The sequence below is a fragment of the Mixophyes fleayi genome, chromosome 5 (genome assembly GCF_038048845.1).
Source record: "Mixophyes fleayi isolate aMixFle1 chromosome 5, aMixFle1.hap1, whole genome shotgun sequence".
NCBI classification, from domain to species: Eukaryota; Metazoa; Chordata; class Amphibia; order Anura; family Limnodynastidae; genus Mixophyes; species Mixophyes fleayi.
In genome coordinates, this window is record NC_134406.1 from 264012831 (window position 1) to 264084919 (window position 72089).

The 72089-nt window shown below is 40.7% G+C and overlaps 1 protein-coding gene across 1 annotated transcript; it reads left to right on the plus strand.

The window, feature by feature from the left end:
- The first annotated feature begins 439 nt into the window (after nt 1-439).
- On the plus strand, nt 440-41499 carry FAM83A (family with sequence similarity 83 member A). The gene is made up of 4 exons (XM_075214025.1): nt 440-1145; nt 15038-15205; nt 16303-16427; nt 40384-41499. Exons 1-4 carry the CDS (start codon nt 663-665, stop codon nt 40922-40924), a joined length of 1317 nt encoding a protein of 438 aa, XP_075070126.1. The 5' UTR covers nt 440-662; the 3' UTR covers nt 40925-41499.
- Nucleotides 41500-72089: the final 30590 nt, after the last annotated feature.

Below are 72089 nucleotides of genomic sequence, written 5' to 3' on the forward strand. Positions count from 1 at the left end.
GGACCAACCATCTTGTATCTCCCAGAGAGGAGGTATAGAAAGTAGGCAAGTGTGGATGATTGAAACAAAATAATTTGGCCATGCTTCAACTTGTTTTAGTAAAAGTATCCAGTTTTATTCAATTAATATTTTACATATACCTTTCAGCAATGCAGAAACGGATTAACAGATTTTTTTGCCCTTACTGTTCTGCCTATCTGTGTCAATTTCTAGAGAAGTTCATGTCTGACAGCAAATACATTTTTATAACTCCTTTGGTGAAACCCCAACATAAGCAGCGTCTCATACCTGCACAAATACCTGCTCCCTTCTGACATGTGAAATTACTGAGCGAAGTGTGAGTTACATGACAGACTTTGACAGACCCACAAGGGGAGTAGCTGAATCACTGGTGTAGCCCACAGGTAAGGCGTGTCCCTTCGTAGATAAGCAACATTACTTCCTCTGTTATCTAAGCCTGACTGAGTTCACAAGGAACCGTTTACAGTATTGCTCAGATGAAATGAGCTTTCTAGCAAGCATGTTGCTGCAATGATCTCCTAACCTCTCTAGACTAACGCAGAGAAAGAACAGCTGGCTACCTGAAACAGCAGAGAATTAAACCAGGAACGTTGGCAAAGATTTATTAATAGAATCAACAGAATTTATCTGCAGAAAAAAAAATGATGAGGTCTAAGACGCTTGGGAAAATAAAGAAACGGCTTGACGAAGCCAAAAACAAATGGGCAAGGCTGTCCAAAGTAGATTTCAGCTACAATGAGAGTGCCAGGTTGGCAACAGACGCGCTGTTGGATGGCGGGCAGGAGGCTTTTCAAAAAGTTCTGACAGAAGAAGGAGAGGTGGAATTTCTTTCGAAACAAGAGGTCCAGTATATCATGGACAATGTTAAGGAACCTTATTACGCCAACGAGGGTCAAGGGGAGGGCGAGAACGGCACAGTGCAAAATGGGAATCACTCTCACCTCTCTGAAAGCTATTACCCCATTAATTCAGATGTCAGCGAAACCAAAACACCCCTGCACAACTGGAGCTCGGAAGACAAGCCCTACCTGAAGGATAAGTCCAGTGCTACGGTCTACTTCCAAACTGATAAAACCAATAATATCAGGGAGACCATTAGAAGAAGTATACACAGAACAAATCAGGTACGCACAAGATTTGTCTATGCTATGTAATGTAACTAGGGCACAGCTTCAATGATAAGAGGGAACACATGAAATTGTAATTATCTATATGTGGAAATTAGAAGCCCATCCAAGTAATTCATTTTTAGTTTCCATTTCATTAAAAGGATTCATTGCATTTAGAAATACATTGACTTATACTAACGTCCTGTTATTTCTAAACAAAATCCTGCAGCTCCCGAAATTATGATGGGGCTGGAGTACAATATTAAAAACGTGGGAACCTCAATGACCATGATCAGCTGCTGTGACAACATATAATGTGTCTGTAATTATTATAAAAGCAGACTGGACAAATAACTAATGAAACACTGTTTAGAAATAGATATGATTGCATTTACTTTTTACCTTTCAATGTATTTATTTTTCGCTTATTTGTCTTTCTGAGATTAGTATACAGCAAGGGGGAGGTGGACAGACACATACGGGGTGCATCATTCCTAAATGAGGGCACATTTATTTGCAATATTTATGGTACAGTCAACGATGGTCTTGATCATAACATGTGCTTAAGAGATTGACTGATCGTGTGCTTAAGAGAAGTTTTCAATCATCCACGGACTGTTACTATATTACAAGGTGATTAATTTATAATCAAACTGATTTTAAACATGACACCTTGGCCTAGATTTACTAAGCTGCGGGTTTGAAAAAGTGGGGATGTTGCCCATAGCAACCAATCAGATTCTAGCTGTCATTTTTTAGAAGGTACTAAATAAATGAAAGCTAGAATCTGATTGGTTGCTATAGGCAACATCCCCACTTTTTCAAACCCGCAGCTTAGTAAATCTAGCCCCTTGTGTTCAATAGAAACATATTAATATTCGAATGGGCTATAAAGTGTTATCTGTTCCCTGATTTCCATTAGCAGAAATACTGTATTTTTTTTTAACTAATTTTTGACATTTTGGGATTTATTTTATTCATCTGCAATTCATTTTCAATTCCTAGAAATTTGTAGACGCAGCTAAATTCACTTCTACCCTAATATAGATATTTTTACGCTCATTTACTGTAAGGTACATGACAGAATGAAACTGAAAGTGCAAAAGTAACATCTGTGCAAAACTGGCATTTAAAGTGGCAAATGAAACCTTGATTCTGTAATAAGTGCACATTTAATCATTTTTAATGTGGCTGCTGACAATGACCGTAGCATTGCCTTGCAGGAGCTAACATGCCGTTTGGTAATTAAGGCAAGGTCACTAAAAGGTATAGGTTAAAACTGTGACTCCAGGATAATAGCCCAGCAGGTGAATTAATTACTCAGTCCGCAGTGACCTCTCCTAGTCCTCGTTATCCCTGTCTCTGACGTTTATCCCCCTTTGACCTAAACGTTAGACATACTTGTTGGGCAATGGCACTCATGACAATTTTTAGTGGTTCAGAGCGGTTTAATAAACCAGGGGGTAAATGTATCAAGCTGAGAGTTTTTCAGCAGGTTTGAAAAACCAATCAGATTTTAGCTATCATTTATTTAGTACATTCTACAAAATGACAGCTAGAATCTGATTGGTTGCTATAGGCAACATCTCCACTTTTCAAACCCGCCGGAAAACTCTCAGCTTGATACATTTACCCCCATATCTCACTTTTGAATTAATTATATATTTTTCTTAAGTTACTTTGATTGTTGCCTAAAATATTGTTATATTCATTATTAACTTTATTAGTTTATTAAAATAGAACTACTATGAAATTAGGTCATTGTACAAATATACTCCAAAAATATCACGACAAGTTAATTTATATGTTGATATTAACCAATTGTTTTGTTAAAGAGAATGATATCATGGGGAACGACCTCAAACTGCATGGGAAATAATTTTTTGCTCACCGACCACAGATTAGGAAACTCTTCTCTACATGATCATGCTATGTACTAAGGGCATTTTCAGTGAATGTATCCTAAATTGGTAACTGTGTATTGCTAATTGGTCAAACACCTCTCCCTCCATTATTAATATACCATTAACAATACATGCTTTTGAAGATGCAGTTAATAAAATAAGCATAAAATAAATTCATTAGCCCAGTAAACAATTCTGCGTTAGTTGGCCCATATGGCAAATATAGCCTTGCATTTACAGTAAAATCGGATACACAGGAAAGTTTCCACCCATACGTTATAATTATACCATAATTAATAAATAGAAAAGCAATACAGAATGCTCAAACTAATAATTATTATTTGTGTAAGTAACTAATAATATAGAAATAATAACTATACACAGGAAAATGTTAAGTGTGATTGATCTGTACAAAAATTACCTTGATACAGTTACTACAAAAACTGACAAATAAAATAACAGCTTCAGGAAACAGGGATGAAAACATATCAACACTTTATTATGAGCAAAGCTACACTTCAACTCAATTACTAGCACAGAATTCACAATCAGCTTCTATAGTTAGTGCACATATGTTGACCAATGTCATAAACATGAAATGTTGTAAAAAAAATATATAGATACATTTACTATTATCCAGGACTGCATTAGAATTTTTAGGAGATTCCATGTTCAGGTCCTCTCTCCACCCCCACCATAACCGAAGGAGTATAATTTGAAATATAAAGACAGTTAAGGAAGTGAACTAACAATTATAGCTTGGTAAAGAATATTTAATCATTCACATAATTTTCCCTGACCCAGTGGAGCTTACAATCTATATTCCCTACTATACGAACGGACACATACTAGGGTTAATTTTGTGAAAAGCCAAATAACCTGCCATACATGTCTTTGGGGTGTGGGAGGAAACCCAAGCAAGCACCGGGAGAACATACAAACTCCTCACAGATAGGGCCCTGGTTGGAATCGAATCCCTGACTCCAGTGCTGTGAGGTAACAATTCTAAAACATACTGTAGCTTGTAGACTATATTAAGATAGGAGTCATCTGCGTATTCACATGTGTATTATAGGGATCATTTGCATACATTAAAAAGGTGATGTGACATTTGAAAACTGTGAGGAAGAAATACCGCCAAGTCTGTACTTTTACCATCTCTGAATTCCTGCAATTGCCCACAGATTTCTGATGTCTTATTAATTTACCATACAGTGCAGTTATATACCTTTAGTACAGTACAATAGAGCATAAGCCCAAAATCCCTCAGATATTCAGCTAGTCCTTCTCCCCAATTTCATCAGATTGCAGAACAGTTTCCTCATTCTCAGGAATTATACACCTGCCATCAAAATCAGGGGTACAACGTGCATCAACAAAGACTAGTAAAAATAATGTAAGCAAATGGATCCATATACCGGTACTGACTTTGTGTTGTGTGTCGCACCTATTTCTACGTGACCTCTCCAATCGATTGGTAAAATGTAACAAGGCTCTCGGGGAAGTCTGTGCGAGCACTATGTAAAGTGCATAGTGCATTATGTTGTTGCGCAGCTTGGAGACAAATCAATGAAGACATCTCAACGCTCCCTTGAAGAGAGGTGAAGCTCCAGTGCTCTAGTCTCTCAGTGTCATTGTCAGTGTCATTGACACATGGTCAGTGCCTTTAATGGGTGAGGTGCGTTCACCTACTTAGTGTTCCAATACCTTAATCACTGGGGTTATGACTGTCAGCCTGGTGGTAATCATATCCGCTCCCATTATAATTCTCCCACAAAATGATCTCTGTCACCCTAATAGTTTGCTTTCATAAATGCACACCGTCCTGCAAACTAATACACAAGTCGATCCGTTCCCTGGGATCTCCATCATTTGTGTAATGCACCGTTCCCTTTGGTCAATATTCCTTATAGTTCTATTGGGACTGCTGCAGGTGAGATGCACAATTCCTGTGAGTGAATTGGACCTCATAGCCATCCCCCCTCCCCCCCGAACAAATGTAGGGGGTCAGTTGCATAACACAAGCAATGCGGGTTCAAGTAAGGGACCCTCATCAGAGTATTAGTATGGAATGGGAGGGGGGGGGTGCAAATGTTATCTATTCTACTACTTGTTTCTGTAATGGATCAATAATAATGTATTAGTCCAGTGTTTCCCATACCCAGTCCTCAGGTACCCCTACCAGGGCATGTTTTCCATATTTCCTTGTTGGAGCACAGGTGTACTCGTTATTGACTGACATATTGTAACAGATCCAGGTGGTATAATTATTTCCCTTGTGACCAGCACTGTTAGGGGTCACTGAGGACTGGGTTTGGGAAACACTGTATTAGGCCAATGTTCTTGTATGACAGCGACTCTACCGTGTCAGTAAGAGCCACCAGAAAACCAGCTGTAAAATAGGGACATCAGCTCTAGGGGCCTAAATCATCCAGGTTCACATCTGCTGATTTTGAGCATATCCAATGCAGAATCATTCTGTGCAGACCCAGAACCTGGACATACGGTCGTAAACGCAGCCATGTCTGCTAGTAGCTTCGTGCGAAACAGAAAGGAAAGTTGCTCAATCAATTTATAGGCTTACAGCAGCAGGTGCTTGAAAGTGTGGGGTTATCCTGAAAGGAACAAATACAGAGAGCAATCCCCCAGCACACTGCTATAGCCAGTAACAAAGCTGCTATCTCTACTTGTACAAAAAAATGCAGAATTCTTAGCTACAAACATTTGCAAATGCATGGTAAGCCACCCGCCACCTCACGGCGCTTCTGCTGATAGGGTGGTAATAACTCTAATCAATGAGAGTCCCTATTTTTGTGGCATACATATATGTGTTTTTTTAAATTGAGAGCTAACTTACTCCAAGAGCCTTCAAATACCAGTCTAGCACCAGCACTCCCCATCAGCTACTGATACCAGAGCCTCTCAAGCAAACAAAACAAAAAGGAAAGTTGCTCAATCAATTATCTTTGTACGCAAAGGACACGTACTACAGATCTGTTCCTTGTTGAATTCAGGAGTGTGTAGAACCAATTTACGTGTTCAGAATGCAAACCTTGATGAATAAGCCTCTACATGTGCATTGTACCGTCTGACACTTTTTTGGCTAAAACTTAGTGTTTGCACAGAGACCTAGAAGTATGTTAATGGTCCTTTTACAGAAAGTGCTGCTGTGCTGAGTGACACAATTGACGTTTCATACATTATCTGTAAAATCAGTAAAACAGTGTGTAATTAGGCAGCCTGCAGAAGCCACCTCCGGAGACCTCGTTTGCACATCAGCTGACATTTGCAATTGATACCTTTTCCATCTCTGAAGTTGGATGTTGCACAATACTTTCACCCACCTTCTGCAGGTAATCACTTCACGGATATTACAGCACAATATATGTCTACGTATAGCTTTGTGTTTCCCGTGCAGCCCCACTTCACTGGAATGATCTCCCTCGTTCCATCCGCCTCTCTCCTACTCTGTGCTCCTTCAAACGTGCGCTGAAAACCCACCTCTTCCTTAAAGCCTACCAACCATCCGCATAACCCCTTCATCTCCTCCACTCGCTCTCTCCCTTGCCTCATCTGGCTCCCCTTGTGCCTGTTCTGTTTTCCCTCCCTTAGGATGTAAGCTCACTTGAGCAGGGCCCTCTTTCCTCCTGTCTCCTCACCTGTTCTTCTGCTCCGTGTTTATTGCTTTAACCTGCCTGGAGCTCCTGAAGTACTGGTATCTCTGTTTATTGTTTTGTACTGTTTCACCCTGTATAGTGTACTGTTTGTATGGTGTACGGCGCTGCGGAAATCTTGTGGCGCCTAACACGTAAGGGATAATAATAATAATAATAATAATTGTGCACAGAAAAGAAGACAGCAGTGTATGTTCTCACCCATCGTCCTAACATAACTGGCTGCATAAAATACATGCCGTTAATTAATACCGGTTAATTATAAAAGTATTCACAGCATTAACAAATAATTATGCATGAAAAAATAGGCGATGTATCGTCTAGATGGCGTCAATACACTCCCTCTCCCACTTGGTCCCAGCGCTGGATTTAAAGTCTGAACCCCTACCTCTGATTATACCCCAAGGGTCTGCTCCCTTAACTATAATGGTGTTTTCAGGGGCAGGGGGTTTGGGGCAGAATGGGTCTTCAGAAGCGCTAGTCATGTCACTCACCCCATCACAAGGTGACCATGCACCAAAAACTGTGTGCGCAATAAGGAAAACTAGGTTTTTTCAGCTGTCTCTAAATCACATCCAACATGTACAGTGGATATAAAAAGTCTACACACCGTTATTGAAATTGTAGATGTTTGTGTTGTAAAGAGTGAACTCAAGATAAACCATAGTAAATGGGGTAATATCTGCGCAAAACCCAGTAAAGTAGGAGGTGGCTGCCGATCACGGGGACAGTGTAAAGGGGGAGACCCCTCCCTCTAGTTGAAATTGTAGAGAACCACAAGAAAAAACTTGGGGTAGTCCCCAGGCGCCTGTAGTGTTTCAACAAAACAAAAACAAATAAAGGAAATATAATATATAGGTGTTTATTGGTCAATGGCCTGACCGCAGAGATGGAGAAAGATGTGTATTACATCTTTCAATGCTGCGATGGCGCTAAAACTTAAAATGACAGGCACACAGCAATCATGCTGGCATGCAGATAATAAGTATAAACACTGGATGTAAACACAGTCTGTTCAGTGAACCTTGTTGGAAGACATAATAATCAAATTCAATCCAGTGTTGCAGTCACCATATAAACAAGGCCCCAAATAATTGTGGATGATAGGATCACATAAAATCCATAAAGTTCCCGTGTTGAATTGCACAATTTAGAATCACAATAGGTCAACAAGAGTCAATAAATGTTCCTAAAAAGAGGTAGCAGCTCCGGTACATCATAGGAGGGGGAATAAGGAAGGAAAACTCACCCCACTCCTAGAAAGTCCGCCTCACAGATGTCCGTTTGGGGAGGCCGCTGTGCGAGTCCTAGTCCACGCTGCTTGGCATCCAGCTGCCGAGTGAAAATTGGTAGTTCGCGCATGCGCATGCGGTGGTGTGTGTCCGGTCTGTGTCAACGTGCAGCCGGCTTGACAGTGTATAGTGCAAATGCAGATGAATGTTGGCAAATCCGTTTGGGATCGATAACCTACGCGTTTCACCCAGTGATGGGCTTCCTCAGGGATGTATGGAGGGCAAAGGCCACTTTGCCTCCTTTTATAGTTGTCTAAAACGGATTTGACCACTTATTGATGATGATCTTCACATTGTTCCATCGTACATGTTAGAATTGTTTTATACCCCACTTCTGATTTGTACCTTTCAACAATGAGATCCCGTAGATGTTTCAAAGCTCCTTGCGGACCTTGACTATCCCATAGGCTGCAATCAAGAGAACCACCAGGAGATCCTACAAGAACATGTGAATTAATTTGGGGTTAATCACCATCTCTTTCATTACTGGCAGGTGTATGCTAATTACCTTTCAACATGATTTTGAATATGATTGGTTAACTCTGAACACAGCTACAGCCCCATAATGAAAGTGAACACTTATGCAATAAAAATATTGTGGGTTTTTCATTTTCACTTCTTTCTCCTTAAAAAATATCTATTTTTTTTTCACTTAAATTCATTTTGATTCTATAACAGATTAACACACAATTTTGATTTGAGGCTTTACATCACAAACATCTGCAATTTCAGTAGATTCATGCGTCCAACAGCAAAACTTACCCGAAAAGACTAAGGGCTAGATTTACTAAGCTGCGGGTTTGAAAAAGTGGGGATGTTGCCTATAGCAACCAATCAGGTTCTAGCTGTCATTTTGTAGAAGGTACTAAATAAATGAAAGCTAGAATCTGATTGGTTGCCATAGGCAACATCCCCACTTTTTCAAACCCGCAGCTTAGTAAATCTAGCCCTGAAAGATCTTAATATGTATAGTTTGGAGCAGAGAAGGGAATGGGGGGACATGATAGAAACTTTCATATATATATCAAGGGTTATAACAAGGTGCAGGAGGGAAACATTCTACAAAGTATTAGAACATGAGGACATGCACTGACACTGGGGGGAAGAGAAGTATTAGAACACGAGGACATGTACTGACACTGGGGGGAAGAGAAGTATTAGAACACGAGGACATGCACTGACACTGGGGGGAAGAGAAGTATTAGGACACGAGGACTGTACTGACACTGGGGGGAAGAGAAGTATTAGAACACGAGGACATGTACTGACACTGGGGGGGGGAGAGAAGTATTAGAACACGAGGACATGTACTGACACTGGGGGGAAGAGAAGTATTAGAACACGAGGACATGCACTGACACTGGGGGGAAGAGAAGTATTAGGACACGAGGACATGTACTGACACTGGGGGGAAGAGAAGTATTAGGACACGAGGACTGTACTGACACTGGGGGGAAGAGAAGTATTAGAACACGAGGACATGTACTGACACTGGGGGGAAGAGAAGTATTAGAACACGAACACATGCACTGACACTGAGGGGAAGAGAAGTATTAGGACACGAGGACATGTACTGACACTGGGGGGAAGAGAAGTATTAGGACACGAGGACTGTACTGACACTGGGGGGAAGAGAAGTATTAGAACACGAGGACATGTACTGACACTGGGGGGGGGAGAGAAGTATTAGAACACGAGGACATGTACTGACACTGGGGGGAAGAGAAGTATTAGAACACGAGGACATGTACTGACACTGGGGGGAAGAGAAGTATTAGAACACGAGGACATGTACTGACACTGGGGGGGAAGAGAAGTATTAGAACACGAGGACATGTACTGACACTGGGGGGAAGAGAAGTATTAGAACACGAGGACATGCACTGACACTGGGGGGAAGAGAAGTATTAGAACACGAGGACTGTACTGACACTGGGGGAAGAGAAGTATTAGAACACGAGGACATGCACTGACACTGGGGGGAAGAGAAGTATTAGAACACGAGGACATGTACTGACACTGGGGGGAAGAGAAGTATTAGAACACGAGGACATGCACTGACACTGGGGGGAAGAGAAGTATTAGAACACGAGGACATGTACTGACACTGGGGGGAAGAGAAGTATTAGAACACGAGGACATGCACTGACACTGGGGGGAAGAGAAGTATTAGGACACGAGGACATGTACTGACACTGGGGGGAAGAGAAGTATTAGGACACGAGGACTGTACTGACACTGGGGGGAAGAGAAGTATTAGAACACGAGGACATGTACTGACACTGGGGGAAGAGAAGTATTAGAACACGAGGACATGTACTGACACTGGGGGGAAGAGAAGTATTAGAACACGAGGACATGCACTGACACTGGGGGGAAGAGAAGTATTAGGACACGAGGACATGTACTGACACTGGGGGGAAGAGAAGTATTAGAACACGAGGACATGTACTGACACTGGGGGGAAGAGAAGTATTAGAACACGAGGACATGTACTGACACTGGGGGGAAGAGAAGTATTAGAACACGAGGACATGCACTGACACTGGGGGGAAGAGAAGTATTAGGACACGAGGACATGTACTGACACTGGGGGGAAGAGAAGTATTAGAACACGAGGACATGCACTGACACTGGGGGGAAGAGAAGTATTAGGACACAAGGACATGTACTGACACTGGGGGGAAGAGAAGTATTAGGACACGAGGACTGTACTGACACTGGGGGGAAGAGAAGTATTAGAACACGAGGACATGTACTGACACTGGGGGGAAGAGAAGTATTAGAACACGAGGACATGCACTGACACTGGGGGGAAGAGAAGTATTAGGACACGAGGACATGTACTGACACTGGGGGGAAGAGAAGTATTAGAACACGAGGACATGTACTGACACTGGGGGGAAGAGAAGTATTAGGACACGAGGACTGTACTGACACTGGGGGGAAGAGAAGTATTAGGACACGAGGACTGTACTGACACTGGGGGGAAGAGAAGTATTAGAACACGAGGACATGTACTGACACTGGGGGGAAGAGAAGTATTAGAACACGAGGACATGCACTGACACTGGGGGGAAGAGAAGTATTAGGACACGAGGACATGTACTGACACTGGGGGGAAGAGAAGTATTAGAACACGAGGACATGCACTGACACTGGGGGGAAGAGAAGTATTAGAACACGAGGACATGTACTGACACTGGGGGGAAGAGAAGTATTAGGACACGAGGACATGTACTGACACTGGGGGGAAGAGAAGTATTAGGACACGAGGACATGCACTGACACTGGGGGGAAGAGAAGTATTAGGACACGAGGACATGTACTGACACTGGGGGGAAGAGAAGTATTAGAACACGAGGACATGCACTGACACTGGGGGGAAGAGAAGTATTAGAACACGATGACATGTACTGACACTGGGGGGAAGAGAAGTATTAGAACACGAGGACATGTACTGACACTGGGGGGAAGAGAAGTATTAGAACACGAGGACATGTACTGACACTGGAGGGAAGAGAAGTATTAGAACACGAGGACATGTACTGACACTGGGGGGAAGAGAAGTATTAGAACACGAGGACATGTACTGACACTGGGGGGAAGAGAAGTATTAGAACACGAGGACATGTACTGACACTGGGGGGAAGAGAAGTATTAGAACACGAGGACATGTACTGACACTGAGGGGAGAATAAGACTGAATAAAGTGCAATGGATTCTGTTTGAAGTTTTGCTGCAATAAAAGCAATACTAACTCTTGTAACAAAGTGTAATAGTTTCTTTATGATATTTAAAATAAAGGCGATAAACATGTTATAGCTTCATAACCCATCTGTAGTAAGTATCAGAGACATATCAGAGACAATCTCTGTGTATCTGAATTGTGTCTGTACATAGCTGTCACCCAGTATTATGTTCTCTCCTGTACATAGAGAGCGACATTTACTGAACGTCTAAACCTCTGTGTGTCTAAATTTAACTTGTAAACTGGATGGACCAGCTGAAACCTATAACAATATATGAGTTTTGACATTTTCACACGGTGTGAAGTGACCTAGGGGGAAGGATTCAAGGTAATATCTTGTCTTTTTATGTAATAACACAACAAGCAGTGAGCAGGTTCAGTGGATTATGGGTAATAAGTCTGCACGGGATCCTGGGTAAAATGAGTTGTTTTATAGAATTACGATGGACATTGATGCAGACAGGGGCGGATCTAGGCAACTGCTCTACCCGGGGCGATTTTAGGGGGGGGGGGATTTAGGGCCTTGCCCCTTTCTAATTTCTACGGCTGCTGACGGCTGCACAGTATATGCAGGTCCGTTCAGCATTGGCAGTGTGCTGTCCCGCTGCTCTGATTGTGTTTAAAACACAATCAGAGCAGCCGAACAGCACACTGTCACTGCTGAACGGACCTGCACAGTGTGCAGCTGCCGGCAGCAAGCCCCTGCTAGGGGGGGTGATCGCCCCGATCCCCCCCCTCCCCCCCCCCTGGATCCACCACTGGATGCAGAGCAAAGGATTCTGGGTGACTGACAGCGCGTCCTCTACAGTACAGAACATGAACCATATTGGGTTTAAGAATAATGACTGATGCTGATACCTGACTTTGTCAAACACTTTGTCATCTGTCAGCATCAACCCCTATATGGGACCAGCACTTATTTCCATGGCACAGACTGGTTAGCTTCCGGGTTATCCATGGTGGCAAGGTCTGCGGAGAAAGTTTTCCAAAAATGGGCATGATTTAACGAATTGATTCATAGATTGGGTGAAACAGGGGGTGTAACTTAAATGATATAGTAGACCACTAAGGAATGTAATCCCCCATCTCCTGACCACAACTCTCTATGACAGCCATCGGGTGTAACAGGCCAGGGACAGTTCCGTTCAGTTTCTGGCTCCATGATGCATAAAATCGGCATTCAAAACTATACATTGCAGAATTCTAAAGCACCAGTGTGTTTCTGTATTTTCACTGCAAATTTCGGCAATCACATGCATTGCATGACTATTAGATCCAAGCTCACATGGAATTAGCAGCATCTTCCATTGTAACTACTAACAGATCTGGTTTCCATTGGAGTCTCTTAGTAATAACAAAAGGGGAGACATATTTATATATATTGTGTCTGATAATGGTCTCTCTGACCATATAACCTGTAGTAGCACTAAAGGGCTAATAAGACAGCTTAATGCAAACATAAGATCCTGGTAGAAAAGGACAAAATCAAATGAAAACTACAGATAACATCAAAAAAATCAAGTTAAAATGATTAAACATGAGCAGGAATTAAACATAAGACCTGGTAACAGAAAGCACTAACACCCTGACCATTAAACCAAATAGTGTAATCACAACACAAATATATGAGAGTATAAACTTTTCCCATAGAAAGTATAAACTAAGAAGTGTGCACGCTACCAGCTGTAGCTGCTGGAAATATGACGCCTGATTTATCTCTTGTCTGGAAGGGTTTTTCTTGAACCCTATCATATTTTTTCTCCCCGTAACCACCTAAGACATTAATTATACGTATACTGAGCTGATCCTCATTTATGTCTAAAATTAATCATGAGAGTGAGATGGCAGTGTCCCCCTACCAGGGGAATACCCATGAAATAGTATGATCTCCACCAAATGGGTGTGGCCAACCATCATAGGGGGTGTGCCCAGCCACCAGAGAGGCGTGGTCACCCACTAGAGGGGGTGTGGTCTGTCCATAGGTCAAATCACTACACTAAGTTAATGAAACACTTTATCTTGAAATCACAGGTGTTTCCATTATATTCTCAACACCTGTATCTCTTATATAAACCAACGATAAATCCCATTTTTTAACGTGAGACGGTTTAATATAAGATATAGTAATAGAAAGACTGTTATTAAAGGTCTTGTGATTGTAATGTTATAAGGTGGTGGGAACTTTGATGATTAAACACTATAAATCATATTACAGCTCATCTACAGCCTCTGACCTACAGGATGTAAGTAGTACAGCCTCACCTATGCCCAGAGCAAGCAATGCCTCTAACTACAAGGATATCTGATTAGTCAGAATTAAGGCGGCTGGGTTCATACAAAGTGAGAGAGTAGAAAAACAATCTCTCTAGCAACAATGTATCAATGCAGATATTAATTAATCAATTTATTGATTCATTTGACAGCTTGAAAAAAAGAGGTTTATTGTCATTACCTTGAGCTGTACACGTAAAACACATACTTCATACTTACCAACTTTCTGAAGTTGTCTTCCGGGAACCCGCCGGGGGCGGTGGGCGTGATGGGGGGCAGGGCTCCAAAATTTGTGTCATTTGGGCCAAACGCCGCGATTCCCGGTGAATCGCAGCATTTGGACCTAATTCTGCCCAAGTGGGCAGATGCTGGAGGTTGCCACACTCTCCTGGGAGTCCGTGAGACTCTCGCAAAATGCAGGAGTCTCCCAGACATTCCGGGAGAGTTGGCAAGTATGACATACTTATATAACTTTCTTCTGAATAGATTATTATGTGCAGGTTCTCTTATTAGATCAGCTAGGAGTGAAAGACAGACTTTCAGATCCTTATACAAGTTTTATTTCCCATCTGTCATGACAAAACTACTGACCATCATAATAAACAATTAATAGACTACTATTACCCACAATTGTACAGCCCTTGCAGATTGAAAGCGCAATGAATATTTAACAGCCTATGGACCATTATGGTCCTTATGCAGACATGTATCTTCTATCTAAACGGCCAACAGTGAAAATTGAACAACGCACCAAGGGGTATATTTACTAAACTGCGGGTTTGAAAAAGTGGAGATGTTGTCTATAGCAACCAATCAGATTCTAGCTGTCATTTTGTAGAATGCCCTAAATAAATGAGTACTAGAATCTGAGGGGTTGCTATAGGCAACATCTCCACTTCTCCAAACCTGCAGTTTAGTAAATATACAGCAAGTTTCTATGGGTAGATCTATACTTTAAAATCCCTGACTGAAGACTAATCTATAAATGTAAAAGATATCACTGTCTCCTGTACAGGTCCTCGCTATCATGATGGACGAGTTCACAGACGCTGAGATATTCTGCGATGTGCTGGAAGCTGCTATCAAAAGGAACGTGTTTGTCTACCTACTGCTTGATGTCAGCAAGTTACAGCACTTCATCGACATGTGTGAGAAACTGCAGGTGAAAGACATACATCTCAAGGTACAGATTATTATAAGACACCATTGTTATTTAAGAGCTTTCAACAAAATATATAATCTGTGTTTTATTTATTTTTCAGATATATGAGTTTTTCATATCTCATCTCTATAGGGACTGTTTTCAAATAAGCATCTTCATCACTTCTGACACTTAACATAACGATATTGAATTAAATCTGCCTTTCTGATTAGGGTGAAACACTTACCATACCCACTATACCCACCATAGTCCTCAACCGGCCGCCCACGCCACCATTTGTTTTCAGGGCTCTGTCATTTGCATCACAGTGTGACACTGTAGTGGGGGGGGGGGGGGGGGGGGGGTGTAGCCAAGGACCAATCAGAAGCTGCAAACATACAGCTTGCGACTTCCTATTGGTCTGTTTGCTACACCCCCTTTCAGGCTCCAATTTTTGGCTACACCTCCTTTCAGCACATGTTTTCTCAGACCACTCCCAAAAAGAAGACGGATATTTGTATGCACTCTAGTTCCTATTGAGGGGCTATGAAGTCTTCCAAACCTTTTTTATCACTTTTTTCAGTGATGGTCATTTCGTATATTAGCAGAAGGTCCAAAAGAAAATAGCGGGTGTAAGAAAATCTGTTTGTGTAAATGCACCTCCTTTTCGCCTCCTCACACATACATAGGTGCCCACATTTTACATTTTTGTGCCTACCTCGTAAAATCCTTCTGCGCCTATTTTTTGTGGATGGCGCCTCTGTTCGGCAACACACACAGCAGAAACAATGCAAAAATAATACTTCTAAATCCTGAGATCTAACAATATATACCACCTTCTTCATTTAATCTAAAAGTGATTCAGGATGTTTCTCTTTAAGAGTTTCTGTTTTGAATACAATTTTGAAATAGTTTATGCATATAGATTAACCTTAGACAAACGACTTACTTCAGCAATCCCCAGAAAAGTCCCAGTTTATGCTTAAACACCGCCGGCCTGAAATTTCTTTGTTCTAACTCTGTCGCCAGGAAGAACAGTAGAAAAATATTTCGCTAACAGTTGTATGTTTGACTCTATGGGTTTCATTGTTGTTTTGTCACAAGCTTCATGTCATGACAAACGTTTCTGGTATTTCCAGAATATATCGGTCAGAAGTGTAACTGGAGAAGTTTACTGTGCGAAATCTGGCAAGAAGTTTTGTGGCCAAATTCATGAAAAGTTCATCATATCAGACTGGAGATGCGTCCTCTCTGGATCGTACAGGTAGGTGGCTCTTCTCTACTCACCGGCTGTAGATGTTACTCATAGATATTTGTGTCTAAAAGTACTTCTCCTTCGTTGTAAAACTATCAAATTCCAGTCACTTACATTTTCCACATCGCCGCTTCTAAATTTCTACTTCGATCACTGATCACATTCCGTGTAAAATATACCAAAACTATGCCAACTGGACCACCCGTAGAGTACATATGGCCTTGGTTGGAGAGAATACTGTTAATAAAATATATGAATGAAGTATCATTAAAGTTGTTTCAAATCGTTACTACATCAAATTCCAATCACTGCAATATCAGAATGTAGTCAGGAAGTTTTTTAATCGAAGTGATTCGACATTGTACATCTGTGCGACGTCCTCAGCAATCAGCAATGATTCTGTCCAATCCAAATCTGAACGTTGTGTGGTCATATCTGATATCTAATTGTTCTGTGATTGGGCGGCGTGACTGGTTCATAGTATTTTATAGTAGAATATGCTTTTCCCATCTTCCTTATCTTACTATTGCAGTGGTCAGGGAACAGGGGTAAATTACCCCAAATGGGGTAAAAATGAAATTCCTGGGGGTAATGCTGACGATTCACATGCTGTCAGTTGGATTGTAGACCCCTTTAAATGTGAAATTGCTGTTGTACCAGAAGAGCCTCAGGGGTTGGCAGAGGCACTTCTTGAGTTTCGATGCAATAATGAAGCACGTAATGCATTTGAAAACAAAGCAGATCTGTCATATTTTTGGATGTCAACTGCTGCAAAGGCATTCAAAATTGCACATGAGGAGACAGTCAAAAAGTTGCTGCCTCTTGCAACAACCTACCTTTGCGAACAAGGATTTTCCACTCTAGCGAACATAAAAAAACAAAGCAGAGAAATCGATTGGACGCTGAAGACTGTATCCAAATTGCTCTGGCATCAAAATGCCCCAATATTGATGCTCTTGTATCAAAAATGAAGCAACATCATTTCTCCAAAACCTGAAGTTTTGAAGTTGAAGCTTTCAAAGAAATTTTGAATAGATTCAATAAAATTTTGAATTCCAATAATTAATAATATATGATTTCCTTCCTTTCAAATCAAGGGGGTAACATCTAAATATATTTGGGGGTAAAAGGTAAAAAGGTTCCCTGACCCCTGTACTATTCGAACACAGAGTATGTCTGTGAGTCACATATTGTTAATCTCTTACCAGATTGTCACTTGGCATCGACTCTCACTCGGCTCCAACCCATCAAATTCGTTACCGCCCTGCCTTCTGCTACGCCTTCTAGGATTGGTGACCAATATCAATCTTTCTGTTTCCAAGCCCTCAAATAATAACGATAAATAGATCCTCATTAAAGATTTCTAGCCAAACCCTAATTAAAGGGTAACTCCTATTAAAAAGTGATAGCCCCCATATTTTTACAGTTCATTAATATATAATTAACTGTGCACCAGCTAGCCCTGGGCGGAAATCGAACTCATAACCCCTGCGCTACAAGGCACAAGTGCTAACCACTGAGCCACCGTGCTGGCCATAGGAACTGGAGAGACAGAAGCTTTGCTCTCCAGCGCCCCCTGTCCTTCACGAAGCATGTAACGATCCCAAAGTGGAACAAGGGGGCATTGTGGCACAGACAGGATGTTGGGGGCACTCCGGTAAGCACAGTGCCCTCCTGCCCGCTTACTGGGATTACCGTGTTGCATCTGCTCTGCTGCATCACCAAGAGAATGACAATAGTGGCACTAATCACAAAAAATAATACCAAATTGAAAGATGCTATGTCAGCGAGGGAATGCCAAACCCTCCAAATATTCAATATAGAAAAAAGAAAGACTAGTTGACCAGCACTAATCCGTAAAATAGTGTAAGGTAATAGTTAAAAAAAACACAAAACATATAGCAGGATATAAAAACAAACAATTTAATCTGTAATCAAACATACATATTAATAATAAATAAATAAATAAAAAATAAAAACACAGCTTGCTGCCACCTCCCAATGTTGGGAGAACTACTTTAAACTGCAGGACAAACGTATTTCAGTGGTGCACCCAGAAATGACCGGACCAGTTACGATTTTAGGGTTCTGTCCCGCTGTCCCTCCTGGGGACATGTTCATCCCGCAGGTGGGAATGTTAAGAGAAGAGAGGTATCTAATGGGCGGCTTACATTTTGGAAGACCAAAAAATAAAAATTGTTTGTGAGACCCCATGTGACTCTGCCTGATATAACTGGAAGGCCACTGAAAACAAATTATTTTGTGCCCTAAATTTATATCTCCCAATTTATAGTGAACATTATTATTATTATTATTTTATTATTTCCGATGCTTTATGGTGGAAAGCAGAATTTATTAAATCAGCTTCTTTCGAGCCCTAATCGTTAACTGTTTCTAAGTACTTTGAAAAAGCAAAAAAACAGAGATCAGATAGCTCCTCTGACTGCCAATGAATGAGCTACAGCTAGATACCTAAGGGTGGGCTGCAGAAACAAATTTTACAGTGGGGAGATAAATTATTCTGCAGACAAACTTTAGGAAATGCATTATTTCCACCACAAGGCAGCAGAAGAATGACCACATAATTTGCATTAACAATCAGAAACAACAGTTCGAAAACGAGTTCTATCTTCTCAAAAGATGGGTATTAAGAATTTGCAATTGTTGTTGCCAATGCTGAATATTAAATAACACATAAGCACTTAAGTCACTTTAGTTCTTACCTGTAATTATAAGATCTGGCACCAACTTGCTTATCGCCTAGTCTATCTATGGAAATAGCCAAATTATTTACTACAAGGATAAACAGCATATTTTAAAATGCGTGAACATAGACTTCAAAGGCACAGTGCAACCTGGGACTAATCTATATAATACATAAAGCACGTTTTATCCAGCACATTACTGGGAATCATACATTATTAATTAGACAATGTAGGTGTGGATTACAGCTGCAGGTACGAGTTGTGCACTGTGTGTAGTCTCCTCCGTCACCCTCAATGTCTGCTACTTGCTGCATTGTTTTCTCTGTTCAATAGAAAATATTTTTCTACCAATCCAGCTGCTTCTACATTGAATCTGTCCGTCCTTTTAGTAGGTCTCTCAAAGGACACAAAAGAGAATATTAAAGAGCTTTAGGATTAATCCACATGAGATTTCAAACGAAACGCAACAAGATAAAACAGCAGTAGAAGTGGGACAAGAAAGAGATTAGGATGATTATTGACGTTGACTTCTAAGGTGCAAAACAGTGGAGAAAACAGGGACATACAAGATCGACAAAAAGGTAGAGCTGAGACAAGAGGAGTGTGTGCATATTGGGACAGTTGTGAGGGTGTACCGGTGTGAGTAGTATAGGTGGGCGATCGGCAAGCCGAAATAAAGAGAGCGTCTAAAGATTCAAAGGTTGTGGGAAAGCCTGATTGGGCGTGGTAGGGAATTCCATAAGTGGGGAGCAGCACGGGAGAAGTCTTGTAGGCACCAGAGAGAAGAGATGGCGCAGGTCAGAGGTAGATATAAGAGGGCGAGAGGGAGAGTATTTTGAGATGATAATTGAGTTTTATGAAGGGGCGGTGTTGTTGAAGGCTTTGTAAGTAAGGGTGAGTAATTGATTTGGATTCTGGAGGACATGGGGAGCCAGTGTAGGGATTTGCAGAGTAGAACGACGAAGGAGGAAGATCAGATAGGTAGAGGTCGCAAGGCTGGAGAAGAAGAAAGAAAGGACAAGTGTTACATTTGTGTCTTGTGTAAGAAAAGGGCATATTCTACTTATATTTCAAAAGGGGAATCAACAGGACTGGTAGAGAGACTGGACGTAGTCTAATAATCTCAAGAAAATAAATGATGCTAAACTTCTTATGGCCATTTCTGTGCCATGTATTCCGCTTTAGAGAGAGATCTATAGATCTCTATGTTTTATGGTATCACCGTCAGTTTCTGTTTGGAACACAATGAAAATAGGTCGTGTGGATGAGTATTAACAATGACTGATGGCAAAAGACACAAAGTGTCACTGGGAAAATAAATGTTTTTTCTTAACATAAGATTAACAAATATTCTAAAATTATACTACCGGCTAAGTTGTAAGTTTTTACAACTTGTATTAAAAAGTGGGTGCAGTAACATGTTTGCCAGAAAAATATCTCGTTCTAAATTGTTCTAATTTTGCGTTCCAATGTTCTTTTGTTAAATTAGAAAAAAGTTGTTGTTTTGTCGAAATTTGGCTACAAAATAGTAACTTTTTAGCGCCCAACTTAACGCCCAAAAAATATAATTTTATCCATCTGGCTGGAGCATATGACCTACAGCTACTAATAAGCAGAGCTTTTATTCTGTTTCAGAAAGACATGCAATAATATCACATAAGAACCCGTGCCCTAGAGAGTCACTATAATTGACATATTAACAGTATGGGTGTAACATTGGTATGTGGAGGTGTAATTTAGAAAAACCTATAAAATTTCACAGGTAATGAACACTTAATTATGTTTACTTGAAAAGGCCTGAGGTGAACCTATACAGCTTTCTGAGAACTGTACAGAGAACATTAATGAGTTTATTATGTACTTGGACAGTACAAAGCGATAGGCGGGGCTTAATGCGTGAGAATATTGGGATTACTCTGAAGGTATTGATCTTGTACCATCAGTTCATAAAAGAATATTAGTTTGTGATTATCTTCATGACTTTATGGTGCCTGAATTATTATTTTTTTTATCATCACGTGAATTAAAGAGAGTTTATTGTTATGTGTATAATAATATTGATACATTTATATAGTTTAATATTAGATCCTAACTTTTCGACTGCCAGGGGCGCAATTGTTACGTCCATGCACTACCGCTCCCAGGAACCCGCGGACTTAACAGTTGCATCACCTCTAAACAAAGAAACATGGAATTGAGGGTAGAGAAGAACCCATTGGTCCATCGAGTCTGCTCTTTTCTGTTTGTCTGCTTTTGATCTGAGTCCTTTCTATTTTTTAACAAAATTTATGCATGAATCCCCACCACAACTACTGAGAGCCAACTTCCAGAATCTATTACCATTAAGAATACTGCTTTCCGGAACTTTAATTATACCTATCCGATGACCTTCTGGTCGTTGATCATTTCCTGGACAGAGTGAAGCTTTAAGCGTGCAGCACGGTGGCTCAGTGGTTAGCACTTCTGCCTTACAGCACTGGGGTCAGGAGTTCAATTCCCGACCATGGCCTTATCTGTGAGGAGTTTGAATGTTCTCCCCGTGCTTGCGTGGGTTTCCTCCAGGTGCTCCGGTTTCCTCCCCACACTCCAAAAACATACCAGTAGGTTAATTGGCTGATATTAAATTGACCTTAGTCTCTCTCTGTGTATGTTAGGGAATTTCGACTGTAAGCCCCAATGGGGCAGGGACTGATGTGAGTGAGTTCTCTGTACAGCGCTGCGGAATTATTGGCGCTATATAAATAAATGATGATGACGATGATGTGTGCACCCAGCTGTGGTCAATCAGGTGCCCATAATTCCCCATCGATGTGAGAAGACGACCCTCTGGTCATCTAAACACCCACCCTACCCAGAAATGCAACTCTTTGCTTATTTACACTATGACGTGGGAGGCAGATCCTACCCCCTTAAGGTAGAGATTAGAAAAAATTGTGGATGGGGAGAATAAAAAACGAAGAACATTAAACACACACACACACACACACAGCTGAATACACATACATTTTATCACAGCCTACAAACATGCATAAAACCACTTATAAAGTTACCATATATCCCTATAAAGGAGTCACAGAATATATTTAAGGTGTAATTTGCAAATAGCAAATGATGAAATCATAGCTTAGTGTCGTTCCCCTATATTTAAGACTGCTATTTTGGTTGTTTTGCAAGTGCAAACACGTTCAAAACTAGACATGTAGTTTTCGTGAAGGCCATGCTCTCTAATGATTAGTAGGTATTTGTGTCTTACATTGTGATTTTTTTTTAACCAAACATTGCAGGAATATTGTACACAAAAACATGGATACTAGGTTTCAGTTCCATAGAATTCAGCAATAATTGCAATGTACCCGTATTTCCCCATGTATAAGACGCACCCATGTATAAGACGCACCTCAATTTTGGGACCAAAAATTTAAATAAAGATGTATTACAATAAGTTACTGAAGCAGAAGGCTTGTCTGGTTGTGATTTTAGTGAGAGATCTCACATCAGGTCTAGAGGAGCAGAATTTACAATAAAGTCCCACATTCAGTTACAGGAAGGCAGTGCTGATGCACAGCGCTGTACATACCATACTACATGCTGGGCTAAATTATCGGCAGTCAGCAGAGACTGGGAGGCGCCTGAATGACCTGATGGTCTTTTTACCTGAAACTGGCAGATCTGTTCAGCGGGGACTCCTCTCTCATACCCTCACACCAGGGGTCATCTGGGCTCAATTATCGGTGGTCAGTGGAGCTGCCGGTCACGTGACTGACAGCTCCGAGACATCAGAGTCTGTGGGAGGCGCCTGAAGGTCCTGAAGGTCCTGCAAGAGCAGATCTGTTCAGCGGGGACTCCTCTCTCACCCCCTCACACCAGGGATCATCTTCTTCATTCAGGTAAGTAGCGATGGCAGTGTATAAGACGCACCCTTTTTTTAGACCCAGAATTTGGGGGGAAAAGGTGCGTCTTATACATGGGGAAATACGGTATGTTTTATTGATGCAGCCAATCATATCGTAGCTGTCATTTTTGTAGCGCAAAATTTTTTAAATATTTGAAAATAATTTTCCTAAAGGGGTGCGCCGCGTGCGAAGCAGCCCTCTAGTTGACCCGTAGCATAACCACAACTTCTGTAGAGACAATACTCCACATTTACTTATTGAATTTCCATATTATCTTTATATTTACAGAGGCCAAGGAATAAGAAATACACCTTTAAAGTTGCCTGGCTATAGAACTGCTATAGACTTAAAATCCCAAAATATTATTTACGTAACATTTTAATAAATTCCCTTTAAGTAATCTAAGAAAATATGAGTTTGTTTAATAGAAAAAGTCATAATAAAATATATGTAAAATATTTCTAAAATGAAAATGTAACATTACATTAATGTTATTAGAGACAATGGGCCTGAGTCATTAAGGAGAGCGAAGCATAAAAATGGACTAACTTTGCACCTGGGCAAAACCATGTTGCATTGGAGGGGAGGTAAATTTAAAATGTGGGAACAGATTTATAATCGGGGTAGGGCATGTACTAGAACAATTATAAATTTCAGTGTAAAAATAAAACTATCAATTATTTGTATGCAAATGAAAAAACAGCCAGTATTTATCTTATGTGCAAAATAATAAACTTATGTGCACCCCTGGCATTGTAACATGGTTTGTCCCAGAGAAAATGTACTCCTTTTTTTTTGCCTTACTCTCCTTAATGACTCAGGCCCAATATGTGGAGCACCACATGGGACTACACCTGGGTACAATGCCTAAGAGGCCTGAACTAAGTGCCCTGAATGGTACGGGATACCAGTGATGCATTGTGGGCCCATAGGCAGACGAGATTCTGGGTTTCTGCCCTATGCCACCAATTCTAAAAAGATAGACAGGTTTATGGGGCAGGATTAGTAAAGCAATGTTATATCCGTCCTTCTACTAATAATATCTGAGCTCTCTAGGTTCTAGAACCTTTTGCTTCTGAAACCGGTTCAGCAAAGTTTCGTAACATTCTACAAACAATAAAATGCCCCCCAGGAAAAATATTCCTTTCACGTCTGTCACGTCTCCAGGGATCGAAAGAATGACATATGGTAAACCGGACATTTATTTTCCATAGACATGTGGTGGAAGGGTCAGCTCGGCTCACGTCAGAACCTAGAAAGTACATGAAAATCTTGTCAGTTTCTCTTCCTGGGAACCTCAGGCTGTAGCTACGTTTACAGAAACCGGTTACCTGAGAACCACTTTTTGACAGTGATAAATCGGCCACTTGAAATAAACTCCTGAGGTCCTAGCACAGAGAAGCTGGGGGCAGAATATGGGATATAATCTCATAATGAGGACAAGCTTGTAGTGTTGGACAGATGATCGATCAAGTTGCTTGAATTTCAGGTCCTGTCAGTGCTGCCTCTGTTCTCAATAAATCTAGGTGTAAATTTGTGTGTTTGAACTTCTTTCGCATGGAGCTGTGTTGGACGCAGGAATTTATGTGCAGTAAAGGTTATAACCTGAGTGCAGAGAGGTGGAGGCAGGACCTGGCAGGGTCGTACTCAAGACAGTGGAGGTTATTTGGTAGATGTCTCTTCCAGAAAGAAGTGCTTGTGCTCCTTTTCTAGGGATAACGCTTATTTGGTCAGATCCTTTTATTTGGGTTAATCACCCACCCTGAATTAAAATGTCAGAGGTTTCCTACTGTATATCATTTACAGGGGCAAACGCAGGATTTGTAGAGGGGGGTTTCCACACCACGCCACCAGTGGGCGTGGCCAGCACTCATGGGGGCATGGCTATAATTTTAGACAGTGCTTGGCTGCTCTCCAACTCTTCCTATCCCCATAATATACATGGGCAATGCTGCGTGCACTACTGTTAGGTGCACACAGCTCTCCCTTTTCAAGCAGAGCCGTATGAAGCGGAAGCAGGGTCCAGCCACCTCAATTATACAGTGCCCTAGGCTTGGAGGGGGGTTTTCAGGCACTAGGAAACCCCCGCTCGGTTTGCCTATGATTCATGTGACTCTCGTCTTTTCAGCTTTCGAAGATAATAAAAGACCGTTGAGGTAGGCATCTTATATTAGTGGGAAAACTGAGTAACCAGCCAATTGCGCTGGTGATCTATGCATCTAATGAGTGTCAACCTGCTTTCTTTAATTTAATGGCCAGCTGGTGCCCTGTGGATCCGGAGAAGTGGTACTGAAGAGTAACTTTCACACGGTTCCTGATCCCAAACTGGACAGGTCCTCTCTGTCTCCAAACATGTCTCTTAGATACATGGAAAAATCTTACAGATCTCTACTCTCCCTCCTTCCCTGTCATGTTTTCTGTGACAAGAGGAGGCCAGAGATTACCTCTATTAATCCCCACCACACAGGGTATATTCCAGAATCAATAATATTCTACTTACCCACCATCTAGCCAATTGGATTAAAACAGTTAACATACTGCTCAGACTATATCCCAGTTGTAGTTCCCCTCACCGAGATCTCTCCTCAACTCCAGAATGTAACTAAAACTCTTTGAGGATGGGATTCAATTAATCACAAATTAACCGTGAAGTTCCATGGGACTTCGTGTTATGTGTTTTTGGTTAACAAGGTACTGAAATCTTCTGCTTGCACCTTTATGCAAATATTTCAGGCTGAACCTCTCTGTTGAACCCCATTGCGACAGTACTTTGCCTAGGATGGAATCTTCCCCAACAAATCCTTTCTTACCTCCCCTGAAATTACAAATCAAATATCCAACATGTATTGAGTGACACCGCTAATATCTCCAAATCAGTGCTAGGAAAGACCAGTGAGCCTGTCATTACAGGGTACCTCATAAGCCCGGGTTGGGTACGAAATTCCGACGGCAGAGAAACCGATGGAAATATGCCGGCATTTAGCCTGTTGGCATTTTTGTGTCTGTCATATTTCTGTCAGTATATCGACCATCGGAAATGTGACTGCCACCGACAAGGCTAGCAGACCAGAACAAAAAACAAAGATTAACCCATATAACGGGTTTGTCATGATGAAAATAAATCAGACAGGTTAGAAAATTTGGAGACCAAACCAAACAGTTTGAATAGGAATTTGGTAAGTACTATTCCACACTGTATATTGTATCAGAACAAGTTCCCCCAGGTAACAGCATAGAGAACAAACACAAGATTTTTTTGTCTGTGCAAATTGAGTCGCCGAGTGGTAGAATTCCTAAAAAAAGAAAATATCAGAGGAGAAAGTACATCAAACAATATAATATCAGGCGGCAGGGAGAGCTCCCCGTCCAAATGGCTTTATGTGATCACACTAACAAATAATTAAGCAGATCTTTCCCACAAACGTGCTAGTTTTCATCCAAATCCATCCAGTAGAAGGCTCAGAACAAGCTCCCCGGGTCAAAGTTCTGCCCAGCGTACACCAACCAGTGGCTGTTAAGCTTAACCACATTTCCAACCTCTGTCCCTGCAGCAATATGCTTGAAATGTGGATTATGTCCTGGACTCCTTGGCTGATGCTGGTTATCCACAAGAGCCTGGATAATGCTGAGAGTATGAATATATTTTAAATATCATATAGCTTCTTACTTTTCCAGAGCTATAGTGTTACTGGGGGGCGAAAGCAGTCATTGCCTATTTAGCGGAGTACATGCAATACACACTTGATGTGACTTATGTCCTGAGGCTCTTCTGTCTTTTGACATGTGCATAACCAATGACCAGGCTTAATTCTGCACCCAGTGACAGCCCATGTGCTCAGCTTGCTGGGAAAGTATCGCACGAGGGATGTAGAGATTGACATGCCAAAGCAATTATTACAATAAGGGAGTAACAATAATTTGCCTGCATTTTTCTCCAACCTGACACCTCAATTATGCTGTCAAAACAAAAGGGCAGAATCACAAAGTGAACGTTATTACATTCTATAATGTGAACTATTGCAAGGGATGGAATCAAGATGAGCGCAAATGACAGAGACCCGGGGGTAAACTTATTAAACCTTCTGTAAAGGGATAATGGAGGTGCTGCTTATAGCAGCCAATCAGATTTTTTAGAAGGTTCGGTAAATCTACTCCCCCCCCCCAGGAGTTTATATTACTTTTGCCCCACCCCCAGGGAAACAAAACTAGTACATATAATATAACATATATTATATACACTATACATCTTCCCATTCTCGGTTACAGGACTTTTTTCGGGCTGCACCCACTTTCTGGAATTCCTTCCCTCGCACAGTAAGACTTTCCTCAAGTCTTCAAACCTTCAAGTGTTCTCTGAAAAACCACCTCTGCAGACAAGCTTATAATATTCCTCAACCAGCATCTTAATCTCCCTAGATTACCCTATTACCACCCTCTACACAGCTCACGCAAGACAACAACCCTCTGACCAACATTGCTACACACACAGCCCACTCAATACTTCTACCTTTGCAGTCTAGCTGGTCCATTGTGCAGTATGATGTAGCACATGCCCTTGTGTTTCAAACTCCCATTGTCCCATAGATTGTAAGCTTGCGAGCAGGGTTCTCTTACCTCTCTGTCTGTCTGTATTACCCAGTATTGTTTTATTAATGTTTGTTCCCAATTGTAAAGCGCTACGGAACTTGCTGGCGCTATATAAATAAATGTTGATGATGATGATGATAAATATATAAGTTTTAATGTATTCTATTTTTTTATTTGATTTTTTGTAGTAACATTTATTGACATAAAAATTAAAATCAAACAATATATATATAATTACTTAAATCTATTGATCAGTGCACTGATCTAAATAGTTTAATAAAAGCACAATCTCCGATGACCTCATCGAACAAATCTCTAATAAATAGAACGTAATTCAATTATAGTCCATGTTCCAGGTATAAATATGTATATATTGATCCACAAACATCCGTAGTCAACCTTGACTACAATTGTATATTAGTTTGGCCCTGAAGTGTAGTAGACTCCTAGGACTGTAGATAACTAAAGAGTGGGATAGATAAAATTCAATTCAAACTCCTTCAACAGATGCCACCTTCGTTTGTTAAGAGAGCAAATAGTTGATAGACAGATTAACTTTAATATATGATAACAAAATATCCAATTATGCGAATGTAGAAATAGGCAGATTACCGTATGTATAGATTCACCGACACCGTTCTGGCCTAAAACACAGATCTCCACACATGCATTGTTCCACTGACACGCTGCTGGTACGAGTGGTGGTGGAATGTATCGACTCTTCGGTGTTTGATACTGTGTCTTGCGTGAAAATTATATACAAGGAGATTGTATTAAACCTTGATGCGGTGATTAGAGATCAGATACTATAAATCAACGATCCTGACGCGTTTCATCACTATAGAAGTGATTTCTTCAGAGGATTATTCAATATAATCCACAGTAATCAAATAATGTTAAGTTGTGGTAATAAGGGAAAAAAAATGTCATGATAAGTCTTAGTTTAACAAAAAGGCCTCTATACAACCTGATCAGAGCATTAGAACATTCACAATTCAAAAGTCAACATAACCATCTGTAATAGAGGCAACAACCACATTTATGTTCTAAATGTGAAAAGCAACCTGATACATGTCAGGGGCCACATGGGCGGCTTCTAACCTTCAAAAGGGCCACACATTACCCTTAATATCAGTAATAAGATAAAACAATACATTTAATCCAAGAAAGAGACACCTCTCTGTATAACATATCAGCATTTTAAACACGTGTTACTATCTATAACAGATAAATCTGACCATAGAGCAGGAAGGAGCAGGGGGCCACAGGAGAAGGCTCGGAGGGCCACATATGGCCCTAATTCCACCTGTTGCCCATCACTGATCTATATGAACCACCGTTCATATGCCCATCATGCTCTTTGAGGTTATATGCATACTTGCCTACTTTCAGTATGCGATGTCCGGGAGAGGGGCGTGACTAATGGGCGGGAGGGGGCGGGGCGCCTCGAATCGCGTCTTTTTCGCGGGAGAAATGCCAGCTCTCGCGAGACTGACCCGAATTTCGGGAGTCTCCCGGACTTTCTGGGAGAGTTGGCAAGTAGGTTATATGGCACCTGAGCAGTTTAAAATCTCTCCAGCATCTAAATTCAACATAGCCTTAAAAAGTTGATATTTATTTCTATTGTATGCAATTTAAGCCTTAATGTGTACAATGACTTTGTTTAATGCAGGGGACATTTAATCATAAAGTAGCCCTTCTAGTGTGACTATACATTAAGGAGAGCAAAGCATAAAAAAGGAGTAACTTTGCACCTTGGCAAAACCATGATGCACTGGGGGGGGGTTAAATTCAAAATGTGAGGACAGATTTATAGTTGGGGTAGAGCATGTCCTAGATCAACTTTAAATTTCAGTGTAAAAATAAGCTATCAAGTATTTGTGTGCTACATGAAAAAAACAGCCAGTATTCTCTCTATGTGCAAAATAATAAACTAATTTGCACCCCTTGCATTGTAGCCTGGTTTGTCCAGGACAAAATGTATTTATTTTTTTTGCTCTCCTTAATGACTCATGCCCTAAGGGTATATTGTATTATACAGTAAAGTATTATTAAAAAGATGATAAATACTGTACAATGGAGAGTATTTAGGACTTACGCCAATACTTTTAATTAGCTTAATGATGTTTTGTGCAGTCCGGTTGTTAAGGGCACTCGAACCTCAAAATTTTGCTTTTTTTTGTGTGTGTAATACAGGTGATGCATGTCCCAGATTATATTATATTTACATTCAGAGCCAGCGGAACACAGTAATAACGGCAGTAGGGAGCTACTGGCTTATCGGGGTATTTTTTCTGAGCTGGCGACGTTCCCCCTTGTGTTCCGAGTCCCCGATGTGAAAGGTGTAGTATGAGTTATCAGTGCTGTAAACACCGACACTACATAATTATTCCGATAATGGACAGAGCTACATAGCACAAATTACTACTTACCAGTAAAGAGACAAAGAGGAAATCCGATGAGAGGACATTGCGACACTTCCAAATGACGTCAGTTGCGTGCGCAACATTGTTTTTTGTTTTTTAAAGCGGAAATGCAAGAACTATGGTAATATTAATTTTATTCCTAACCCTAACCCCTAATCCTAACCCTTAACCCTAAACCCTAACCCCCAACGTAAAGGTAATACTTATCTGGGTCCGTGCGTTGCCGCTTTAAAAGCCGAAATTTCCAAGTCGCGCATACAACCGACGTCCTTTGGAAGTGTTGCGATGTCCTCTCATCGGATTTCCTCTGTGTCTCTTTACTGGTAAGTAGTTATTTTTTCTATGTCGCTCTGTTCACTATCGGAATAATTATGTAGGAGTAAAAAGTGTCAGTGTTTACAGCACCAATAACTCTATTACCACTGTCTGTGAACAGAGCAGGTATTAGAACAAGCACGGGGGTATAGAGTGGACCATGCCCTGTGAAGTGCCAGAGGGGCACCTCCTAAAACTGACAGAAGGAGATAATGGGAATTATGTCACAGAGACAATTTTCGCTGCCAGATAAGCCGCAGCCTTTAAAGAATATAATAGAAAAAAGCGCATGTATCTTGAGAGATGATTTGTGAAATGTGATTTGTGGCATTGAGTCGTATTATAAAAGCTGAAATTTTCCTCTGGTATTTTGATTTCGAACAAGATTATAATCTTTAGATCGGGGTCAATGATTCATTGTGCCGAAAAATTTAAACCATACACATTCCCGCAGAGAAACGCTGATGATCTTTTTCTTACAGGGCAAATATCTGTACACCCAATCCAACAGTCGTTATTAACGTCTTGTTGGAAATGTGTTTATGTCTCTCAATTTACAAAACCCTGAGTAAGCTACTTAGCAGGGATTTCAAAGAGCTTCCTGCAACCGTACTACTTCCAGCGGTCTTATTAAACATAATATGGAAAATATTTTTCTTGCAATAAAAAGTGCAAGTTCCTGGTATATAATATTTAGGTATTCTAAAAAAATTTTTAAATATAAAGAAGGTCTAAATGCAGATCTAGGAGATCCCTTAACACTATACGGGACACCATAACACAATAGGGGTAATTTCCTCATTACCGTTATGGATAAAACAATGCCTGTGTGGGGTTTGTATGTTCTTCCCGTGTTTGTGTGGGTTTCCTCTGGGTGCTCTGGTTTCCCCCCACACTCCAAAAATATACTAGTAGATTAATTGGCCGATATTAAATTGATCTTAGTCTCTCTCGGTCTGTGTGTGTGTTAAGAGAATTTAGACTGTAAGCTCCAATGGGGCAGGGACTGATGTGAGTGAGTTCTCTGTACAGCGCTGCAGAATTAGTGGCGCTATATAAATAGATGATAATGATGACGCCTACCTTGACTTTAAAAACATTTGGGTTAAAGGGACCTGGGAACTCTTCTACTTGTTCCTCTCTCTTCCTAGTTGGTAGTGTAACCGTAAAGTAATGCTCAGACTAATTTATGTCATTTAAAGTAATCATGAGAGTTAGGTGGAACTGTCTTTATTACGTATCACTTTTGTGTCTTTCAATGTTTTTGTTTTTAGAAATGCGCTTTTTTCATATGAAGTTGAAAAGTACAAATGACGTCTCATTAAAATTTTTCACCATTTTCAAAGCTGTGTAAAATCAAAGTCCTTCTGTGGAGGGAGAAATGCCCCGAGGTCTGTTGTGTAAAGCAGGGAATGCAATTAAATTATGCCTGTTCCACCGACCTCATATAAATAATCTTATCCCACGATATATTCTACTATTCGTTCCTCCCATCGCAACATTTGTAGCCATTTTCCCGAGCAAAATATTTGTGCGTAATTTAGAATTGGATGGAAAAACAGGTATAAATGTAATATGCGCAGTGGGAGGAGCTTGTTCTGCATTTTCAGAAATTACAGTGATTTTAGTTGACACAGGTACGCGGTGACGCTTGTTTTTGGTGAATTGAGGTGTCCTGCCCTCCTCACACTTTCCTACCTTGTCTCCTGTATACCCTCCTTAGTCATCTGTACTCCCAGATCCTGAATCTGTGCTAGTTATAACATGAACACATGAAAGCACCAAACGTTATCTGATTATTCCTTTATCTGTAAAAGCAAATTTTTTCAAGCAGGACAATATAGTTCTTTTCATTACAAGCTGTTCTTGACAGATGGAGCGTGATTGATTCTGATAAAACAAAGGTGACAGCTAGAGAAGGTGAGAACTTAGATAGCTTAAATGCATTTATCAATGTCCTAAAACCAGTGATGTGCATTACACAATGCAGCTTGATGAGTAACACATAACTTTAATGTAGGAAATGACATATATGATTTGTCAGAGGAACTTTGCGTGCTTCTGCCATAATGTAATATAATATTTGCTCGCACACAGTGACTGTCGTAAAAAGCTGAGGACTGAATCACACACGCATCAAAACCCCACAGATTTAACTTAAATCCAGGTTTATAAAAACGCATAAAGCCTGTGTGGATAGGTTACATACGCAGATATTTAGAGGCATTTTTTGCTAATTAAATCCCCCTAACCAGCTCCTGTTTTTTTTGCTGTTATTGATTTCAGTGTATCTAGTACCATTCTGCTCCTCAGTGCCAGGGTGCGGGGTAATCAATAAAATTGAGATCATTGCAGAAGCATTGCTGCTCCATCAGCCCCAGTATAATAGACAGGTGCCCCTCCGATCCTCGCCCAATATATGATGGATATGCGTACGACTGTGAAGGATCATTCCTCTGGGATCAATATCAGTTATTGCAGTCTATTGAGTATGTAACTTTGAGCTTTCCCTTAAATGTCACACAGTTGAGTGTATTCTGGTGGTATGGTCACAGTAATATTCATGTAGCACATCCAAAATGTATCTACAGAAATCATTTTCCTTCACTATCTCAAGACTACAATGCCACGTTATCTATTTTTCAAATATATATATATATATTATAAGCAAATAAAAGATATATCTGGCGCTGATCACCACAGCGTAACTACTTCAAAATAGTAAGATGGAATATGTATGAATATACAATATATAACAATTGAGTCCCGTATCCACATTACATAAAAATCACTTGACTCTTGTAAGAGTGGCAGCCTCGATAGCCTGACGCCAGATGGTTAATCCGGACGGAATGGATTGCAGCAACAGAAAAACAAGCAGGGCGCCTCTCAGTGATATATCAAATATACAACGTGGAATAGAGCAATAACATGCGTACCGTGAGGTAAACAATGATGGGTCTTTTAGGAGATAGTGGAGTGGTCTTTGCTGTACTTGTAGTCCTCCAGATCTCCACCGATCAGTACAAAAATGCAGAAAAAGCAAACATAGTATAACGCTGTAGTATTTTTAGTGAGGGCAATATCACCAAAATCCTATGAGGTGTGTGGGAGTGGTATCCCAAGATTACCAATTAGATGACACCCATATAAGTACAACAGAAAAAATATCTAAATCTGCGTACCAGATATCATGAAGTGTCCCACTTCTGGAGAATATTAAAACATGTGCAACACCAATGACTTCACAGTCACAACCTCATCCAGATGGCGAAAATGCATAAGATTGAAAAAAAGGAAGATATTTTGGTATACATATAAAAATTTTAATAAAATGTAATAAAAGCACTCACATGAGGTACTGGAAAACACACTGGATACAGCTCAACGCGTTTCGTCTTGCACAACTCAAGACTTCATCAGGAGCATAAGATACATGTGTACACCATATTGAAGCTATTTATAGCATAGCCACGCTAATTAGCACATGCGCGGTGACCGCCACTCATCGCGCATGCGCGGACCATAAAAATAGCTATATTGCTGCAGATATAGAGAACAAACGAGCAAACTCGAAAGTGAGCCACTAGATAGATAAATGGTCGATTAAATAGATAAATAGAATGAGGATGATCCCCCAAAGTTGCATAGAATCCTTATTTAGTATTATGTAGACTTACGTTATTCAACGTTGCTTATAGCGGACCCATGCTGGATTGATACATGCACAGCATGAACCCGTCAGCGCGCATGCGCCAAAAAACGGAACAACTTTATTGATATAGTTAATATATGCGCAGCGTGAGCCCGTCAACGCGCATGCGCCGAAGCACAGAATAACTTTATCAATGCAGATTCAAAAAAACAATTAAAACAGAAGACCAAAAAACAGGAACAACATAAACATACACAAACAAGCAAACCCAATGAATAAAATATAATTCCAGGTCATCACTAGACCACAATTACTTAGTCCTACCTATTATGATATATATTCTTTAAAACTAAATAAAAACATATGAAAGGTTAATTAGCTATGCCATATGTCTAGACAGTTAGTGAGTTGTCTAGACTGTGTAAACAGATGTATGATAATTAAATAATACTATAGCCTTACTATATAACATAGTAACGCTCACAACGTTTATACATATAATCCACACTATATTCTAGTATGGTACCAAGATGTCACTAAAACCATAATGGACCACAATAGCTAAGTGGAATCTGGGCAGAGGATATATGTGTATGAGATATATACGGTTGTCTAAAACAATTCTGGAGAAATTGTCGTTGCCATAGCATTAATATTAAGGAGGAAATAGATGATTGATGAACATAAAGTCTAAAATAGAATATAGCAGAGAAAATAATAAATACCAATTTATGAGTAACTACAAAAAAGGAGCTATTTCGTAGTTCTCATTCAAACCTGCTGGAATTAGTGTACCCAATTCAAAAATCCAGAACATTTCGCGGCATGAGAGTTTTTGTTGGAGATCACCTCCCCTGACAGACAATGAAACCTTCTCCAGTGCCAAAAATCTAAGGCAACTCGGGTCTCCATTGTGTGCCTGGGAGAAGTGTCTAGAAACAGAGTGACTCTCCATTCTGTGTTTAATATTGCGAACATGTTCCTGGATACGGATTTTTAATGGGCGTTTCGTTTTTCCTATACATCTCAGCTGGCATGAACATTCCAGCATGTAAATAACAGAGGAAGTTAAACAATCCATACGTTGTTTGATGACATATTTCCTACTGTTATTAAAATTCATGAAATGAGTTTTCACTGGATTGAGATATTTGCAAATGTTGCAGTGATTGCATCTAAAAGATCCTACATTGTCTGGAAGAAAGGTGACCTGTTTTCTCTGCAACCCCGACGTATTAGATAGTAAACTCGGGGCCAATATTTCCTTCAAATTTCTGTTCTTTCTAAAAACTATCATTGGTTTCTCCGGAAGGATCCTAGATAGAATTGGGTCTCTCTTTAGAATACCCCAATGCTTATTGAGTGTTGTTCTAATGATGTTCTCATTTTTATTAAACTCTGTTATAAAAGGAACCATTTCATTTTCTGTATTTCTTATAGTATAATGAAGAGTTTCAGATCGATCTCGTCCTTTGATTTTAACGGCGGCTTCCTCAATGAGTTCACTAGGATATCCTCTCTCCTTAAATCTGTTAGAATATATTGTAAGTTGTTCTTCAAAATCCCTATTGTCACTACAGTTACGCTTGAGTCTATTGAATTGTGAAAAAGGTATGTTATTTTTCCACTTTTTTTATATACAAGTTAACCCGTGCATGATACTCATGCATTCTAGTCAAATCAAGCTACTTAAGGTCTTAAAAAGGTTCTTGTCATGCATTTGGGCCTAGCCCAGGCCTCCTCAGGGGAAGAGCGTTACTTCCCGACGTAAGCACCCTTTTTTAACGTGGTTTTGTCCACATGTCACCACCTCATCATTTTTCTCCATCACCTCATCCTTCATCTTTATCGCCACATCTATCCAGATGTCTATCCAGACACAGGGATCTCTCTCAGCGGTCCTGAGTATCACACTCCTCTCACTCTGTCACCCCCGGCAACCACTAACCACTCCCCACTGTCACCCCCGACAACCACCAACCACTCCCAACTGTCACTTCTCCTTCAACAAATATATATATATTTTTTTAAATCTTTATAAACACTTTTAACAATTAACAAATTAAATTAACAAATTAAAAACATCTTAGTATACCAAATTTCAGCCCTTTCTGAATTTTTTTTCCACACACACTAAGAATTTAGTAGGTCAGTGTATAACTCCGCCCAGCAGGTGGCGCTGCAGCTTGGTTTTATTTTTTCCACACACACACAGACAGACTAACACACGCCACTAGACATTTATATTATAGATATATATAATTAGAGATGCTCACTGATCCTCGTCAACTGGTTTTGGTTTTGGCTTTGGATCTGGATTAGCTTCGTGTTTTGGTTTTGGTTTTGGCAAAGCCGCCCTCGTGTGTTTTGGTTTTGGTTTTGGATCTGTATTTTTTAGAAAAATTCCTAAAATATGCTAAAATCACATAATTTTGCTCTTTTTTTGTTCCTACATTATTATTAACATCAATAACACTAATTTCCAGTCATTTGCAGTCAATTTTGACCACCTCACAGATCACAATATTATTTTCATACACTTTCAAACAAACACTGCAGCGACCTGGCTGGATGGTAAGAGACAGAGCAATGACACAAACACACGGCAGTTCCTACCACATCTAGGAAACATTGGCACACAGCAGTGGCAGAAAAGAAAAATGGTGCAATTTGCAATGGAGCAATGGAGCTCTCCTCTTTGTGTTTTACCTATATAACACAGTACAATGTGACTGCAGATTTAGAAGACCAAGCCTGCCAGACCTATTATTTCTATTTCAGCAATGACAATTAGCATTGGAGCACTGGAGCTCTCCTGAATGTCACTGGAGACTTTGAAGAACACTGCTACCCCTCCTCTTTCTATTCTACCTAAGAGCAAAATTATGTGCTGCCCAACTGCTCTACAGACTGTGCTACCCCTTCTTTGTCCCTCTGTGAAATAGTGCTGGGTCGCCGTGGAGGGCGGTACTTATAGAATCCAAAGCTCGCGAGATCCGACAACATAATGATGACGTTTTGCCTCGTTTTCAAATCTGAAAAAGCGCGAAAGTACCATATGCTAAATTTGGGTATGTTCAGTTCTCGGAAAACCGAGCCTGAACATCTCTAATAATTATATATATGACAAATTTCATTCATTTGTCTTTTGATGTTTTTCATTTTGTAAAATATATATAATTTACGGAACAGAAAACATGTGTTATTGGCTCTCGCCCATACTTCCAACGTGCATTTTGGCGCAGACGACGGGAATCTGTGCCAGGGTCGGGTGTAGTCTTTACAGCTGGCACCATTATCAATCATTTACACAAAACCTCAACTAATTTAAGTGTACAGGTGTACGGAGTGAAGAAAAAAAAACCCCAAGCAGCGCCAATATCTTCCTCTTTGATTCACTAATTTGTGTGAAATACTTTTCTTCAACTCAGTATAAGCTCCAGTGGTTATTGGTTTAAAACAAAGAGAGCTGGAACCATCGGCCATTACATTACAGATGCCGACTAAGATATCTGGGGCATTAGCGGGACATTGGCAAAGTATGCATTAGATTGCCACCTCTTGGCAGCAAATTAGTGTGGCTGGTGCCTGGGGGGCAGGTCATCTAGCTAGAATGGTAATTGCTCTCACCGAGTGGCCCTATCTAATTAATTTACTCAGTTTGGACACAAATTCAGTCGTCTGCTGGACTATTTACAAACATTCTAAAAAGGAGAAGTGGAGGTGTTGCCCATAGCAACCAATCAGATTCTACCGAGCATGTTCTAGAATGTGCTAGATAAATGATAGCTAGAATCTGAGTGGTTGCTATGGGCAACACCTCCATTTTTCCCTTTTTTTTTTTATAAATATATATAATATACTGTATAATAAGAATAAAGTATTATTACAAAGGTGGAAAAATACAATGACGTTGATGAAGGGCCCCTTTAAGCCTTAGGGCCCCACTGATATTATGGGCAACTCAGCAATTCCACCACTAGCCTGTTTTTCCAACTGAACTTTTGCCATCAATAAATAAACTGCAAAATAATGACTTTGTTTACCCTCAAGGGGTAATTGATTCAAAAGCCATTTAAACTGTCGATGAAATTATCCCTACTCTTGCTGTCTCTGTTCCTACTTGTTCATAATTACAGTCATTGTCAGGAAGTATGTTATGCTTTGGCTCTTGCATTCCTGTGTCAATAGTCAGCGTACACAGAGAGGTCCCAGGCTGCCCTTACCGACATCCTTAGTGCCGAAAACCTTTTAATTTTGTTAATTTCTTTCATCGTTGTTCAAAAAAATAATAATTCTTAAGTATTATAATAGCTTACAAAAATAAAAGAAAGTACCGCGAGTCCCAAGGTTATTTTTTTGTTTATATTTTTTTTCCGCTGAAAGACAAGGGACAAACAAGAGTTTTCAGCAGCTTTGGTTAGAAGTCATCCGATGCCTTCTGTGTAAACAGAGACTGGTTAGAAGCGAATGACGTTTAGGCAGAAAACTGGCACCCTCAACTAAGGGCTAGATTTACTAAACTGCGGGTTTGGAAAAGTGGAGATATTGCCTATGGTAACCAATCAGATTCTAGCTTTCATTTATTTAGTGCATTGTACAAAATGCCAGCTAGAATTTGATTGGTTGCTATAGGCAACATCTCCACTTTTTCAAACCCGCAGTTTAGTAAATATACCCCTAAGAGTGGTCCAGTACTAAAGCTGTTTTAAGTCTTTAGGGGGAATTCAATTGACCGCGAGTTGTTTTTTTTCCTACAGCGTTTAAAATAAAAAATCCAGCGCAAGTTTTTAACTGCTATAGTGACCGTTTTTAGTTAATGCAGCCTTAAAACTCGTGCAATTCAATTGAAAAAGAGGTAACGCTGCCCCCGCGCGCTAATCATTGGTGTCATGTATATTAAAAAAAAAGGATTGTCATACATGCTCATACATTAGATTGCATTACGCAACCTTTCTAGTTGATAATATCTACATTACAGTACTTTCTTTTATCATAATTTTTTATTTCACTATTTTTTACTATAGAATCATCTATACATGTCAAAACACATTAGTACATACATATTAGTACAAAAAATATACATAATTATAATTAATTAGAGATTTTTTAAATAATATCAACTTTTTCATGTTAGGCATTACTGATAAACATAAGTTTATCTTTTTTTTTTTTCATTATTTCATGATTTGAAATAGTTTTCTTAGGTTTTTTATTTTTAGCACACACCAAAGGGATGCGAGATAAAACAGCATATTGGCCTGTTTAACGCGCCGCGTTAAAAAACAATTGAATAGCTTTAAACGCGGCTGCCTGCTCGAAAATGATAAAATAAAACGTGTTAAAATGAATTAACATGGTGCTAAAAAAAACTTGTGCTCAATTGAATTCCCCCCTAAGAATCACAAGGAAGAGTCTTATATTTTGCAATGCTTAGTTTGTTCCAGCCATCTATATAATAAACTAACTGGATTGTCAAAAAATGCCAAACCCGAACGTTGACATATCCCAGACTTCAGTACCAGAAACAGATTATTCATGATTTCTACTATTGATATTGGCCTTGTCACAGCTAGGCCTAATAATCTTTATAATTATATCATATTGAGGTGATTTCTAATCCATATCTCAGGCCAGGGGAGGGCTGGGCCGGGCCGCTCAGTCCAACAGCTTTTAGGGTCATATCAGTAATGACATATATTAGTATGTGTTTTAGCGATTGCAAATCATTCAGAAGCAAACAATGTCTTCGTTGGATAGTAATTTTGTTATGTTTCATTCTCAAATACAGTTATTTCTGCAATGGTGACTGTTGATTATTTATAGTAAATATACTAATATATGCATTATTTCTTGTATATAAAAAATCCCAATATTTTAAAACCACTATTTTATTGATTGTGACTATATTTTAAAACAATACAATATAAGTCACGTATAATAGATGAAATGATTTGGAAACATTCCAAAATACTTATATGTACTGTATGTCAGAGTTACAGATCTCATTTAGTTTAAGTGATGCTAAAATACACTAGGTGGACATAGATTATAAAGTATATACATATACATATATAAGAATATTTTTAATAATCAATATTTCCTTCCCCCTCTATCACATACTTAATTTAATGTTATTTAAAAGAACCATCACTTAACCTGTAGGATTTCTGTACCTGATATAAATATACATATTGTTGAATGTGACTAAGTCACCTAATATATTTCATGTAACTTGTATTTTTGTATTAATGGGAAAATCAACAAAACCCAAGATTTTCATTTCATCTTTCTTGAATCTTAGGCAGAAATTAACTCCTTGTTTTGATGCGTTATAGAGACCAATGTGTCCTAGTTAATGTTTCTCTCTGTGTTTTTTTTAAGCTTCACGTGGCTTTCTGGGCAAGTCCACAGAAATTTCCTGTCCAAGTTTTCTGGAGAGGTGGTTGAGTTATTCGATGAAGAGTTCAGACATCTTTACGCCTCATCCAAACCGGTGATGGGCTTGAAGTCTCCGGCACCAATGGCACCAGTTTTGAGGAGAGAGAACAGCGGGGTGAGCATTATGACCGACAGCAGTACCCAAGAGAGTGCCAACACCACCTCAGAACCTCTAAGCGGTTCGTCAGTCACCAGCATCTCCCAAGCTTCACAACGTCCCCCGTCCCCTTCGTACAACAGTCCGGTTCAATCTCCGCTTCAAAGGGTAAACTCTTTCAATAGCTACTCTGCCCTGAGATCCCCTCCACCCCAAACCAACTACCAAGTGAATTACTACCAGAGGAATTACCAACCAGAGCCCAAAACGCACCTGTTTAACAGGAATGACAATATTTACCGCTCTTTGAGGACACATAGAGAAGACTTTGCGGCCTCAAGATTCACCCAAGGATGGAGACTTTTCTCAAACCCCACCATGACTTAATTTCTAGGAATTATCCCATATTTGCACTACAAGATAAAGACTTGAAAAGTGAAATATAAATAGACACAGCACAATATGTACACAAATATATTAGGAGTATTTCCTAAAAAAGAAGAAGTATCCTATTGAACAATTACTATATATCCACACGGTTTTGCTACTAGTTTCTACAAGTATTCATATTATGCAGCCAGAAAGTATTGTTATTGTTGCAATGTACATTGATTTAGCATATATACATATTTGTTTAAGCTAGTTATCTACCTGTAGTGTTGGTGTCCATGTCCCGTTCTGTGTCCCTCTTGTTAAAGAAAGTGTTTCGGTATAGCAGTATATACCATTGTATGCGTTAGTCTTGTTTGCGCCACTGACTGATTCCTCAGTGATCATGTGAGCAAACCATAGAAGTCTGCACTTGTATATATCCCATTATATAGGAGGACAGGAGTCTCAGATTGCCATAGGTGTCAATGCCGATTTGTTAACTTGTGTGCACTGTGAAAGGAGAACAAAATCACAAACTGGTGAAATAAGTTTGTATATTTTAAAATGATTAAAATAAAACATTAAGATTACAGTTACGTGTTCAATCATTCACTAAGATTCACAAAATAATTTGTTTAATAGAATTAAAGGACAACTAGACTGCATTTTAACCTATGAAGCATGAGGGTAACATTCAATGTAAAAGTGAAAAAGAAGAAAATTTTTTTACCTATAGACACTCCTAAAGTGATTTTAACTGGTGATATATAGGACAAAAAGCAACTGTAAAGCATTGTATGTTAGTGATTTTGCAGGCCGTTATTTACATATATTTTTTTTACACCTGGGCCTGTGTCACCTCCATTCCTTTAGGACCCAAAATTCTACCACCTTCCATGTCTATAAAATAAATAAATGTATTATTGAATTAATTTTAAAAACTCAGACTATTTTATACAGGTAATCATATTTGTCCGGACTCCCTAACTCCTAACAGATAAGGCCATGGTCGGGAATTGAACGCATGACCCCAGTGCTGTAAGGCAGAAGTGCTAACCACTGAGCCACTGTGCTGCCCCACTTAGCATATACAAGAATCAGGGGGTAAATGTATCAAACTGCGAGTTTGCCAGCGCGTTGAAATCGCGGAAAATCACGATTTTTTTTAAAAAAACTGGAAATGTATCAAGCTGCGATTTTGACACTCATGTTCAAAATCGCTGGTCATCTCTGGCGATTTTGAGCGATGTAAACACTCCCGAGTTTAGCTAACTCTCCTGTGTTTGGCAAACACATCACTGTTACACTGCCCTGGTAAAATGTTAAAGAACAGATAAAAGTTTTTTTAAAAAAAAAGCGTGGGGTCCCCCCACTATTTATGCTTAACCCTAGTGCTGCCTGACTAGTGCTGGTCCCGTGAAAATCGGAGAAAAATTTTGCGTGGGGTTCCCCCGATTTTCACTTTACCAGCACTAGGCAAACCAGCCAGGGTTGGCGGCACTATAGCAGGGGGACGCGCGGCAGGGGTCCCCCTGCCATAATGACTAACCAACCCTAGACTGTTCAGCGCTGGGCTGGATTCCCTAGGGAGTGGGGTCCGCTGAAAAAATCGAGCCGCCCCCCCCCCTAGAAAGAACCAGCCCAGTGCTGATAGCACTAGGGCTCTTCCTACTACCCCTGGGCTGTGGGTAGTAGGGTAATATGGCGTAAAGTAGTAAAAAAAAAAAACTGACACCAATTTTTTGGGTGGAACTACAAGTCCCAGCCAGCCAGGTTGCCAAAAACAGTGTGGCCATGCTGGTGCTTGTATAACTACAAGCACCAGCATATCCACGGCAGCCAGGTCATGTTGGCACTTGGAGAACCACAAGTGCCAACATGCCCTGACATCCCTGACTTGCTGGGCCCTGTAGTTCCACAAAGAAAAAAGTTTACAAAGCCACAACACCCTCATACAAACCACACATATTTATTAAAAATAATAAAACCCACAATAAAGACACTAACCACCCTCTTTTAAACCACAAGTATTTATTAAAAATAAAAAAAAACAAATACTTACCAATGATGTCTTCTTTCTTCTTACCACCGTCCTGTCCTTAAGTATTTGTAAATCCATCTTGCCGGCTTGCCCCAGTCCCAGCCATTTATACCTCCATAAGGGAATCTTTTCCAACAGGAACTCTTCGCCCAGAAGGGGCACATATTTGTAACATCCCGACTCTTTAGGCTTGATTGAAGTTCATAAAAAAAAAAACTTGAGGCCCCGCAAACACCTCCTACCTAGTAGGAGGTCCTAGCCGCAATGCTCTTACGCCGTTTGCGTAAGAGCAAAGTACAGTATTATGGGATTTTCCCACGCTAGTGGGGAAATCTCATAATACTGTATTTAGCCCTTACGCAAGTAACGTAGCGCATTGCGCATGCGCTACGCTAAGATTCCCTTATGGATTCCCTTATGGAGGTATAAATGGCTGGGACTGGGGCAAGCCAGCAAGATGGATTTACAAATACTTAAGGACAGGACGGTGGTAAGAAGAAAGAAGACATCATTGGTAAGTATTTGTTTTTTTTTATTTTTAATAAATACTTGTGGTTTAAAAGAGGGTGGTTAGTGTCTTTATTGTGGGTTTTATTATTTTTAATAAATATGTGTGGTTTGTATGAGGGTGTTGTGGCTTTGTAAACTTTTTTCTTTGTGGAACTACAGGGCCCAGCAAGCCAGGGATGTCAGGGCATGTTGGCACTTGTGGTTCTCCAAGTGCCAACATGCCCTGGCTGCCGTGGATATGCTGGTGCTTGTAGTTATACAAGCACCAGCATGGCCACACTGTTTTTGGCAACCTGGCTGGCTGGGACTTGTAGTTCCACAAAAAAAATTGGTGTCAGTTTGTTTTTTTTACTACTTTACGCCGTATTACCCTACTACCCACAGCCCAGGGGTAGTAGGAAGAGCCCTAGTGCTATCAGCACTGGGCTGGTTCTTTCTAGGGGGGGGCCCGCTCATTTTTTTCAGCGGACCCCACTCCCTAGGGAATCCATTCCAGCGCTGAACAGTCTAGGGTTGGTTAGTCATTATGGCAGGGGGACCCCTGCCGCGCGTCCCCCTGCTATAGTGCCGCCAACCCTGGCTGGTTTGCCTAGTGCTGGTAAAGTGAAAATTGGGGGAACCCCACGCAAATTTTTTCCCCGATTTTCACGGGACCAGCACTAGTCAGGCAGCACTAGGGTTAAACATAAATAGCGGGGGGACCCCACGCTTTTTGTTTTAAAAACTTGTATCTGTTCTTTAACATTTTAACACTGCCAGGGCAGTGTAACAGTGATGTGTTGATACAACATGCTGCTATCAAGCAGCGTGTTGTATCTGGCGTGTTTAGAAGCAAACTCTCCTGAGTTTGCTAACTCGCAGCTTCGTACATTGTAGACTTGTATAGCTGCAGTGGCAAACAGTGGTGAGTTTGATCTCTGACGATTTTGCAAGTAGCGATTTTGACAGAAGCAGAACTCTGGCGATTTTGCATGAAATCTCAGCTTCATACATCGGCGAGTTTCAACTCTCCTGAGAAAATCGCTGGAGTTGCAAACTCGCAGCTTGATACATTTACCCCCAGGTTTGCTAAAAATAGACTGAGGTTCAGTAAAAGGATATAACAGACCGGCACATTATATAAAGTTTAATATCTATGGCAGCATGTTTTTGAGAATTTCTCTATATAAGTATCAGCTCGTTACAAGCATAGGTGTCTGCACTGAAGGGCAGTGGAAGAAACGTGTATAGAGAGACATATCTAAACCACATAAGCCCAGAGTAACACCTAAGCTAGGCCATCGCACATATTTACTTACCAGTCCTATTAACTTCGGTTGCCACACACAGATGTTTAAACAGTAATACCTGTCTTTTCGGGTGCCCCCCAATTAGAAAGTGCCCTAGGTCTTGCTGGTTCCCCTGAGGATAATGGGCGACGTATACTAGATCTGGATATAGTTGCCCGGTAACCTCTGCTATCGCTCTTGTTGCCGTCACCACTGTCTGTACCAGTATATGAATTACACAAAAAACATCAATTAATCAGAGGGTAGAATATTTTTTGGTGTGTAAAAATTACCCTATCTTTCTCATTTAAATGTATTTCACTCTATAGGTCCGTGGAGCCCGTCCGATCTTAAAGGAATTTACAGTATATAATATGCAATCAATGTCACATTCAAAAGATTAGGACCAAACGGATGATGGCTATGTCTGCCCAAGCTACACCTGATCCGCTCACACCCTAATGTCAGCTAGACCATGTTATTATTATTATTACCATTTATTTATATAGCGCCACTAATTCCGCAGCGCTGCACAGAGAACTCACTTACATCAGTCTCTGCCCCATTGTGGCTTACAGTCTAAATTCCCTAACATACACACACACAGACAGAGAAAGACACAGAGACAGATAGACACACAGACCAGGGTCAATTTGTTAGCGCCCAATTAACCTACCAGTATGTTTTTTGGAGTGTGGGAGGAAACCGGAGCACCCGGAAGAAACCCACGCAAACACAGGGAGAACATACAAACTCCGCACAGATAAGGCCAGGGTCGGGAATCGAACTCATGACCCCAGTGCTGTAATGCAGAAGTGCTAACCACTTAGCCAACGTGCTGCCCTATGATGTTCCCTTTGTCCAACAAAAATCAGGACTGTACCACAAAAGAACAGCTTGTCTGTGCACGGTTCGTAAGACTGTACTACCTTTGGCAGTTTTTGTTAATGCTCCAAGTGTATGTGAGGTTTTCAAAGAGGTAATGCAGGATTAGACAACCTGTTGCACCTCCATGTCCAATGGAACTACAAATCCCAGCATTTCCTGACGGCTTGTAGAACTTGTATTTCCACAACAGCTGCTGGGTGGGAGAAGGGGGGCACATGCGCTTTGCTAGTCAATCAAAAACTCATGCAAGACGTGTTGTGTCTCTAGGCTGCATTTCCAGTCTGTGTTCTTACGCGCAGCGTACATAAATTACATCTGACATTTTTATGGAGACCAAATAGTCCAGACGGTTACATAAATATAAACTGATGTCAAAAAGCTTACAATGAGATGACTGAAGCCAGAAGCCTTCTACAAACAGCATATGACATTAGAAGTCTTCCCTTATTGTAGCAAAATTCGTAGTGAATTAAGGTTTCCCAATTTTAATGTTGTCATTCGTAAAATTCCCTTTGAAGTTGGCTATTGTCCAAGTCTTTGAGGCTGTTATTAATGATGCACAGAGCCGTATTTAGTAGAGATGCTCACTGACCCCCGTGAACTGGGTTTGGTTTTAGGTTTTTGAAAAAAAATCCTAAAATATGGTAAAATAACATAATTTTGCTCTTTTTTTTGTTCCTACATTATAATTAATCTCAATAACACTAATTTCAATTCATTTGCAGTTAATTTTGACCACCTCACAGATCACAATATTATTTTCATACACTTTCGGACCAATACTGCAGCGACCTGGCTGGATGGTAAGTGACAGAGAAATGACACAGCAGTTCCTAGCACATCTAGGGCACATTGGCACACAGCAGCGGCAGAAAAGATAAATGGGGGTCCGCCCTCCCTCCCACCCACTGTTATTTTGGATCTTAAAAAGGAATCCAAAAATCGCGAGATCCAACGACATCACAATGACGTTTTGCCTCGTTTTTAAATCCGAAAAAGCGCAAAGGTACCAAGCCGGCTCGGCTCGGTACTTGGATCTGCTACGTTCGGGTATATTCGGTTCTCGGGAAACCGAGCCTGAGCATTTCTAGTATTTAGATGGAGCCCACACCCTTCCTGCCTTATTTACCTGCAAGTCACACACAGAGGCTTATAAACTTTCAGTCATATCTACAAATGATGGTCCATACAGTAAAACGAGACCGGGGTCGGGCATCCTGGAAAGTGCCCTGCAAAGCTACTTTTACAATCACGGTCACTTGAGCTACCGGATGATGCCCGGTCATCCCCCAGCTGGATCCTCCACTTTTCCCCTGGGATCCCCACTCTGCTTTCAGGGGAGCAGAGCTGGGGGGGCCTTGGAGGAAAGAACGGCATCGCCAGGAACTTACACAAATTCAGCTATGGGGACTAGCAATGCACTGGCCCCCTGATCAGGGTTCTTTTCTATTGTATCACTCAGAAAAGTGGTGGAGAGTGTTCCATTGTCGGAGCCATTAATATTTCCATTATATACTGATGTAAAGAAAAATAAAGTAGAAGAAATTTTATACACAAAACAGTTGATAAATGAGACACAACAAAAATAATATCAACCCATAATAGCTAATAGGAACTAGTGGTGTACAAGCAATCACAATACTATAGAAGTATGAATATAAAACGTTTACACGCATATTCAGCTGGGCGTGTTACTGTCAAAAGTAACGCGGCCTACGCACTATTACCGTTACTATGGTAATAGTGCGCATAATTACCGTTAGTACGGTGATTTCAATGCTGGCTTTTTGCTCACGGCTTCAGAAGTCAGTGTTAAAATTACTGTATTAACGGTAATATGCTTAACACTGCGTTGTCAAAGGGAGGAATGAGGTTGAATAACCCATAAACACCCCTAAACCTGTGCTCTAGAAATGTTATCCAAGTTTTTAATTTTATTTTTATTGAAGCCCCGAGTGCAGTCTGTGACTATGCTGGTGCCTTGGCACTTTGGACTTTTGCCTAAAGAGAAAGGCCCCTGTTCCTCCCCATTGCTCAGAAGGCCCCAGGGAGGGGAAAATCGTCTTCAGGCTCCCTTTCATGGAAGCTCAGGAGGGCTATTTGACACCCTTGACCTTTGGACCCAAAATGTCCCTTTGGAAACAAGGGTCTTTTTCCCAATCTCCGCTGCAAGGCTCGGGCAGGGCACTAGGTAGGTCGAAGATTTCCCTAGGGGAACTGACTCTTCAGCGCTTCCCAGATGTAGGGAGCCTCCGATAAGTTGGGGAGAGGGTCGAGCATAAGGGTCTATACTCAAACCCTTTGAAAACATGTCCCACAGGACAAACCAACCGAAAACATGAAAACTGTGCTAAGTGCTGGTGCCCGTAAATCAATCAATGCCTTATGAACAGGGCGTGGACAGCAATCCCTGGCCCCGGGGCTAGAGGAGTTTCCGGTACACTGTCCCCATTCAGTGCCTATGACAGTGATGACGGCTGTGTATACATGCTAGAACATGTTATTGCAATGAAGAGCAGCTGTAAGAAATGCATTTTATGTACAGTAGACATTAATAGCATCCTGATAAATATATTTTATGTTTTCTTCATTAATGACTATGGGCCTGATTCATTAAGGATCATTAAGGATCTTAACTTGAGAAACTTCTTTTGTCAGTCTCCTGGACAAAACCATGTTACAATGCAAGGGGTGCAAATTAGTGCAAATTAGTTTTTTGTTTTGCACATAAGTTAAATACTGACTGTTTTTTCATGTAGCACACAAATACTTGATAGCTTATTTGTACACTGAAATTTAAAGTTAATATTTTGTGCTACATGAAAAAACAGTCAATATTTAACTTATGTGCAAAACAGAATTCTAATTTGCATCCCTTGCATTATAACATGGTTTTATCCAAGAGACTGAAATAAGAAGTTTCTGAAGTTAAGATCCTTAATGAATCAGGCCCTATATTATTAAAAGATGAAAATAATTGAATATGGTTTTTTTTCTGTGCGATCTGATGTACATGTCCAGCAATGTGGTTTATCTTTCTCAATACGACAAGTACGGTGTATGCAGAACGTATCTACATGTGTATTCAATAACAGACATTTATTTAAATCCACTTGTAGCTGAATACGGAGGTGCGTGAGCCCAAAGTATGTGCGTCTTAGAAAAAATACGTTTGTTTTGCATATCTTAATAAATCAGGCTCAATGGGCTAGATTTACTAAACTACGGGTTTAAAAAAAGTGGAGATGTTTTCTATAGCAACCAATCAGATTCTAGCTGTCATTTTGTAGAAGGTACTAAATAAATGATAACTAGAATCTGATTGGTTGCTATAGGCAACATCTCCACTTTTTTTTCAAACCAGCAGTTTAGTAAATATACCCCAATATGTTTTAACAAACTTTTTGGAATAAAGAGCTTTGCAAACAAAGAACCGTGATTGCAAAGAATTCAGCAAAACAACCCGCTCTAGATTTTTCTCAAGCCCAAGACTTATCTCTCCTCTATCTTGTATCCAGGGGAATCTGGAAAATAAACATTTATTGTTTGTGTATTGTGATTTATAGAGATCTGTAATATAAAACATTGTGTTTTTACTATTATTATACTGGGAATAAGGTGTGCTCACGAGTATGGCCTGGAGGGGATTGTATGAGATATATCGTATTATACTACCTTATACCTTATATTCTGACACATTATATTATGTTGACATATTCACCCTGAAATCTGAATCCGTTATACCAGAATGATGTTGCTATGAGCGGCCTAAGGATATGGAACGACTGGAAGGGACAGTACTGCAACTTAATTCCGATTAGGTTTGGCGGCTGGCCATACACGATACAGCAATAGACACATTTATGTCATAAAGAACCAAACCAGACCTCAGCCCATGTATCTGCTACTGACTGAATTAGAGTTTCCTATGCAGAGTTCTGCAGAAACAAGTTGTTCCATAGGATAACTCCTATATATAGATATTTCCACACAAACTTAGTGTTGGTCTAAGGTCGCCGTGAGCATTAACTACAAGTGGACAAGAGTTGTCAGTGTTTGGTTAGTTATTGCTAGTAAGACTTCCCGGTCCAACAACTGCAGACCAGAATACTTCTGGTAAATTTCTGGATAAGGGGCTTTGGGGTATATTTACTAAACTGCGGGTTTAAAAAAGTGGAGATGTTGCCTATATCAACCAATCAGATTCTAGATGTCATTTTGTAGAATGCACTAAGTAAATGATAACTATAATCTGATTGGTTGCTATAGGCAACATCTCCACTTTTTCAAACCCGCAGTTTAGTAAATCTTGGTAAGTCATTTGGAGCCGATTCGTGTTTGTCAGGAAGCCCCCACCATACTAGACATGGAATTTCCTCTCAGCAGCTGTGTCTCTATGTCTAATTATACTTATAATTCATTAATTATATAGTTTTTATTCCCTTAATTGGTTTGTGAAACTTCTGGGGTAATAATAACATACTAGAATACTTGCCAACTTTTCCTCTATGGCCTCAGGGAGATCCCAGGGGAGGTGGGCATGCGAGGGCGGGGCTTGATGAGTTGCATAATTTTGGCCCCACCCTCTAAACGGCTAACATGTAGTTATATTTGCGTTATTAAGCCCCCCCCCCCCCCGCCACCACTTATTTGTTGCGGGAGCGAGAACCGGGAGGTTTCCCTGCTCTCCCAGGAGAGTAGGCAACTATGTGTTAAAGAAAAGCAGCTAATGAATCTCTAGAGACTGAAGTGTCTTTTACATTTCTGTCTCCATTACTGAAGTCATGTTGTCTTACCTGTCAGTCTGTGATTAAATCTTGGTCTCCATGAAAATGGCCACCTCCATAGACATCAATACATGGACATAGGACACAATTTCTGAACTGTGTCATCATGCCACAGATGGTGAAGCCAACCACGTCTTGTACTGGCTCAGCATCAGGGAGAATGCCAGACTCTTCAGGGAGTGAGGGAGATCACCCCTATTTCAGGGAGTCTCCCTGACATTCAGGGAGAGTTGGCAAGTATGCACGATAGGTGATGTCATTCCTGTGTATTGAAGATTCCTGTGACAGGGGTACGTACACTTTTATCTACTGGGAACTATCTATAAATTTGCAGTACCCAGGATTTCCCCATTCCTCTTTTACAATGTGTTTGTACATATACAATCTGCGGATTACTAATTTACCATCTTCTTTTAATATGCACAGAAGAAGTCTCTGTTCCTAATCATTCATTATAAAAACTAAAATAAATATTTTGTTGAGCATCTATTAATAATTAATTAATAATTAATTAATAATCATTTTTTTTAAAAAAAATGGAATAGTCCACAACATTGAGTCATTTTACCTCTTTCTTTGTAGAAATCTCTTGAAACTCCGTTCCAATTAATAATAAGAGACATTTATATAACGTTAGGGATATAAAACAGCTGAGGCCTGATTCATCAATGCAATGCATTCTGAGCGCAACCCAGGGTCAGTAATATATGCATGTATTTCGGCATTGCACACTCCCGAATTCTGAAGATACATGGGCTCTTAAAAGGGTGAGGGGCAGGTCTGCTGTGCTCTACTACACCGGACAATACCTATGTAGATCATAACTTTGCACAAGAACTCACAGGAAAATTGAATTAATATCAACTGGTACAGTTAAAAACAGTTAAAAAAAAAAGTTTAAAAATAAATAATAATTTGCAATTAGGATTATCTTAATGCCTACTGAGCATAAAATACATTTTTACAGTCGGTCCTGATTGCAGACACATGTTATAGCATGCATACACAGCTGTCATCACTACCAATCAGGACTTAGACTAGCCCATTAGCTGGAACAAGAGATAGAGCAGAAGAACAAGTAATTTATATATGATGAGAGCTGGATTTGGATGTGGCTGCGTGCACTTGAGTTTGGAACGCCCCTACATAAATTCACTCCAGCAAAATGCCCCTTCCCCGCCCAGTTCACTCCCCCAAATTGTAAGTGTCCTTTGCGTATGAAGATTGGACATCGATCCTGTCGCCTGTCACCCAGAGCAACTCTAGGGGGGGTGTTCAATTGACCGCAAGATTTTTTTTCCCGCCACGTTAAAAAAAAAAATCACCCCCGAGTTTTTAACTGCTATAGCGACCGTTTTTAGTTAACGCAGCGTGAAAACTCGTGCAATTCAATTGAAAAAGAGGGAGCACTGTGTTTGTGAGTTTTTAGGGGAGTGAAGGGGAGTTTTAACGTGGCCATGTATAACACACAAAGAGGATTGGCATACATTTTCATACATTTTATTGCATTACACACCCATTCTAGGTGATAATATCTACATTACAGTACTTTCTTTAACATATTTTTTTATTTAACTATTTTTTACTATAGAATCATCTATACCGTGTCAAAACACACTAGTACAAACATATTTGTACCAAAAACATACATAAATATATTTAATTAGTGATTTATTTATTTTTTATTATTTTTTCACAAGAAAATCAACTTTTAGACATTACTGATAAACATAGTTTATCTTTTTTTTCTCATTAGTACATGATTTCAAATAGTTTTCAGAGGTTTTTTTATTTTTATCACACCCCAAAGAAGTGCGAGATAAAACAGCACATCGGCCTGTTTAACACGTTGAATAGCTTTTAACGCGGCTGCCTCTCACACACCCTATACTTTCAATAGACCTTCTACTGGAGCGCGAGAGGACTGTTTCATGAAAGAAAACGGAGCGTTAAAAATGGAATTGAATCGCGGGTAAAGTTAACCCTCTCGAAAATGATAAAAAAAAACAGCGTTAAAATGACTTAACGAGGTATTTAAAAAAATCTCGCGGTCAATTAAATACCCCTCTAGATCTGGTTGGTTGGCATTGACTAAAACACTTTTTTTTCCGCTGCACTATCCTTCATAAATGTGTTCTAATATTTGGATTGATAACTGTGCACATCACCATTAGTGACAGCGCCCAAGGCGAGCATTCGTCATGATAAAGATTTACAATCACAGTGCCAGTCTGTAGCTGCAAAAGCCCTCAGGATGTCATGTCAGGTAGGTGCTTCCCAACACAACTCATTTTCTTCCTACTGTGGACGCATTTGTTCAAGAATAAACCTGCACAGTGCAATATATTTTAATATACAACTATTATTGCTGCATATGTAGCAAGTCCACTCATTCACCAAACTGACTTGTAATAGATTCCAGACCACGGCAAACATAAGACTCCTGACATTTTATGCATTCGCTTTATGTAGCTCAGTGATGCTTTGTCAGCAGTCATCTTAAGCTCTTAAAGGCTGAGGGTCCTTCAATAGAATGACAGGAAAAAGCTTAGGGTGCCTGGGAAAAAAATGTTTCACCCAATCACAGATGAAACTCCTACTTTTATGGTTCTGATAACTTTCTCAAACTGTTCCATGTAGATTTGTGAACGTTAACACTACAAGTAGCCGTCTCATGCAGTGGTCAGGGAACAGGGGTAAATTACCCCAAATGGGGTAAAAATGAAATTCCTGGGGGTAATGCTGCCGATTCACATGCTGTCAGTTGGATTGTAGACCCCTTTAAATGTGAAATTGCTGTTGTACCAGAAGAGCCTCAAGGGTTGGCAGAGGCACTTCTTGAGCTTCAATACAATAATGAAGCACGTATTGCATTTGAAAACAAAGCAGATCTGTCACATTTTTGAATGTCAACAGCTGCAAAGGCATCAAAACTGCACATGAGGAGGCAGTCAAAAAGTTGCTGCCTTTTGCAACAACCTACCTTTGCAAACAAGGATTTTCCACTCTAACGAACATAAAAACAAAGCAGAGAAATCGATTGGACGCTGAAGACTGTATCCACATTGCTCTGACATCAAAATGCCCCAATATTGATGCTCTCGTATCAAAAATGAAGCAACATCATTTCTCCAAAACCTGAAGTTTTGAAGTTGAAGCTTTCAAAGAAATTTTGAATAGATTCAATAAAATTTCGAATTCCAATAATTAATAATATATGATTTCCTTCCTTTCAAATCAAGGGGGTAACGTTGGCGTATATAAATATATTTGGGGGTAAAATGTAAAAAAAAGTTCCCTGACCCCTGGCCTAATGTAAACACACTTGCATTTTACATTTCATATTCCTTTAAACAACTACGTTGAGGTATGCAGCCTGCACAGACACAAAGTCTACAACAACAAATGCAGTTACATTTATTCCGTGAGCTCTAGGTATATTATATAGTAAAAGTACACAGTTTAAAATTTTACAGACTGATGTCAGTGTTCCCGCACCCCCTCCTCATACAACACTGTGTGCACAGTTACATGAATGGACATTGGATACCGATGACATGTTTGGGTTACTGAAGTTCAGTGAAGTGCTTGGTAAACAGCTACAGCTGTTGTGCTAAGTGATTGGTAAAAAGTCAGGGTACTAAGAGCCTCCAGGCCGTGTGCGTGGGTGGACGGGAAGAGAGGGATTATGGGAAAGACTAATCTAACAAGCTTACCGCTTATTTAGGCAGGTGCCTGTACGCAGAGAGATGGACGAGTACACACAATTGTGTTCAGATGCTGCGTCTTGTTCAATGGTGAACACTGCAAAGCCTAAGGCTTTAAGGCCACACTTTAATCTTTTCACTCTTCTCACGGCAGAAGACTGTTTCAACATAATAATAGTTATCCAGGCCTTTTATGTAACCTCACCATTTCATTATTGAAATTTAACAGGCTGTAAATCCTTTCGCCTCTTAGTTACATTTCTATAGAGGCCAAACATGAAAGACCATAAAATGCAAACATACTAGTGAAATTATGTACACTTCAAATACATTGTAGAAGTGAGGGGTATACGGGGGTATGTCATACCGCCGCTTCTCAGTCTGCCTTCATTGTAACACTATCACATTACAGTCACTTACATTATAAGTGGCTCAGTGGTTAGCACTTCTGCCTCACAGCATTGGAGTCATGAGTTCAATTCCTGACCATGGCCTTATCTGTGTGGAGTTTGCGTGTTCTCCGCGTGTTTGCGTGGGTTTCCTCCGGGTGCTCCGGTTTCCTCCCACACTCCAAAAACATACTGGTAGGTTAATTGGCTGCTATCAAAATTGACCTTAGTCTCTCTCTCTCTGTGTGTATGTGTGTGTGTGTGTGTGTGTGTGTTAGGGAATTTAGACTGTAAGCTCCAATGGGGCAGGGACTGATGTCAGTGAGTTCTCTGTACAGCGCTGCGGAATTAGTGGAGCTATATAAATACATAGATGATGATGATGGTAGAAGTGGGGGTGTATACGGGGGTATGGCATACCTCCTCTTCTCCTTCTGCCTTCATTGTCACTTTAATTAAATTACCATTACATTTTCCATACTGCTGCTTGTATATTTGCACTTCGAACCACTGACTTTTGACAAAACTCGAAAAAGTTTAAAGGAAAATAATTATTGTCTCGTGACTTTTGACTAATAGTTCAGTAAAATATATAGATAGGTGTCATTCTGCACAAAAGAAATTGGATCAAATTACCAAAGACAGAGTCAGTTTAAGAACCCAGGGGCCCTAGATGATACATGCTTAGGGCTCTTCCTCCGGTCATCTGTCAAAATCCATGTATTATGGCATATATGCCTTTCCCCCATAATACTCTATTTATTACCGCTGGTGATTTTTTATATTTATTGGTGCCTGGAGAGAATGCCAACAGCCACCACAATGGTACACTTTCCAATTTCCTATTGCCACTCGCCACTCTCTCTTAGAAGGATGCTCTGCTGTGACTAGTAGTTTAGCAGCAGCGAGTTACTAAATTACCAATGACAGCCCAATCAGCTTCAGGGCATGCAGGTCACGCTCCCGTATAACATATGAAAGAAATGCTGGATCAATGGGCATCTCAGTGAATAAAAACCCCAAAACATAATAATTGAATAAGGTAATCTGGGCCCCCCGCTGCCCACTGGACTCTAGATGGGAGCCTGTGTTGCATAGTCAGGGCCGGATTAACCATAGGGCTAACTGGGCTACAGCCCAGGGGCCTATGGCATCCAGGGGGCCCTTGAAAGTGCTCAGCAGCAGTATTGATCGGTTGGGGGTGGGGGCGCCCCCGGCGCGATCAGTGCTGCTGAGCTTTTTCCCTGCAGTCCTTCTCCGGCGCGCTGTAGTCTCCTTACTGAGGAGATCTCGTGAGTCTCACTCTCACAAGATCTCCTCTGTAAAGAGAGCACAGCGCGCCGGAGAAGGAGGTAAGTGCCAAGGGGGGGGGGTGCGCGTGCAGCTCGGGCAGCTCCCCCTTAGTCCAGGGGCCTCCATTCCCTTAATCCGGCCCTGTGCATAGTGGGTGATCCAGTTCTGACCATATATGTTCCATAGACTATAGTTCTCCGGACATAGGGCTTAATTTAGAGTTGAACACAATTTTGCAGCCCAAACCCTCAAGGATATAACAGCTTTGTTAGGACATTGAATACATATACCAGTAGCAGAAGAATGCATCGCTGGGTAGGGTCTGTTCTCACCTACTGGGTCTCCTGCTCTGATCTCCGTGAAACAAGGTGGGAGCCTCTTCTGTGCACAAACTGTCCTAAGAGTCTTCCGCTGTGCTCCTTTAAGAGCAAAAAGGGGGCTTCAAGGGGGAGGCAAGGATTTTTGGAGGGGGGAGTGTCCTGACATTGTTGGGTCCCCTTCACCACCAGGTTCCATAGCAGTTGCACCCCCTGCACCCATGCCTCTGGCTAGTCGGTACTTTGATGAACTGAATGACTTTTCTGGTTGGCTGACAGATCTGTGACAGTTGTGACATATTAAGAGAGACGGAAAGAAGCAAAAATGGTAGGAAAAATTCCATGATGAACACTTAAAGCCAAATCCTGCAGGTGGAAAGTGAAAAATTCCACTCCCAAAAGTGGAATAAAAGTGGATATTCTGCAGAACGGTCTTGAATATTTTGTTCATCTCTAGTTTTGAAAATTAAAAGAAACAGCTGGCGCAATTATTATACATTTCCTCAACACAACTCCCCTTGTGCAGACTGATCGAGATGTATAACCAACACTCGAGGCAAAGTAAAGGTAATTCCTGGCCTGAGTGAATAGTGGAGGGCAGACTGTGTATGTATGACATATCATTACATATCTACTGGGATAGAGTGAGATGGGATCAACCTCTTACTAATAGCAATACACATGCATCATTTTTTATTTCTGACAAATATTTAGAGAAAATGTGGGTGTATATTAAGGTACGCACAAACTAGGAATTTTATTTCAGAGGGAAAACGTGTCCAGGAAATCAGGTCCAAATCAAAAATAAACTGGGATTTTAAAATCACTTACATGACTTTATAGAGTATGTCAAGAACAAAACAAATAACAAAGGAAATGTCATTACCAAAAATAGATACAACTTGAGTTTCGCTGAAAGTCTCTGTAAAACCTGAGATTGACATTGGAATATCGACTGTCAATCTGTACGTCAACAGAATACAGTACATGAACCAAGTAAAATGTAAACATCATATATTTATACTTTATTACTATTACATAACAGTAAAATCCTGCTAACCTTCAGTCCTTTATGTACCAACCAAATGTTCGCATGTACGCCTTGCTTCAGTTACCAGGAATAACTCTTTGTTATTTAGTGTACTCAAATACATTTTTTTCAGGTCAACTAGGGCTTTCTTTTGGTTACATACAGGAAGGGAACTATTTTTATTTGACTTGATTACAAAAAAAAGGCAGTAAATGAATACTAACTATGATCCCCTGATTTCATCTCTTCTGCAGATAGTGCAACCCCACAAGTATGAGGATAGAACCAGCAACTTCTAATGTTTACTGTGTTATCAGGAATCTATAGTTATTTACCGTGTCTGTGGGTCATAAAAAGAGATTATGTTTGTACGTATGCATTTTTTTGTTCTCTTTAGTCACTTTTTTTAAATGTACTTTGTATTAAAAAATTCTTCCCTCTCCAAGGTCAGGCAACAGTGGTAGTAATGCCATTACCTGCACCCAAAGTCACCTAAAAACCTACGCAGTGAAGCTTCATTGCCAGATTGCCCAAAACTAAAAACATATTTGCTATGGGACTCATAGTTGGCAACATTTTGGAAGGGAGATACTGGTGTTAAGTAGGAGCAGGGGTTGTGACCACATAGATTGAGTCTGCCTCCAGCTGCGCATTGCCGCTGCCAAGCCCCACCTTCAGCCGCTTCATCAGGGAAGGGATCAGGACCGAGTTGCTTTGTCTTGGGTATCTCACTGACATTCCAGCAGTGCAAGCAACCATGGACTCAGCGGTGTAGTGTTCCATCGCTGATCAGGGTGCCCATGCAGTACATAGCTGTAACACCTGCAGCACTTACATGGCTTTACCTGCTGAACCTACCGTATTATTAAAAAATGATTGTCATTTAGAAAATACACACCTGCATCCCAGTTTAACCTTCCCTGCCAGACAGCTCCAAGGTGAAGTTGTACCCAAGTCTTGCTGCATCCTTTACTGATGTTTTTCCCAAATGGGATGGCGAAGCCAGAAGATGGAGGTCCACACAGTGAAAGAAAAACGTTCAAGCTGGATCACAGTCACAGCCCTTTCAAAATGATCTAGTAGGCTATATTACATTTTTTAGGAGGTGGGGGATAGTCTGGATATCAGTCTATTGATTACACTAAACCAGGGTGAAACCTGAATTGTAACGTAGCCATGTCTACGTTGGCTACGTAGCCGTAGCCAACGTAGCCGATCCTAACTTAGCCATGATTGGTTCCTGAAACCACTGTAGGTCTCACCAATGTCCATGTGCCTTTTTTCCCTAATCAGGCTAGTGAAAGTCACAAAAATCTGGGACCAATTCCCAAATTTCCTGAGGATCACTGTATAATACTTCCTATCCTCTTTCTCTTTTTTACTTTCCTCATTCCCTACCCGATCTAGGTTAAAACATTGTAGAGGAAGTCAAGAAAATTTATCCATGGACTCATCTCTCCATAACTTTTGCTTAATGTCCTATTTAAGAAAAGCCCCAGCCTTCCCTCCAAAGATATCATTAAAACCCTTTGGTCTCATGATATCTTCTCAGATTTCCTGTTATGGATCCCCTTGACCCCAACTTGACAAACAAGCCAGGCTCACTTTCAGGGATTCTCCCGAACCATGCCACTGTTTCTTTCTGTTACTCTTGAAGGCCCCTAAAAGGATTGACCCCTGATACCCTGATTCTATCAGAGCTATCAGTGACCATGCCCCATACCGGATGTGGGGTATTAGCTACCATGAGGAGGAGATGGTAAACTATTGAAGGATTGTCCGATGTTTAAGCCACTGCTTCTTGGTGCACCACACAATCTTTAAAAACATTCAGCAAATGCAGAAACACATGATTCACCTCTAGCATCGTCAATGTCAGATCCCTCTGCCCCACCAACACATATCTCCCTGACTCCTTGATTGTGTGTTATAAATATGGGAGCTGCACAGACATGCCAGTCTCACCAGCTGTGCCACCCGACCAGGGTCCCAGTCACCGCAGAGCTTCCCCAGATGCCGACTCCTGTCCCTGGATCACCTCTGCTCCACCTCACCAGACATCTGTCCCTTGGGTCTGAGGCGAACTACACTGCAGGGCTAAGGAAGTCGCTGCAGCGTTCAACTCTTTCCCAATGAAGTGGCATTGTACCTCCAGATTGGTCTAGACTGGTTTCAATCCTGAAGTTTTGCAGCCCTCATAATGCATGGGCCCCAGCTGATGCCTGGATTTCTCCCGGGTCATCTCTCTGCCAGGCTGTCGGTGGGCTGAACCCGAAGGTCAGAGGAGTGAGGGACTGTGGCGCTCTCCAGCGGCCTTTACCATCTAGATCACGTTGAAGAATCTAACCGGACTTGACTATCTCCTGGCCTGCACTTCATATTGAGACCATGAGGTATATTGACTAAACTGCAGGTTTTAAAAAGTAGAGATGTTGCCTATAGCAACCAATCAGATTCTAGCTGTCATTTTGTAGAATGCACTAAATAAATGAAAGCTAGAATCTGATTGGTTGCTATAGGCAACATCTCCACTTTTCCAAACCCGCAGTTTAGTAAATCTAGCCCCATGAAATGGGGTCTGAAGACACTCTCCAACTCTCTTTCAAGAGCAGTAGCCCTAAGTTGGGCCAAATCCACTGAAGATACTGATCATCTGAGATCACTGATCCTCTTCCAGCTATAGTTCACTTATGAACCTAAGCCCTCACCCTAGTGACCTCGACCAATCCTAACTCCTTAAGCCTAATTTATACATTTACACATGAAACATTTACACACTTATTCCTAGCTCAGTCTTGCAGCCCTTCTACATATCTTCACTTGTTCCAGGGTCTTCTCTAAATGTAAATATATGTTTAGTAATGTTTTGCCTGATCAGATATCGTTTTAATGTGCAGCTCTGTGTAGGTGACAGGTCAGGGTCTATATATCATGGTTAAATTAAGGAAATATTTACCAGAGACCATATACCAATATAAAAATTATTCTACTCTACCTATGTGGTTCTGTGACCTTCTATATCTTTTATAAGACTCACAAGTCATCTTAGAATTCTTCATCAGAATTTCACAATATCAGTATGTTGTCTTAAGGGTCTATGTACTAACATGCTGAACACATTTAATAAGTCCAGGCTTGGTGTAAATGAGAATAGCAAAGTGTTCCATTTGTGTAACTATATATAATTACTATAATTGTAGTCACGCCAGTGAAAGCAAGTATCAGATTATTATCAGCAGATATGTGATGTGGCTTTTCTGTGCTAGGAGCAATTTATTCTTCCTAAAAACATTTTGAAAGATATCTGAATTCTGTATTATCTCTTCCCACACTGCAAACATACAAATTGATTTATACACTGCAGCAGTTATTGTAAACAAACTAAGTAAATGCATTTAACACCTGAATATTCCTGCCACGATTTCACAGGACATAAGGGGGTAAATGTATCAATCTGCGGGTTCTTCAACACCCGCGTGTTCAGCCTCTTACGCGATTAAATTTCAAGTGGCGCTGCATTGTAAAGGGTTAACTTCCCTTTACAATGCAGCGCCGCTTGAAATTTAATCGCGGAAGAGGCTGAACACGCGGGTGTTGAAGAACCCGCAGATTGATACATTTACCCCAAGGCTGAGAACACACAGAGCATCGCAGCTTGCTGCATATGGGGCTGTGTAGCCGCAGACCGGTCAGAGTGCCCATGCTGACCCCTATCCACCGCCAAAAGCACCTACAGTAAGCATGTGAGCACCTGACTTGGACCATAGAGCAATGGAGGAAGGTGGCCTGGTCTGATGAATCATGTTAACTTTTACATCATGTGGACAGCTGGGTGCACGTGCATCATTTACCTGGATAAGAGATGGCACCAGGATGCACCATGGGAAGAAGGCAAGCCAGCGGAGGCAGTGTGATGTTCTAGACAATGTTCTGCTGGGAAACCTTGGGTCCTGGCATTCATGTGGATGCTACTTTGACACATATCACCTACCTAAACATTGTTGCAGACCAAGTACACCCCTTCATGGTAACGGTATTCCCTAATGTCAGTGGACTCCTTCAGCAGGATAATGCGCCCTGTCACATTGAAAAAAATTGATCAGGAATGGTTTGAGGAACATGACAAAGAGTTCAAGGTGTTGGCTTGGCCTCCAAATTCCCCAGATCTCAATCTGATCGAGCATCTCTGGGATGTGCTGAAAAAACAAGTTCGAGCCATGGAGGCCCCACCTCGCACCTTACAGAACTAAAAAGATCTGCTGCTAATGTCTTGGTGGTAGATACCACAGGACACCTTCAGAGGTCTTGTGGAGTCCATGCCTCAACGGGTCAGAGTACTTTTGGCAGCATGAGTGGACCTACACAATATTAGGCAGGTGGTTTTAATGTTGGGGCTGATCGGTGTGTTACTCTCAGTCTGTGGCTTCCCGCTGCCTCCATTCCCCATCATGTCACTGCCCCTGTCACATGCAGCCCTGTCCTCACTAACACATCACTCATCTCCTGATATACTCTGTGCTGCTGGAGGACCCTGCTCCTTCCACTATATAACTCTCAGTCTGTGGCTTCCTGCTGCCTCCATTCCCCTCCTCACATCATGTCCCCGCATGCAGCTCTGTCCTCACAAACACAATCACAGAAGTGGTCAGGTCACTGCCTCCCACAAGATCAGTACACTCATCTCCTGATATACTCTGTGCTGATGTGGCCATTTTGATGATCTGATTGGCTACAAGTTGCAGGATATAAAGAGTGATAACTAGAAAGCTGCTGTAACCCTAAACTCCAGGGGTAGGTTGTGCAAGGTGGAAAATAACCCTCAGACAGTTCTATGGTGAACTGCCTGGACCAGACTTAGCACGACTGGCCCAGATATGGTGAGTGTGCACGGGGAAAGTTGATGTTATGTGGGAACTAGTATGTGGGGTTAATATTAGGACATGTGGGGGTTAATGTTATGTCAGGACTGGTATGGGGGGATTACTATTATGTGGGAACTGGTGGGGTCTATTAGTGTAATGTGGGGCTATTAATATATTGAATGCAATCTGGATTCTCTGTATGTGTATACTATTAATTTGATATCAGGGAAGATTGGGGGGAAATATACCTATTCATTAAATGTGGATATGACTAATTTGATGTCAAGGCTGGTTGGGGGAGGAGGCCTATTTATTAAACACAAATGCTATTAATCAAATGTTGGGACTAGCTGTGGGTCGGAAGGAGCCTTAAAGTGTTCACTTGTTGCTCGGCTTTCCATTAGGTGAACATTAGCATCTATTCCTTTTCCACAGATGACCCCCAACATTCCAAGATCTGGACAAGCAGCAACTGAGCTTAAGACACCAGCAGCAGATAGTGAAATCTTCAACAACAAGTTGGAGATGGTGGAGCAGTCCCAATTTTGACGGACTGCCCCAATCGATCAGGGCTTTGTCCGAACTGCAAGGACAGCCGGGAGGTGCGTCCAGTTTCATACCGCTCTGATCATGCAGGAGGAGCTGTGTGCATCTAACAGTGGTTATTCAACAGAGAAAGCTCCATGCTCAGGGTCAACAGCGAAATAAAATGACTTCATCCCCATTCACCACACACCTAGTATCATCCATCTGAGACCTGGACGCAGATACGCTAACACTCCCCCATTATCCTCTACTGACAGCATTTTACTAACAGCAGTATTTCTGAAGACACAAAAATGTGGGGCTACAGTGTAAATTATGTTTTCCAAAACAATGACAGCAACTGTAGGTTTGCAGCATCTAGTATGTTCTAATGGAGAGAGTCAGCCTGATCAGCTGTCGAAAACTAAATGCGGACTGAGCATCCCATAGATTGTAAGCCTGCGAGCAGGGCCTTCTCACCTCTTTGTCTGCTTTACCCAGTTTGTTTATTAGTTTACTATGTTTGTCCCCAATTGTAAAGCGCTACGGAATATGTTGGCATTATATAAATAAATGATGATGATGATCTCAGGTTACGACCGCATGGGCATCTCTGGTGGAGAAGTTTGGAAGGTGGTCTAGTGTTAGGCATGCCTCCTTCATAACTCTGCCCTCTGGTGGTGGAACATACTAGGTCACTCGGTTGGACTATCTTCTTCCAGGCTAAAAAGACTTGGGCCCAGATATTCCAAGGAAAGAACCCACCCACATATCATCATCCACTGACAGTTTGTGACTAACCGGAACAGTAAGGATCATTTCTGAAAGAATGCGGGGCCTGCAGTGGAAATGATGTTTTGCTAAACGCAGCTTAAAAATATTACCTTCTGTACATTTTATCTATTGATACCTCATGCCTAAACTTACACAACGAACCGTAGGAACATTCATGATACATTGATGCACTGTTTTTGAACTCAACAATGGATGTTATTGTCCTTTCAATGGGATGGGTGGAAATTCTCCAACTTTGCGTTCACATGCAGAATGCTTACAAAGGTTGGTGCCGGTTGAATAGGTCACTGTCATGTCAGATTATGTCAGTGATGCTCTTTTAATATATATAATGGGGACCTTGTTGACGGTTCACAAGGCGTGTCATGTTTTTAGTACTTACTGTGACCTGTGCGTTGAGAGAACTGGCTTTTCTACATTGCACAGCAGAGGAAAGTGTGTAGCTACCGTATGTACAGGTTACTGCAGAGGGATATCGTGCAGATGACAAAACATTCTGTCTCCTGTGTGGGTCTAAGCATGGCTGTCCAGCTTGTAACCTGCCATGTAAAGGTGATAAAAAGCAGAACACTGTGGGCCTGATTCATCAAGGAATGAAAAACTAACATATTGTGGTTTTTTTTTTATAAACGCGCATATATCGGGTGTACGCATGGGCAGCACAGTGGCTCAGTGGTTAGCACTTCTGCCTCACAGTGCTGGGGTCATGAGTTCAATTCCCGACCATGAGCTTATCTGTGTGGAGTTTGTATGTTCTCCCCGTGTTTGCGTGGGTTTCCTCCAGGTGCTCCGGTTTCCTCCCACACTCCAAAAACATACTAGTAGGTTAATTGGCTGCTAACAAATTGACCCTAGTCTCTGTCTGTCTGTGTGTGTATATATTAGGGAATTTAGACTGTAAGCCCCAATGGGGCAGGGACTGATGTGAGTGAGGTCTCTGCACAGCGCTGCGGAATTAGTGACGCTATATAAATAAATGATGATGATGATGATATTCAACAAGGAGCGGATGTGAAGATACGTCTGTTGATGAATACGGGTCTAGGTCCGTTCTGCTCTAACAGACAAAACTCTGCAGGATACGTCCAATACATATGTGGAATATCAAGTTACAAAAGAACACACAGAAGAAATAAAAAATAAAAAAGTGTTTTTTTCCTCCATAAAATACATTTATCAGCATGTTATTAATGTTTACTGTACATAAAAGCATGTTTATAGTTGTTCCTGATACACTGCAAACACATACTCTAGCATACACATACACATTCAACCGTCATCACTAGTAAAGGACACTCACATCAGACCTGTAGCTGGTGCAAGTGATACGACAGAAAAACATGAATGCCCAAGGCTTGAATCGGACACTGCTACATGCGCTTACTGTACATTGTACATCGAAGATGAATTGGACGTTGTTGCATTCTCTGGCGTATGGTTCGTCTCTGCAGGGGCAAACGCAGTATTTGTAGAGAGGGGTTTCCATGCCACACCACCAGTGGGCGTGGCCAGCATTCTTTGGGGCGTAGCTATAATTTTAGACAGTGCTTGGCTACTCTCCAACTCTTCCTATTCCCATGTACACGGAAATACTGCGTGCACTACTGTTAGGGGCACAGAGCTCTCCCTTTTTGTGGAGAGCCGTGTGAAGTGGGACATACATCCCAGCTGTCCCTACAATCAGGACAAAGTCCTAATTGAGTGTGTCAGAACAGTTGACAGACTATCCTGCTCTCTCTTACCTATTCTTGCTGCTTTCAATATTTGTTGGGGAGATTGGCTGTGAACAGTGCAGACAGAAACGATCTGCACATAAGCTCCAAAGTGGCTGGTCCCAGGGCAGGGTCCAGCCATCTTAAGCATACAGTACCCTAGGCTGGGAAGGAAGGGGGGGTTCCCGGGCACTAGGAAACCCCCCCCCCCCCCCCCTTCGGTTTCTCTATGCTCTGGGCATTTGCAGAGCAAATTTATGCAAAGTACGGCACCTATCAGCATGTACTTTCTTTAATGCTTCTTGCCTTATGATGTTATCGTATCTCAGGAGGTAGAAAGCACATTTTACACATACTTCCGTGTGATAGATTGATGTATTTTTCCTCCTAATAACGCACTCTGAATGAACACACATTGGACAGTGGGCTGTAGACTGAACCAATACTCAACAACAGACAATCTATCAATACACCCGGCAAACACTGTGCATTCTCATGAATGAATGCCCCAATTCTATTTCAACTTAAACTCTGTGAATAGTAAAGAGAGGTTAGCAACATACTTACAGGGAATTAACATAAAAGAGAAAATATTTTTATCTATTTAGTATAAATTCAAATAACTAGAAAGTGCAGTTTGTTTAATCTCAAAATGTTGTTGCCTATGTTTAGTAATTAGTTCTTATGACCTTTGTCCTTAGTATATTCCTATCTATGGTGAGATCTTAGTCACAGGTCAGACATCTTCACAAGCCAACTTAATAAACACAAATGTTATAAAAGGATAAGGTCTAATCCAAATACTGAGCTGGAGGAGCTAAATAATGATCATAAGAATAGTTGTCTATTATAATTCTAATTGTATTTCATTTTACAGATCATATTAAAATTCTTGGTTAACAGTTTCTCTTTCTTTTTGCATTTGGAAAATGTGACTCCTTATTTTTTTAAGTTATTAAAAAAACAGGTTAAATAAATAAACAGGAGATTATAAGAGTCTAATAAATATAGTTAACATAAAACATTTTAATCACACTTGTCTTCTCTCCTGGAATTTCCGGGAGGCTCCCAAATTTTGGGGACTCTGGGAAACCGCTCTTCTGGATCCCACTTTTCTATCTTGTGTAGTAGATGTGGCGAATCGCGTCTTTAGAGCCAGACTCTTGTGCGCCATAATGCAAATCGTATAACCTTGTCCCCCATACCTGCCCCCTTGTCCTCCCCACCGAGATCTCCTGGGCAAGTCTAAAAAGTAGGCAAGCATGATTTTAAGTTTATTTTATATAACATTGTTATATAAAATCTATAATATAAATGTCTAGTGGCGTGTGTTAGTCTGTCTGTGTGTGTGTGTGTGTGTGTGGAAAAAATAAAACCAAGCTGCAGCGCCACCTGCTGGGCGGAGTTATACACTGACCTACTAAATTCTTAGTGTGTGTGTGGAAAAAAAAATTCAGAAAGGGCTGAAATTTGGTATACTAAGATGTTTTTAATTTGTTAATTTAATTTGTTAATTGTTAAAAGTGTTTATAAAGATTTAAAAAAAATATATATATATTTCTTGAAGGAGAAGTGACAGTCAGGAGTGGTTGGTGGTTGCCGGGTGTGACAGTGGGGAGTGGTTGGTGGTTGAGGCCTGGGCTATGGCCCAAATGCATGACAAGAACCTTTTTAACACCTTAAGTAGCTTGATTTGACTAGAATGCATGAGTATCATGCACGGGTTAACTTGTAATTATATAAAACATTTATTTTATAAAAAATTGTATCTCACTGACAGTTTTCTTCTAACTGTAATTCAGGGTTCTAATCATGAAAATTCACCCACGTCTTTATATCAGTTTTGTTTGTTGTTTAAATAGATAGTGAAAAGGAGAAAGAATACGTGCCACCTAAAATATGGAAAACAAATCTGTCACACCCATCATAGCTCATTATTAAAATACATTATTAAAGACATGTTAGTATGATAAGAGTTTACACTACGCCTCATAATCAGTCTTCTTAAATGTATCAATTGTACATTATCATGAAATGTATTTCATCACATGTATTTTACAACTGCTAATCAGTCAATTGAAGAATTAATTAAAGAACTACTCCTATTAATTATTTATGTACAAACGGAACACGTTCCCAGCATCCCTGACATTGTGTTGTGTCCTGTATGGGGTTACATGCAATTCCAGAACTCCATCTGTCACTCGCCTGTCACACGGGTTATAGATTTGCTGAATCTTTCCCCCAAGCAATGCTCTCCAACCTATACACACCCACCTATGATCTGCCACCACCTACTGAATGAGGGCAATAAGACCCCAATATACTGCCACACACTGTGGCAATGCACACACCAGCAATCAAAGGGTTAACATCATCAAAACTCTGTTACACAAATGTACACACTGGCAACACACTAGGCTTGTTAGTCAAATGCATTAACAATTCACACACCAGCATTCAAAGGGTTAACATCATCAAGCAATACTCTTGCCTTGTCTCGTCTCTGGTAACCACCTCTCACTCTCACCTATAAGACTTCTCCCGTGCTGCTCCCCACTTATGGAATTCCCTACCACTCCCAATCAGACTTTCCCGCAGCCTTCAAATCTTTAGATGCTTTTTGAAAACCCATCTCTTTTTTAGAGGTGACCTTATCCCCTATAACACTATTCACACTAATGCACCCTCGCAACTATCCCAATCTCCACTCGCTCCTCTGTGCCCTCTTCCCTTTAGAATGTAAGCTCTCTAATGAGCAGGGTCCTCCATACCCTTTGTTTTCATGTCTCCATTCATTTTGTCTACCTTGTATTTCCCTGTTTTACATATGTCCTTGTTTTAAGTATGGCTTTGTCTTCCCTACTGTACGGCGCTGCGGAGCACTGTGGCGCCTTACAAATCTACGATAATAATAATAATAATGGATTTGTTAAAGTATCAAGGAAAAAACGTATTCAATTTTAGATTTGTTATACAAAGGTGCAGGGAATTTGGATATAAATAAAAAGAGATTATATAATAACACTTTTTTTAATTACACACATTAATTTAGTAATCTATATAAAAACATCAGATCTTGCAGCATAATGGGCAGCTCAGAATTAATTAATGATTAATATATGAAATAAAGGCTCCTTGGGTTGGCTGGGAAAAGTAGAGGATACTTCATAATAAACATTTGTATTTTCACAGTGACACATTAGCTAGCATTGCTGCCTCACAAAAGCTGGGGTTATGGGTTTGTTTCTGTGTGTAGTTTGTACAGGGCCGGCGTCACCATTAGGCCGCCTTAGGCAGCTGCCTATGGCGCTGCCTCTGGGGGGCAGCACTGTGGCCGAGGAGACAATGATTAATAAAAAAAAAATTAAGAATCAGTTAAGTTTATGCGGGCGGCGCGATCGTCCAGGGCGGGTCATCCGCCCGCAATATAGTGTTCCTGCAGACCTAAGTGGTGCTGCTACAGTGCAGCACCGCATTGTCAAATCTGCCCGGCGCCTGGTAGCGTCATGACGTCATGACGCTGCCAGTGTAGAGGAGCCGACAGGAGTCTGGCAGAAGTAAAGACAGAGGAAAGAAGCAAGAAACAAGAGGCCGACAAGAAGAGAACGGAAGAAAAGTGAAGGGTAGTACAGAAAAGGGAATGATACAAAAAAGAGAAACGGAGGGAAGGGTGAGAAAGAAGTATTCTCCAGAGAACCGGGGGGAGGGAGGGGGAGGGGGGGGAGTGGATGCTACAGAAAATGTGCGGGAGAAAATTGGGGAGGGGGATGAGGCTAGAGAAAATGGGAAGATGGGGGATTACTCTTAGAAATGTCCTTGAGTTAGAGACTATGGTGTCTATGTACTAAAATAGTGCCGTGGCAAATTGCAGCTATACATAATGAAGCAACGCTTTAATTCACCTTGCTGGGGCTACTCTAGGATAGTTAAGGAACCATTTATGTGTTTTAGTTTTTGCCCTGTATATGGCTGTCTTTTGTTGCTTTCTATTAGTACAATTAATTTTACATCTGCAGAATACATTAACAAATGCAAATAAATATAGAACTGTCTAAATTATCTGTCATTTAGATTACCTTTCTCTATTAATTTGCATGTGTTAGTATATTTAATATATCATCAACAGAATACATTAATAGACAGCGACAGAGGAGAGCCAAGTAGTGGGCAAATACTAAAAAATGGTTGCTCAACCATTAAGCATTAAGCTGTTTACTTATTAAAAGTTTGTAGACAAAAGGGTATGTGAGAAAAAAATCTGGTTGGCAAGGGGGTATGTTAACGGGAAAGCCGTTAGGCAGGTGGGAATTTTAAAGAAATGATGGGCAGATGGGCATGCAGTGGCGCACGCAGGGGGGGGTTTCTGGGTCTCCAGAACCCCCCCTCCGCTAAAAAGTGCCCTACATATCGGCACTGTAGTATACAGCAGCCGCGGCGCTGTCTAAGAAGCGTCCGCGGCGGTGCTGTATTGTATGCGCGGCAGGTCCCTAGGAATTTATTTTTTTTCGGGGGCGGAGGAAACTCCCCTCGAAAAATCCTCTGTGCGCCCCTGGCATGTGTGAGAGAAGTTGGTGGGCAGCGGGGTACATGTCAGTGTGTAACAGGTGAGTGATGTCAAGTTTTCTTTTCTTTTGTTTATTTTGTTCTGAATTATAGCATTTGGAGCCTCCCCTCTAGATATCCTGTGTTTGCTCCTGGGCAGCAGTGAAGCCTGGACAGCATACTGCGCCAGACATCAGTGCTGCGTCAGAAATCTGGATTGCATCCTAGCCAGCCAAGAGGGGGTAAGAGTTATTATTTTTATTTTAGAGATGTCAAGTGTGTTATGGGCTGGGAAATATAAGAAAAAATATATTTTTTGGGGGGAAGGGGGGATGGCGGCAAACTTAAGCTTTGCCTCGGGCGCCAAGCAGCCTTGCACCAGCCCTGAGTTTGTATCTTCTCCCTGAGTTTGCGTGGGTTTCCTCCGGGTGCTCCAGTTTCCTCCCACACTCCAGATTAACATACTGGCTTAATTGGCTCCTGACAAAACAGACCCGTGTTTGTGTGTAAGAAATTTAGATAGTAAACTCCCTTGGAGCAGGGGCTGATTTGAGTGATTACATATTCTCTGTACGATGCTGACTAATATGATTGGTGCTGCATAAAATAAACGATAATAAATAAAATAAACTACTAAGATTCTGCAAGAGTTGAGTCATGTTCTCAAATATTTGGGATAGAGCACGGGCAGCAAATAGACCAGACCCTAAACTGCAAAGTGGAATATCTCCATCGCACTCAATATCTTAGCCAAAATTTGGAAATAATTTGTAGGGATTGTGCTAATGAGCTGAAACGTGAAAGCCCATCACCCATTCTGTCTAGGTGGATCTTGGCGCAGTATAATCTACAGTTTTTATTGCCACAATGTGGGTAGCGCTTCACATATCTCTTTGAAGAAATCTTTACATACAGAGTCTGCCACATATAGTTGAAGAATGACTTCCTACAGGAAAATGGAAACTAAAACCATAATTCTCGCTTATTGTAGAAAACTTAAATGGGGCTCATTAAGGACCGTCTTATTAATGTGTAAAATGGGCTTTTTCTGAATGCGCATGATCACAAAAACTGTATATATCTGCGTCCATATTAATGTAAACAAAAAAAGGTTAAATATTAAAATAAACAAAAAAAACAAGATCCCATTTTAAAGGCATCAGTACCATGTATGTGATCCCCAATTCTAGTGAGTTTTAAATCCTCACAATCAAACCAGAAATGCATTTATATATTTATAGAGAGAGAGAGAGATCTATATATATATACACATATATTTCATTATTATTATTATGTTATTTTCAAAGACCTAATATGTCACTATAAGATACTTTTGTAGGACTTAATGTACAAAACTTCAGCTACAAAATAATTTTGATACGAAAGATTTAAAAACTGGTTTTCAGCAATATGTTTTAAGTAAATGGCAATTAGGCTTTCCTTACCAAACAATGACATTTGTCAACACATATAGCCATTTTCTTGTGTATAATGACAAAACATATACAAGTCAAACATGTTAATCTACTATGCACAGGCAGGCTGTTGTTTTCTTTTTAAAATAAATAATCCTTCATTACTGTGACTGAAGGAACAGAAATCTGTAAGGGAAGAAAGCATTCAGATCGCTTACTACAAAAATGAAAAGGTTTATAAACAAGGCTCGTGTAGTATGCGAATGTGGACACCTTGTGACGGAAGATTCCTTAAATATTAAGGAACACTAAGAAACTGATGTTCATGTCCACAATGAATTTCCAGTTTTTCCCACGTTGAACACACAAATGCATCTTATCGAAAATGATTTTACCTTAGTATATAAAGTGTGCTGCTTGTCACACATAGAGGATATTATCTGATTGTATCAACTCACACACGTGACAGAAATGAATGACATATTCTATTACGTTTTCCAGAACGTTCCGCGTGGGCGGAGGCAAGGCCTCGAGAGGAGGAGCCACTTAAATAGGTGGTTCTGAAACAAGAGGAGCAGCTTGGAAAGGCGGAGCCACATCAAGAGGTGAAGTCTATGGCAGAGCATGAGGGGCAGGTCCTAGTGGTGGTGGTGGTGGTTGAGGAAGAGCCACAATGTCAATATTCAAAAATTCCATTAGATAGTGAAAAAATCACCTGCTATATACAGGACACAGCATACATTTCAGACCACAAAATGGTGCACAGTCTATATAACTGTTAACAAGCATTTTATATCTTGTTATCCATAACTGCAGAAAGATTGGTAAATGCAGAAATAATGACCCAGGGTGATGCATTTTCCAAGTCACCCACAAACTCTTTAGTGAACCACTTCTACAACTATGTCATTGTGCGAGCTATATGCTTATTACAAATCAGCTTCAGAGAAAGCATAACAATCCATGGAAAAGTAATGTTATCTTTAGAAAATTGAATGCTATGGGCCCTCAGGATAGACTTGTTAGGTTTTACAATAGAACATGTACCATTCCTGCATTAAATAAATGCAGCTTAAGTAGCAATGCTGAAAGACAG

Bases quoted from the DNA above. Each gene is read 5' to 3' on its own strand.
- FAM83A (XM_075214025.1), top strand. From the start codon at position 663: ATGATGAGGTCTAAGACGCTTGGGAAAATAAAGAAACGGCTTGACGAA. The intron at 1,146-15,037 runs GTACGCACAAGA...TCTCCTGTACAG, and splicing joins GTATACACAGAACAAATCAG to GTCCTCGCTATCATGATGGA. The intron at 15,206-16,302 runs GTACAGATTATT...TGGTATTTCCAG, and splicing joins TGAAAGACATACATCTCAAG to AATATATCGGTCAGAAGTGT.